This window comes from Cryptomeria japonica, chromosome 10, assembly GCF_030272615.1.
Source record: "Cryptomeria japonica chromosome 10, Sugi_1.0, whole genome shotgun sequence".
Taxonomy (NCBI): domain Eukaryota; kingdom Viridiplantae; phylum Streptophyta; class Pinopsida; order Cupressales; family Cupressaceae; genus Cryptomeria; species Cryptomeria japonica.
In genome coordinates this window covers 132,425,206-132,497,294 of record NC_081414.1, presented here as the reverse complement: position 1 = coordinate 132,497,294, position 72,089 = coordinate 132,425,206, and the positions used below count along the sequence as shown (strand labels likewise).

The window sequence follows — 72,089 nt, the reverse complement described above, 5'->3', positions numbered from 1 at the left end:
TGTCAGGGACCATGGCACCCTGAAGGGACCATGGTGCCCTGAGGGGACCATGGCGCCCCATAGGGACCATGGCGCCCTGTGTGGGACCCACGGTCGGGTTCCAGGGCCCGCAAACGATCACAGAAAGTCAAATGCAGAAAATCAAAATTCAAAGTTCAGTCAACTCACCTCGTCCAGTGGCTCGTCGTCGATCACGACCTGTCGCATGATCTCAATCCTCGTGGGACGCTCCAGTCGTCGTGAAGGCATGATGATGGCTATGTGGGCTCTGCTGCAATAGACAATATTCAGAAATCAACAAAGTGACAAATGCAAATGTCACTTTCAAATGTATATACTTTCATTCTTTTACATTTACTTTCAAAACCCTAATTTTCCTCTATCACTCATTTCATCATAACTTGAGTTTGGGAGATGCGATTTTCGAACCGTTTGTTGCGTAGGAATCGTATTTTTGCTCCCCTACTCTCGGGATGTTCCAAAAAGTGCTCTGATGAAGCCTTTTCAGTGAACATCCCTCATCAATACTCTCTTACACAATTTGTCGTAAGTAAACATGCTACCCTGTTTCACCTCCCTAATAAGCAAGTCGAAACAGGGGGGGCATATAGCTACTCACAAATTTCATCACTTTCCTTAGTAAGCATTAGGTGATTTTGTGATCTAACGTGTGTTTTGTAGGGTGCGGTTCCTAACTGTGTACTGCAGATACCGCTAGGGGCTTCGTCCGACAACTTATGGATATATCCTTTTTCAAATGATGTTTACTTTCTGTACTTTAGCTTGCATATGCACGTAGTACTCATATGACCGCTAAAGTGGGGGCTAAATGTAACGTCATAAATTGTATGCACTTGCTAAAGCAGTACAATTTAACACCTAGTTTAGCACGCGCCTTAGCGCAGTTGCATTTTGCATTACATTTCCCCTTTAGCACTTAATTAATCAAATTAATTAGGTCTAAAGGTTCTATTTCATCATTTTCCACATCATAAAGTCGGGCCCTTTCATTAAAGTGTGCCCCTTTCATTTTATTCCTCCAATACATCACTTAATCAAAAACCCTAATTAGGCCCTATTCTGAGCTTGGGGGCTTGATTTCGGGGGTCAAAACATCTCGAAATCACCTGTAACTTCGAGATTCTCTCTAAAATCATCATATCTGACGGCCCTGAAAATTTGGTGAAAAGTTGTCGGGACCGTGGCGCCCGGAGTGCACACGGTCCCGGACATTTTTCCCAAAATTTTAGGAGCGCGATCCAATCATAAAATAAAGCTTAACCCCAAGAAATTGGCAAGATATTCAATCTCTAGGTCGGCCAAAAATTGGAATTGAGACCTAGGGTTTCATACATAAGAGCTCTCTTTCTTCATTTGAAGGGATCGGAATTTTGTTTTCAGAAACCTCATATGCAGCGAAAGAGCAGATCTTTGAAGACTTCAACAACATTCAACATCCCTCTATCAAGCATTTATCAATTCCATTCATCCATTTAGGGCTTGGAAGACATTGAAGAACAATAAGAGATTACCGACTGAAGATTGGCTTGTACTCCTCCCTTGAGGGTTGGGTATGATTTCATGTTGTTTACATGTCTTTGCATAAGCTTCAATATCTCATTTATTCATGCTTTAGATCACTTTGCATCTTGATTTAGAGCATTTACATTATCATTAAAAAGCAATTAGGGTTTACTTTCTAGGTTGCTCTAGTTTGCTTACTTGCATTTTAGATCTTGCACACACACAAGGTCTGCACACACATTACTTTTACAATACAACTTGGCTATTCATGGAGGTGGAAATCACCGAAGCGGGGGTTTCACTAAGGCAAAACCCTATATAGCCACCCAAACACCTTTTTCAGATATAAGTGTAGGTTTCGAGACTCGGACGACGCCGCAGGTTGCAGATCCGGAAAAAGCAGGTCGAGACAGCACCCCACACCAAATTGCAGAGCAGAATACCAGGACAGGGGCGTGGGGCGCCCTGGTCCTGTCAGGACAGGGGCGCTGGGCGCCCTGGTCCCTGGGACAGAGGCGCTGGGCGCCCTGGTCCCTGGGACAGAGGCACTGGGCGCCCTGGTCCTCCTGACAGACAGCATTTCAGACAGTTTTCCAGAGTGCAAAACAGCGATTTCAGGTGCAGTTTCAGGTGCAGAATCAGGACAGTGGCGCCCGCGCCCCCATCCCGAACATTTCCACTCAGATTTTGACTCCGGGTATGCATTTGCATTCTTGTCTTATCTTTGTATTTACAGCTTTCCAGTGTTTAAGTTCAATTCTGCAATCTTGTTATTAGTTCATACTTGCATTTTAGGGTTAGGAATTGGACTTGCATAATCTTACCTTTCAATTACAACAAAGGAATAGAAACCCTAATAGGTAGCCCGTGGCTCTCTCTTTCACAAAAAGAAGTAGCCAATTGTGTGATACCTCTAGGCTCTTTCGTATTCCGTAATGTGTAACAAGAGGTAGGATTAGGACATGATAACCTAGTCTCGCTTTTTCCCTCACACACTAGTCAATCAAATCCTATCCACCAATCCACCCCATCCTATCCAATTTCTAATCTAATCTTATCTCATCCAATCATATTCTCCATCTCTTCCAATTCAATCATTAATCTCATCCCCAATCCAATCCTACTCAATCATCCATCCCCTTTTTTCATCCTATCTAATCATTTATCCTCCTTCAATCCTATCTGTAGACGTATAAATCTTACCACTTTCCTAAATAAATATTTAATATTTATTTTAACCCTATTCCTCCTATTAATTAAATTCTATTTAATTAATTTCTTCATTTTCATCTATTTTGATTAAATGAATTACTCAATTTATTTAATTAAATTCACCTAAACCATTTCTAGCTTTTAATTAAATAAATCATTTTATTTAATTAATTCCCCTTTCTCCCTTTTTAATTAAATTTACATTTAATTAAATTGATCCTTGCAAATAAATAAATCTAATTTATTTATTAAATCCCCCCACTTGTATTTATGCAAGTTGCATCTATTTTAGTTGAAATAAAGTAATTTTATTTTAATTAAAATCATTTTCCCTCATCCACTTGCATTTTCCTACATCTCCCACTTGCCTCCTAAACCCCTTCTAGATTCTTCTAATCACTTCCAATTTAGCCTAATTCATCTCCTAATTATTGTCACATTCCTAAGCAAAGAGAAGTCACTTCTCAAAGCCTCCAAAGTCTTCAATAACCATTAAAGGGTTTGTGTCTTCAAATGGTTAACCTCTAAAAGTCTTCCAAACCATTAAAGGCTCTTACATAACCATTTATGGTTAACTCATCTTTGACTTTTGGTTAGAAACTTTCCTCTAACTTAACCATCATTTTGACTCAAGGGTCTCATCAAGCATTTATGGCTTTAATCTTGGTTATCCTATTAACCCTTGCACAAGAATTTACCCCTTGGGTAAAAGCTTTATCCATTAGATAACCCTAACTTAACCTTAACCCTTACCTCCTAGGGTAACCTTCATGTCTTCTCAAGCATTTAAGGCTTTTTGCATCTCCTCTCAAGCAACCTCTTGTTGACAATTGTCACCATTTCATTGGTGAAAATTGTAAATATGGATTGATTAACTTTCAATCCTAGCCCTTGTTAAGATTATTCAATCTTAACCATCCATTGCCCTATTTTCCCTATAAATAGAGCTCTCATTCCTTATTTTCATATAATCCAAGTTTCATGCATCTACATTATAGTCTAATTTACTAAGCATTTTAGCCTCTATTTGTTAAAACATCATCATAAAACATTTAAAAGCATTTCATTTTCATATCAATAATATATCCATGCTAGTATATCATGATTAGGATAATTTAGCAATATCTTTATCATATCATTATCTTCATACTAGCTTAATCATCATAGTTTTAACATCATATATATCTTAGAATGAATTCATGCATATAAATCAAATATCACTCGTTCTTGGAGTTGTCATTCCTAAATCATTTGCTCAATGATCTGAGAGAAAAACATTGACTTTAGGGATCCTGTGAGATAGAAAATAATGGGACACCCCTTGGGAAGTTGAACTAATTGAATTAGTTCATATAATGCACCAAGAGTCTCATTGGTGTGTGGGTCTTTTGATCTTGAGTTATTCGTTTTGGTCACCGCATTTTTCTGCATACACTATCCAATCCATCAAACCAATCTTTTCCCATCTACCTTAGCTTACACTGACCTGTGCCTAATCCAAGCACCTATGCTAATCAAATCCAAGTGGCAATCCTCTCATCTGTAGACGTTGCACATCCAAATTATCTTTTGTCAACCATCAATCTATCCACATCCTGCCCATCAGGATGAATCCTTCCCATGTCTGGCAGTTCATCCAAATCCATCACTTACCCATCGAGATGCATCCTTCCCTAGTCTGGCAGTTTATCCAAATCCATGTCCTACTCTTGGCAAGAGATGTCAGTTGGTCATGTGCATGTTGTTTGCATGCTTTAGCTTTTCTCTTTAATTTTTATTTTGTGTCCCAGGATTATACTTGTTCAGGACTGCCTTGATCATCCTCTATCGTGGTATGCCTTGGTTGGTTTATAATGGGGTATAGTTTTCATGGCATGGTGTGTTTGAAGGTTTTCCTTGTACGAACTGGCAATCCTGCATTAGTGTTTATCAACACTTACATGATTGTGTGCAAGGCATTCCTATTTGACTGAGTGTCGGTCCACGCCTCGGATCTTCATATCATCCCGGTTCTTGTAATCAGTGGTGTAGATTATCCATGGCAATATCAAATCTAGGTTTGCTCTCCATATCTGCTCAACAAGAAATCCTATCCACTCATTTCATTTCATTCATCCCTCTCATTACATTCAGAGACTCCAATTTATCCATTCATCTTCATCCTCTTCCTCTCTTAACCTAGTGTTCTAATCCATTTCGAGAGTACACTCGTGTCCTTCGAACTCGCATGTCCTCTCGAGGGGGCATACAACTACCTCCTCGTCATCCTTCCTCCTCATAGTTCTTCCTCATCTCATGACTGGGGTATCATGCTACTAGTCCTTATCCTTTTCATCCACTATGTTTTATTCTTCTTTGATATAACATCACTTCATGACGCTATATCAAAGAGGGGCAAAATGTAGACACCTAATTAATTGATTTAATTGTGTTATCCTTGTTCCTCTCGGTGTTAATTAAATCTAATTTAATTAATCATGTCACTATTGTCCAATAATTAATTTATCAAATAAATTAATTATTCCCCTATTCTTCTAAAGTCCCCTCCAATAATTATTTCCTCTAAACCCACTCAGTTAATTAATTGTAATTAATTAACCTAGTCATGTGATTCCTACAAATCATTTTTTCCTAATCCCACTCAACCTAATTAATCCTTCTAGAATCTCTCATAATCATGCTTATTATTATCCTTCAATTTTATATTCTCACTCATGTCACATCAACATTAAGCCTCTCAAAGAAATTCAAATTTCTTTGAATCCCTCCATGCACCCTTATTTTGGAATTTTTAAATTCCTCATTTTTAAATTCAAATTTCCTTTCCCCCCTCTTCTCAAGGAATTTTATATTCCTTTTTTTTTTCCCAAGGCATCCTTGATCCATGCCCACCATTTCAAATCAATCTCAACCCTCCATAAGCAAATCAATCTTGGCCCTTCATTGGCCTCTTCCAATTTATAAATGGGAGGATCATTTCCTCACAAAAGGATCCACTTCCTCTATAGCATTCTCATGCTGCCCATTTTCCTATCTTCTTCCTATCATACCCTTATCATGACCTCATAATCCTTCAATCTTCCAATCCAAATCCATCCAAAATCCTATCAAATTCAATCCCTCTTGTTGAGCAAAGGAGAGTAATCCACATCCTCATCAAGGACCAATCCAATCAAGTGAGGAAGGGGCACATTCTTCACTTCGTTGAAGGTTTAATCCGAAGGAGAAAGCAAGATAGCAAGGTATAAGTGGTTTATTATATGTTTGAATGTTTTATTTTTTATTTCATTGCATTTGATCATTGTATCTTCCTTCCAATCTTTTTCCCTCTTCAGCAACTACTTTGTCTCTCTGCTTTGTTTTCCTGCTTTGTCATATACCGAAGTACCAAAATCTTCAATCACATTCACCAAACTTCGCACATTCACTCATACAGACTTCTCACACATATGGTATCACCCAAAATGCTCAAATGAATCGGTCATATATCTGCACCGCCAAAATAGATCAATTCCCATGGCGGCTTCCAAAAACTGCATAACACACAACATGAAACGTGTATCACCAATGGCTCAATCCGCGCACAAATCCATATGCAAAACCAAGCAAAATGATAACAAGCTTCACATAAGTTAGCCCAATCTCCTCGAACACGAAACCAATTTCCGATATCTCTGTTTTTCCTGAATTACCGGATATCGGACCTTCAATCTTGCTCATGAATCAACACCGAATATCAGGATTATGGAATAATCTGCCTTGAACTTTGAATCATCTGCCCCTAGTACCACAACCAAAATCAAGATATGTACACTGCACTCATATTCTACCAGTTACTATATTCCACTTTCCAGACTTATGCCTCATGATCAATATGACTTCCGGTAAATCAAATCTATGTACACCAGATATGATTTTTGAACTGAGTTGCCATCAATGACAACTCCTAAGCATTTCTCATGCATCAATCTTCACCGAAACAGTATCGCTTGCCAACATTACCTTGATGCAAAATTCTAGTAGAATAAACATAAACGAGAGCATATCATCAAAAAATCCAATAGCATAGACAAACTCTAACACTATAATGCATATGTAATGTCATCAACATGTCTTAAAATTTATTGACAGACAATACAATTGTTTACAATAAAGCCACCAAAACAATGTTCATAAATGGTGGACTTCAAGCAAAGGTCTTTAAGAAAATATATTATGTGCATAAATTATTCTTAATTTGTATAATAAAATTTCTTCAAATGAGTAAACTAATAATTCTTATTATGAAATCTCCCGCAATCATTAATTACATTTATATATACAGATCTTTTCAATTGCACTTCTCCTACCTTGACTTGACCCCATTTTGGTCTTAATTCAAGTTTATTATGGTGGGTTTGACCTTAGAGTAGTGGAATATATCCTTTCGTACTCAAAATAATATAAGATCCTACACTTATGAGATCAATGTAGTAGTGATATGACAAAGTAATCTTAGTATAGGATAAATGTATAAATGATATAGTAAAGTAAGCACAATATACGATAGAATAAAGATATATTATGTGACAGTATAGATTTCAATAGACAACAAGGGAGCATGATGGCCCCCAACACACACATATACATACATATACATATATACACATACATACATATACCTATACACATACATATACACATATACATAGTAGTATTGATATTTTAAATTTATTGATTTAAAAAGTGTAGTTCATATCTATTCTCCCTTAAAATACTAAAGACTTTATAGAAATAAAAAGTTTATTCTTGATAAACTGATTCACAATCATAAAACATCACTAACAAAATAAAAAAAATTAAATGAATTTTAATATATAATTTTAATTGTTTTAATTAGAATATTTAATTTTTTAATTTAAATATACAATCACAGCTTCAATCTAGAAGAAAATTATCTGTTGCTGAAATCAAAGTTTTCCAACCATTCTACAGTAAGTTCAACACTTTTATTATGTCTTTTAAGACTCTCAGTTTAGCAATGACGAAGTTATTAAAAAAAATTTGATATAATTTTCCTAACAACAAAAAGATTTAGTTAAAAAATGAATAATCTTCTGGTTTAGGTGTTTCATATCCTGTACTCCTATTAAATCGTTTGTAACTTCCATTTTTTTTTAATTCAAATGCATCTTTGCAACTGGTTTCTAATTGGTTTTGTATTTATAATTAAAATGCTTATTGGTGCTGCTCCTATTCATTAGATTATGGAAAACGTGAAGAAATTCGCGTGGACTTTAGTCTCAGATCTGTTTTGGGGGACAATCCATTTTGTTATTTATTTACTGGGTGATTGGAAGCGTCTGCGTAACGGAATAATCAACCAATTTTTCTCGAAGTGTGTTTTTTGGGAGGGGAGAAGAGGAAAATTATGTTTTAAGAAAATTTATTTGCTGCAGACTAAATTTAGGGAACCGAAGAGTAACAGAAATCTCACAACTAGGTTATAGATGGGAGATATTTTTTCCTAAAATGAAATTGCAGAAACATACGAGAAATTTCTCTTATATTCGCTGGATTTAGCTTATTAACTTAGGGCAATTCTTCAGCTAGCGAGGGTATTGGTGAATCCTTGATTTGCACAAAAATCTATGTTGCTATCTTAACAGTTTGCAAGTACCAAGGTGATCCCAAACGATACAGGGGATTGTGGTGGTACTGAAATAGCAGAAGATATTAGTGTATTCTGCTGGCTTCTTTAGGGTAAAAACAGGGCTCCAATAGCTGCACCTCACTTTTGTTCAGTTTGTGGTGTGGCTCTTCCTCCTAGGGAATCAGGAAAGACGGGATGCCTTCATTAAAGGTGGATGTTGCTCATTCTGCTCCTAATTGGGATAGGGATGGCTACCCCATGGAACCGTCTGCTACTCACTTTCCAGCCCGCTTGGCGGGAAATAGGGAAAATGATGCTGGAGAGAATGAGGTATGTATAAAGTGCAGCTATGCAAAGGTCGTGTGGATGTGCAGCATGAACAGAGGACGCGAGTTCCAATCCTGATGTCGTTGATTTTAAGAGGAAGAGGAAATAGCATAGGACTGATGCAAATGGACAGGACCTAGCCCAAATCAAGGAATTCAAGCAAAGGTTTAATTTATTGCCTTCTCATTTTTTATGATTAAACTGGTCTTATTTGATTCCCCCATTTTGATATGCTTACGCATTGTTTTGTTATTGAAATCCATGTGATAAAACTTGGTTTAGCCAGATATTTACAAGCAAGGCTTGTCTTTGTGAATGCATCAAGCATAGAGGTTTTTCTTGTTCAATGCATGTCTGGATTTAAATTTTTTATATCCAATTGCAATAGCAGCAAAATCACTCCTAACAATCCCTAACGTGACCCTCAACAAGGAAAATTGATTATTCTCTTCTTTGTTTTCAGATAGAAACAATTTGATTTGGATAAGCATTGTAATGGCAGATGAAAACAAAGCTATCTTGTGTATCATGAATTTAAACCATTTTAAGTGGCAGTTCTCTTTTCTGCTGGTGTTCCATCATTTGCTTTTTTTTTCTTATGGGTGGGGTGTAGTGATTTGTCATTGTATTGTCTCTTGGTGTTCCTTGCTGTTCTTAATTGTAGTGGTTAGTTTTTCTCTCTTGCCTCTAGTCAAAAGTATTTGCAGTAATAAAAACAATTGCTTAATATGATCATTGGTTAGACTTAATTATTGGGTATTCTGTTGTGCTTGACAATTTAATTACAGTTGTTTTGAATCTTGTTTTGGTAGCTGAACTGCAGTTGTAACATTATTTGTTATGTAAGTTTAATATAGTTTTATCTAATTTATAAGATTTATGGTCACTTCAAAACTAATTTATCTTAATAAAAAACTAATTTGATATCCCCTCACTATAATTGATCTTCATATAAAGCATTACTTTAGATTACTCTACAACTGAATAACTTTAAAAACTGTCAAAGATTACTTTAGATATCCAGACAACAGGCAAAAGGATCCACACAAATTGTGTCGGAAAACGAGGATTCCCAAATACAACTGCCTTAGAACTGTAGAAACCACTACTCACAACTGCATGGCAAATTTTCAACTCAAAAGATTTGTCTACGGATTATAATTTATAACAAGTTCTGGATACCGCTATATCAGAAACATTCAATCCCAAAAAAACATAGAGGATGTCTTTCTTACCACACCAAATGAATATCTTATCAGAGAAGTTCGACCTGGCCTCTATTTGCCATGGTGGTCTCTAGGCAGATCCAACTATGCAAGAACTACCACATTTCATTTTTTAAAAGAATAAAAAACATGTCTGTATCATGTGAAAATGACTTAAAACAGGTGTTTTCTCTTAGAAGACTTTCAGGATTTTGCCACTGGAGCAGCGGTCTGTTTGACATTAATCTTGGAAGTGCAGAAAATTCTACCAGTGGCTGGCATTTATCTCGGAAGTGCTGGGAGATTCTAGCTGTTAAGATCATTGTCATAAAATGTGGTCTTTTCTCGAACAAACCAACCAAAAATTTTAGTATTCTAAAATTATAATTTGGAACCTAGAAGTTTGTGGGAGATGAGTTTTTAAAAGGTGCGTAGTAATTCTTTTATTTTAGAACTATATTTTGTATTTTTTTCATATTTTATCTTGATTATTCATTAAGATCAATTATGAAAGTTACATTGTTTTTAAAAATGTTCTGGCTTTTTTTTTTTTGATCGGTAAAGGCAGAGCCAGATTATATTAAGAATATATAGAATTTATAGAGCAATAGTTTTTAGCAGAGTTCAAAAAGATGCATCCAAATTCCTTCTATTAGAAAAGAAGGAATACAAGCAAGCATTCCATATGAAAGTCTGAGTAAACCCTTTAAAACAAGAATTTAAAGTCTAAATGGCAGAAGCTTACTGCCCTATTAACAGAGATTATAATGAAGTAATCAAAAAACCGCTCGAAAGACAGAACAAAAAACATAAGGTAGCTAGAGGGGTTTGGCTTGCATTTTCCTTTTGAGCTTCAGATGACAGATGCTCCTTCCTCGCGTGTCCACAGCCTCTGCTTTCTTAATGACTTTAATATATCTGTTAATTATATTTTTTAATGTTTTATTTTTCTTACATTATATATATTTGATTTAATTTCAGAGGAGCAAACCTACTTTTGATGTACATAATATTGTGTAGTATTCACTAGTTAATCAATTTTTATTTTATTTTTAAGTGATATAAAGATTTATTCATTTGAAATTTTGTGTAGTGTTTGGTTAATAAAAGTATTAGCATGTGTGTTTTAAATAAAAAAAAATCTCGTAAATTTTAAAGTTTAGCATTTATCTAAGATTAATTTATTATTTAAACTGATATTAAATAAAAATATCTATTTTAAACTGTGTAGTTTTTGAGTCAAACTCATTGATCCATGAATCATGAGTAGTGATTCACAAGTATCCATCTCTCGTGATGGATGAGTGGAACACTTAGCACTCATTGCATCTAGGTGATTCTCACAAGGTGAAGCATTGGACCTTCCTGAGAGGTTCCCAGTACTACTCCAACTCAAGGCCCAATGCTTCATCTCTGTGAGCATCACCTAGATGCAATGAGTGCTAAGTGTTTCATTCATTCTCTCATGGGTTAAGCATGCTTGAGTTGGAGTAGTACCTGATGGGTGACCTCCAAGGAAGGCCCAATGCTTTACCTCTGTGAGCATCACCCAGATGCAATGAGTGCTAAGTGTTCCATTCATTCTCATGAGAGATGGGTTCTTCTGAACCACTACTCATGAATAATGGGTCAATGAGTTAGACTCACAATTTGACTTGTTCTCCTTATCAAATGTTGAATTTATAGAAAAAAAACAGAATTTTTTAAATTTTATATATTCTTGATAGTAAGTTAAAATAGTTAATAATTATATATTTCTGTTTTTTAATTATATATTATTTTTGAAATATTAAAAACATTATTAATTTGAATTATTTATTTATTTATATATCTTTTAATTGAATACAATTAGAAAATAATTGTATTAATCCTAATCAATTTCAATAAATATGAAGAAAGTCAATAACAATCAACATAGATTGAAGATAACACTTTAACTAAAATCTTAGTTGTATATAGAGGGCTTTTATTGAAACATGTGAATATCTTAAATAATTCAAGTATCACTTGTCATTACTGAATATAAAGTACCTTATGATGATAACTTATTGTGATCAATGAACCTAAACTAAGTTATCATGCTCTAGTGACATGTATGCTATATACTAACTTCATTCAAATGTAGCCTATTTAGAATTAAAAAGGTACTCTTTTCAAATTAATAAAGAAGAGAAAATCTGATAAACCACCTTTCTCAAAATGCAATTAACATTCAACAACAAAATAAAAACCTTACCATCTTTCTTAGTATTCTCTTAAGACCAATTCTCTAATATGTGCTTTACAACAAAAAAATTTCAACTTTTTGCAAACAACAACAAATAGAGACCTCAACTCCTTTTCCGTCTGAATATCATCTGTTAAATTGATCAAACACCACCTACAATGGATTTAACATGCATATCCATATGATTAACAGCACTACTCAATTTTGATTTATGTTGTAAGCACATCGTGCATATTACTAGACATTTTACATTTGAACATAATAGGATGATAACCACCCGAGTACACAACATAATGTCTTCACTGTCCTTCAAACAAAAAAGTCCCAAACAACCAATCGTTTCTCTAGCACTCATGGTAATCATTGACAAACATCCCTCAACCTGGCGTCAGAACTTACAAAATGCAAATCATAATGACACAAAGCCACCAGTTATTTGCATGATAAACTGGGGAGCTATATATAGAAATGATATCACCACCATCAAGGGTAATATTCGTTTCAAATTACTCCACATGTAACATAATTTGTTACAAAATATTTCTCATCTTGAATTGAAAAAAATGTCTTCCTCTTCAACAATATCCACCACATTGTTCAACATCTTAACATTTGTAACGTTAAAATCCAACCAAATAATATATTTGGACCCAACAAACTGTTAATTTAAAAAGTATAACATTTTGGAATCTATGGTACTATATGCGTAAGTGTCATTATACAATTATGTTCTATTATTTCCAATATTTGAATGACAAAAGATGGTTAACACGATTCAAATATATAACTCTTTCATTGTGCCATTACTTATATGTATGTCAGCGATTAATTCACATAACGAGATTCGCCTATTTAAGGAAACGAGCTAGAAATAGTCACACAATTATAAACCACCTTCGATCTGCATATTTGAGTGTGACAGAAACATGTCCAGTCTGATTTAGATTTCTCAATTATAATCAGTGTTGATATTTAAATCTGTATCTTCTGTTATACTTTGCAATGTTCCCACAACCAAACATAATCCCATCAAATCTATTTTTGTATCTTACGATCTAATATTTTTTTGCCTTATTATCCTGGATTAATGCGAAATTGATAGTAGAAGACCACAAGTTTGGCCCTGAATAATTCTTACCTACAGTAGACAATGGATAAAACTCAAGATACAGAAATTCTATAGCTAAACTTTAATAATCCCAATAATGTTTATAACAACATGGGCTAAGATGGAAATAAAAAAATATTCTACTGCAATAGAAAATGGAAAACAGACCTTACACATGCAAACTACAAGATTAATGCATTATGTGTAAGGCCTTAAGGTACACATATAATCAACAAGATGAGGCTTGATTGTGTAGCCATATAAATAAGGTCCTTAATCTTTTCAAACTGAGAACGACCAGATACAATACTGAACTTAGCTACATTACTAGGAAGTATAGTATCTCTTAGATACTAATAATTGTTTGGTGCGTAACAAAAAGAATTCCTCTTTAGCCATATTATATATAATACTGAGCTTATCCACATTAATAGAACATATAGTATCGTTTAGATACTATTAGTTGATTGATACATAAAAGAAAGAATTCCACTTTGGCAACATTTAAACTCAGTAGGCATTACTGCAACCAATGCAGAGTCTTGATGGAAACAATAGTTGTGACATTTACACCTTGTTTCAGAACACCTTCATAGGTCACAAGAACCAGTGCAGAGACTTGTAACGACCTTCGTACAAAAAATATTCTTAACCCAGCTAGCAGCAATGTCCAAAACTCTTAACCCAGCTAGCAGTAAAGTACAAAATTCAACTCGGGTGGTCGGTTCCGAGAAACAGCAAAGGATATTATACAGATGATGCAAACTGCGACTTCGGTGTGAGAATGTTGACATTCCCACAAAGGATTCCAACGGTCCAACTTCAAAGAAATAAATACCAGTCAAGGTCAGCAATAAAAAACTGTTATGTACATATCGGCCTACATAAAATAGCTGAGTGACTTTTTCCGCCTTGAGCCTCCTTCACCATATTGCTCATTCCATTGAAGTAGTTCAGTCATATTTGATGACTCTGAAGAAACACTAGCACATACCTGCAAGATGTAGCACACCTTCCAAAATGAGCACACGAATTTACATTTTGAAGAACACTTTCCCCAGCAACAAGTTATTAAAAAATTCATAAAATCACCTGTTCATGAGCACATCGTAAATCATCCATATGTAAAGAACGAACATCTGCACTACCACTTAATGATGGTGGTGACCTGCCCTCTGCTATTGCTAATGCTTTTTCCTGTGAATGATTTCAGTACCCAGTTAAAATTAGCCATGTCAATAAATTGATACATAGTGCACTCCACTGCAAGCAAATGTTAAATGCTATGAAAGCAACTCATCTAACAGCTCAAAAATGCAAATGTCATGTGTCTTGTAAACTAGAAGAATATAGGAGATGCCAGGCCCATCAGAAGTGTTTTGCATAATCAAGTTTAACAAGAAAAAAGATCCTATAAAACAGGGGATTGGCGTGCTTCCCTTTGTGATCACATACATTAATTCCCCTCAAACTCTCTCACCACATCTTCCCTCGGCATGAAATTTTAAACAGTGTAATAACTTCAAGAAAAAATTGCATTCCCCAATATCTAAAACCTTTGGATTTGATTTGTGAAATAAACGTGAAATACATGGAAATACAATCACAAATCTTAAAGGAATGGCAGCAAAACTAGAGAATTTCATACAGCCTAAATGTTAGCAAATAAATCAAGCCAAATGCCATCACACATTATTTATTGATCATGAAAAGCCTCTACAATAATCTGGTGCTTTTTTCTGAAATTCTTGCAATTTGAGAGAAGGTAAGGGCACATACCTTCTTCTCTTTTTCCAAAAGTTCCCGGATAGGATAATGTGCAGCTGTAACACACAAGTTCTGCACCACCAAACATAGATGTTACGAGGCCGACCAAAAATTACCAGGATATGTTTTAAAAGCTCAAATTTAAACATAATTACCTTCAGGTCGCTTCCAGAGTATCCCTCTGTCATATTTGCAATTGCATCCAAATCAACATCTGGTGCCAATTCCTCTTTTGCAAGTATCACCTTCAAGATTTTGACCCTGTTTGGCACATCTGGTAAGTTCACCATTAACCTGCAAAGCCAACAGAGCAAGAAAGTCAGTAGCATTGAGCAAGAAAATTAGCAAAAGGAACGATATTCATCTCAAAATTGGATCTTGTTGCATGACCAAAAGCTCTGTTCAATCACTGTCAATCAGAAGATGTCACGTAACTCTTAGAGCACAAACTGGCTCTTGTGAGTACCTTCCTTTGTTGTTCACCTCTGGAGTTGCAATTTGTTAGAACTGAACTTTCATGGACTTCTACACATGGAGTACGTGTTGAGCTCAGTTGTTCACATGCCACAAGCTCCCAGTGACAATCATCTACTTGTAAAAGACTGAATATAGTGAAAAGAGAAGCAGGAAGCTCAATGTTGTTGGAGTCTTTTCCAGATTAAATCTTGTATTTCAGTCCTCTTCCTTGAATGTTTTCTTTCTGTTTCAGTCATTTCCAGAAATTCATGTGTTTATTGAATGATTTCTAGAAATTAGTTATTCTGAACTCATTTCTAATATCTTTCCTAACATGGAAGATTGATCTTCAAGCCAGGCTAATTGAATACTGTTAAGTGGATTATCTATACCATGAATACTGTTAAGTGGATTATTTATATCAGTTTACAAATCAAATTGGTATCAGATCAAGGTTCAGCTTCCTTGCATACATGTGTGGTTAAAAGTTAGGAAAAAGTTGCTTCCAGCCGACGCACATGGCAAGATCAAGCGGAAGTGGATATTTAGTCTTGTTTGAGCCTCAGATAGGTTAACATATTAACAAGTGCAATGGCAAGTGACATGGATAGACAAATGGATGAAGACGTGAAAAGATTCAATGGGTTGGGAGATGACATGACCTAAATTTCTTTGTCAACGGATAAGTTAGATGGGCCACAACATTTTTCTAGCCCTGAACCAAAAATTAGTAAATGCTCATGAACGTAAAAAGCAAGAGGAGCCCAAAGCCATTGATGGAGAGGTTTGTGCATAGAAAATAGATCAATGGATAGCTCAAATCTAGGTCTATTTCAGCTCGAAAAGATTTAGCGAACACTAACAAATCTCAAATTACTATGCCAAAAACAGGAAAATATGCCCTATTCCACAAGTTTTCCTCGCCCTGTGCATGTTTATTGTCATGACTTGTGCCTTTTAGACCTCTTTCATGTGAACAGAAGAAGTTTGTTGTGCCCTAGGTGCCAACAAGAGAAATTTTGTCATCAACAGACTAATATTATGCTTCGTTGAGGTTGGGGTGTTTACTAATGTAAAAAAGCTATTGAAAGACCCTAAAAGATGCTTTGCAGTAATATTTTTTAATAAAACTGAAGTCGCCTTCTTCCATGCAAATTTTCAGATGAATTTTAATGAATTTCAAACATTTTTTTAAAGTCTGCCGAATTTCGAACTTGAAGGGCAGTTTAGATCCTCCTCTATTTGGTTGGCATACATTGATGCCCCATCTACATTGGAAGGCATTTCAGATCCTCCTCTTGTTGCTACTACAGAGTTCAAAATTGCTTCTTTGAGAAAATCTAGTGATTCTCTTCAGCAAAGTTCTTTCGTGTCTATAGGATCTACTTCATTAGGAGGTCTACTTTCCAGACACTTCACATTTGTTTGTGGACACACATCTTTCAAATCTTGATGATTGAATTGAGGACATTCAACTCCTCCTTGATGATAGCTCGCAACAAGTTGCATCATCTACCATTCAAGATTCTCTTGCTATCTCTTCACCAAATCATGATATTTGCTTGACATATTCTAATTCACATTGGTCTAAAAGTCTCACACTTCAATGATCACTATTCTCAAATCTTGTATGGAAAAGTCACAATTCAACTTCCATGTCCAGACACATGAGAAACTTCTACATCCATACATCCTCATCCATTTCTACATTCCACTTGAGTGAATATTCAGAAATTTAACCGCTCAAAGTTTCTTTCTTCCAACAGGAAAATGCATCATATGCTGCAGATGGACCCATTACGATATTCGCTATGCAACAAACTGCATTGCTCGTCTCTTCTTAGTGGAGTCGCACATGCACCTGTCTTACAGGGATATCATGACTCTCTGTCTCTCTCTCTCTCTCTGGGAGAGGGGTTCCTACGGTTTTTCTCCTTTCCCTCATTTATGAGAGTTTGATTGTACATGGGGTTCCTACAGTTTTTCTCCTTTTCCTCATTTATGAGAGTTTGATTGTACATGGGTACCCATCATGACTTTCTTTTCAGGATCCATTCTTAAAGCTTTTACTTGCTTTAGCATCTCCTCAAATTTCAATTAAGGGTGTGTGTTAGTGTAATATAATATTATAGGATATGTTCTAATCCTAAGCATATTATTGCACATGTTTTTAAGTTCACTTAGGTAATTCTTTTTTTATTACTTCAGGAAGGATAATATTGCACATTCATGGGATTCTGTTTTTTCATTATTTTCATGGATTTGGAAACTTGGATAAGCAATCCCTCGCTTTTTGGATTTTTGCCTTATCCTCGTTAGTTTTGAAAATTATATGGCTATATAATGAAACTCTCCTTCCATCTTTTGAATATAATAAGAATAATGAAGCAAGCATTTGTCAGCAATTTCTTGAAGACTTAGCTAATTTTCATTTACTTTCAATCTATTTCTATGCATTAGAATTTAGTTTTTATTTACTTTAAATCTATTTCTAAGCATTAGATTTTGGTAGAAGAATTCATTTCAAATTATAACAAAATCATCTTAATCTAGTGATGAGTATAGTTGGCGAGAACAATCCAATTTATAATGGGGTACATAGGCCAACAAGGGATGATTCTAGATAACTTTCATGCAAAGCTTGGACAAACCATTATAGTGCTTGATGATGAGTAAATTGGGTTGGTTGTGGAGCGGAAAGATTGTGAATGGGTTGGGTAGAATGGCACCTATTTACTAGGAAAGAGAATTCTCAATAGTGTGGGAAGAGGTTTGTAATCCATATCAATATATGTAGTCTTTTTCAACATTTTGCCAAGATGTCTACACTATGGTTTGTAACTTACTAGTCTCTCATTGCCAGGGTACCGTAGAGATCATATGTAGTTAGTGGAAAATGACTTTGTAATGTTTCATTAATTTGTTTGTCCTATATTTATTTGTCGACTTGTGGGTAGTTGTAGGGAATCAATTGTTCATAGTTTTTGATAGTTATATCCTACATGACAATTTTCAGGAACTTTAAATGGGCTTCTCATAACCAAAGAAAGTAGTCTACTTATATGTAAGAACTCCACATGAACTTATCTGGTATACATTGTTATTTGTATTCATTTATGCATGTATTAGTTTTAGAAAATGAAGTTCTTAACATTGGCATCGTCACCTTAAAGAAGTTGGTAAGACATTGCCCTTAGACCCAAGAAGAGACCACAATGTGGTCATGACCAAGATCTCTAAAGCTGGTGGAGCAAAGCTGAAAAAGCCAACCACAAAGGTAGCCAAAGAGACTTCGTTACAAAATCAAAGTTGAAGCTCAACTTCAAGTAAGAGTTAAAGTTGTAGTTGTACAATCTAAGTTGGCCTAGTGGTGGAGAACTTGTGCTTTTGAAAGAGAAGTCACAAGTTCAACTCCCACAAGGGGGTTTTTGAAAGAGAGGTCACAAGTTCAACTCCCACAAGGGGGTAGGGTATGTACACCTTATCGGCTTTGGCCCATTACCTATCAAAAAAAAAAAGAGTCAAAGTTGGAGTGTAAATTAAAACTGTAGTAGATCGAGAAGACAACATTCAACAGTTATGAACAGCCATACAGAGGAGGAATGAATTGGAGGATGCTAGACATCTTCAATTGCCTAAAGAAGCATGCATCAATCTTATAAACCAAGCTCAATTGGAGGAAATAACTAAATCACCTAAGTGAAACAAATTCTAGCAACTTTTTGGTAGATAATGACCAAGAAGCATATGAGAGCAATTTTCAGGACATTGACGAATTACTCATTAAAGATGAACTCATTAAAGATGAACTTAAGCCTAAGACACTCGACTTGAAGGTTGGAGCATGGAATAGAAAGTTTGAAGGCAGAACTAGTGGTGTTTGAACTACCTAGGTCTCTAGAATGGTTGGGGGTTTGGATGTGTCCAAAAGTGCCCAAGGTGCAAAAGAACATCCTGACTATAACTTCCTAAGGAGAAAGTTTCAAGTACCATACCCACATCAAATGATGGTCACCCCTCCAACAAATCTTAATGTCAAGAGATAAAAATTGCTAATTGGTAGTGTTAAGGGACTCCAACTCTCTTGGAGAGCTCGATTTCAATTTTCTTGGCTTCCAACAATTGTGTGGGTGTTCAGTTGGTATTCTAGTTGGTGGCAACACTCTTTGTAATGTTTTTGGCCTTTTGGGTTTTTCTCTAAGTTCTTGGAGAACAATGCTATGTTTAGTAAGTAATGTGAGCCAGCAAAGTACAAAGGAGCGCACAATTGCAACAATGTCAAGGTTCATTCCTACACCTCTACAACCTCTTTCATGCACAGAGGGGAGGTAAAAGATGTTCAAGAGGTTTAGCTCCCATTGGTTGATGAGGTGAGACATTCTTATGCCATGTTTGACACTTTTCTTGAGGAGATTAAGAACCACTTTATCTCTAAATGATTATTTGAATGAGGGGAAGAGAAGGGGAGTTGGTAGAGTTGAGCAAAGAAGACCAGCAATGCAAAGGGATTTTCAACAGACCTCGGGTAAATACTTTAGCTCACATTGATGCAAGTGACAAATGCACAACTAGAGCTGGGTTCAGAAGGTACATAACTACTTGGCACTTAGGCTTATCCCAGAGGATGAGGCAATTAACTTTGCCTCTTTACACTTGGATGGCATAGCTCATGAGTGGTGGTACCATGGCCTAGTCACCTTGGATCATAATCGAATCGCCACATATGATGAATTCACCAACAAATTCATCAAGAGAATTGAAAAAAAGGATTCTAAATTGCATTTTAGAGAGTTGGCACAACTTAGCAATATGTTTCTCTGAACACATACCAAAATTTCAAAGACTTTCGATGATGGTTCTTGGTATCACAGAGAGGGGATTGGTAGTCCTTTTCAATGAAGGACTCATGGAGCCCATTAGAGGATGGGTTAAGAAATTCGATCCACCATCATTACAAGAAGCATTGAGAAAAGAAAGAAGTATGAAGTCGGCTGCCCCTAGAAGGAAATTCCAGTCAAAAACCTTTCAAAATAAAAAATGATACAAAACATTTTCACAAGGACACAAATCAGACTAAGAAGACATCTACTAGATTAGATGATGAGACCCTAAATGACTTGAGGAGGTAGAAATTGTGCTCTAATTGCAAGGAGCCTTGGGCCCCAAGTCGCAAATGTGCAACTAAAGGAAAGGCACACCAAAAAGAGTACTATTCAGCTGATGAATCAGCAGCAGAAAATTCAGACCAGCAAGCTAATTCAGAGGAGAAAGCGGAAATATCTTCAAAAAAGTTTGAGGGAGTGAGGTCACTCTTGCCCAGCTCTATAGTTTCCAAAAGAATAAGTCATTTACAATTTTACAATACGTAGGGTCCTTGGAGGGCAATGTACGGTGGCTTTGATTGACACAGGTGCTACTCATAACTTCATTGGTGAGGGAGTTGCGGCATGTAAAGAACCAGCTACCATCAACAAAACATGTTGCATAACTCTGAAGGGTGAAATCTTGCAATTGTGTCATGATTTAGGACAACATGATTTTGCATGACCGAAATTTTCTGACAGGAACACATGGCCCCATCATGCAACCAGCATGCAAAGGCATGTTCTAACTAGAACAGTTTGAATAAAACTGTTTTGCCTGAAAACAGTCATGCAAAATCAACTCGTAATAAACTGTGACATTGCTCCATGCTTTCACAATTTTTCCAAGGACACTGTCCTTGGGCAATAGACATGGCAATGCCTTGGCACCAAATTTTTAGTTTTTTTAACATCCTAGGATATTATAACAATATGCCTACAAAATTCATAAAGAATTTTTCGTAAAAAATCAAAAGCACCTTTCGTAGATCTCAAATCACATTCTAAAATATACTTTTTATATATTTTAACTAAGTTGTCGGGTTCCTTGCCTGGACCCCCCGAGTCCCGGGCCGGTTCCCCCCAAGTCTTGGTCCTAGGCCAGTTCTTCCTGGGTCCAGCCAGGGTCCTGCATATGCCTTGTGGGTTCTTCCTTGCTGAACCCAAAAGAACCCAGGCAGAATTTTGGCCACTTTCACAAGAGCCGGGAAGAATTTGACACAGAAGTAAAAAAAATTGACTTTTAAAAATCGTTTTTTAATGCCAAAAAGGCGTATTCGACCCCCCAACCCTAATTTGATGACGAAAAACATTTAAAAGGTAAAAGCAACTTCATTTTTGCACAATAAAATGAAAACATAACTTCTTTACTCCATTGCTAAACTTCGTTTTTTGCTTGCCATTTCTCAAGGAGAGTTGAAGATTGATTGTTGCTTGTTCCTAGCTGGTTCTTGTGCTACTCCTACGCAGTTGCAAGCGTAGATTTGTTCTCAAAGAGATTGAAGAGGAAGATTTCAACAAAAGAGGTAGGGTTTTTGTTGTTTTTTCTTTTTTTTAATTTTTTCTTGCATTTTTTAACAAATTGAAATAACTATCTAGTTTTGTTTTATTTTATATTTTTTCATTTGGTTTGTAGAATGGCAAGTGCTTCTAGTGCTGGGAATAAACCCTGTTTTAAAACGGACCTAAACTCTCCCCTTCGAAAATATGTGGAAATGGTAGAACAACTTCTAGGTGGAAGAGGTTTTCTTTGGATTTGTTCTCATTGCAAAGAACCATACAAGAGCTCATACAATCAAGTGAAAGCACATTTGGGCTTTATCCCTCAAAAAGGCATCAAATTTTGTCTAGGACAGCCAAAAGATAAAGGGCTTCTTGCAGAGTCACAAGTATTGGCATATATAGAAGAGCAAAGAAAAGCAAACAAAGCAATTGGGAAAGAATCTTCTCATCCTTTGGTAAACAAAAAGAGGAAGAGTAAGAAAGGATCCATGGCCTCTCCATCACATCTCAATCTTGAGCATATAGAGGGCCATTCATTCTTGTTTATATCTCAACAACAACCTATTCTGCCACATAAGAGAGCAAAGGGTCCATAGGAAACATCATTTCACAATTAGAGTAGACAGATTGCCGAGCAAGACATAGCTAGGAGCATCTATGCTAATGGATTGGCATTTAATGTTGTTCACTCACCTTATTGGCAAAAAATGGTGAGATCAATAAGTGAGGCTCCAAAGGGGTTGGATGGAAAGATGCAAGAAATCACCCATTCAACGTTGTTGCAATAGCCCCTAAAGGGACAATGTTTTTGAGAGCAGTGGATTGTGAAGGGCAGGTGATGGACAGTCCATTCATTGCTAATATTCTTTTCCAATTCATTGAGGAAGTTGGCCCTCGAAATGTTGTTCAAGTGGTAACAGACAATGCCAAAAATTGTAGGGCAGCTGGGTTATTGGTTGAGGAAAGGTATCAACACATTTTTTGGACACCTTGTTTGGTCCACTCACTCAACCCAATGCTGCAAAAAATTGACAAAAATGTTAATTGGATCAAAGAGATGCATGCCGAGGCCGAGGACATCCAAATGTTTATCACTAACCACCATTTGTCACAAGGCATATTTAGGCAATTCTCGAGATTGGAGCTGTTGAAGGTAAGTTAATTTTAAATTTAGCTAAATAATAAAAAATGTTTAGTAAACCTTCCAATTTTATTTTTATTTTATTTTTTTCTTATTTTGATTGTGAAATGGGTTGCTGAGACCCATTTTGCTTCCAACACACTTGGGATGAGACGACTTGTGAAGGTTCGTGAGGCACTAACTAGCATGGTAATCAGCCCTAATTGGAGCATATGGAAGCAATCTAGCACTACAAGAGCAGCAAACATTAAGAGAATGATACTAGATGACTCTTGGTGGGGTAGTGTTGAGTACCTTCTGAAGTTCACTGAGCCTATATTGAGCATGATCCATTACACTGACATGGATATGCCTTGTTTGAATGAGGCATACGATGGCATCGACAAAATGATTGAGAGGAATAAAGTTGTCATAAATGCAAAAGAGAGATCCAAAAGAAAAAAAAATTCAAACAAATACAAGAAATCATTGTAGAGAGATGGAACAAAATGACCACTCCATTGCATCTCCTTGCCTTTGCATTGAGCCCGAAGTATTATAGTCAGCAAATCCTTCAAGAGAGTAACACAAGAGTTACCCCTTATAGAGATCCTGAAGTTGGTCAAGGGTACAAGGCAGCCATTTGCAGACTCTTTCCCCAAGACCTATGGCCCAAGGTGAGGACCGAATTCATGAGTTTTTCAATTACAACTGATTGTGGTCTTGAAGCTCTTTGGGACAAGAATCAGGTTCCTGCTCATAGTTGGTGGTACTTCCATGGAGAAGTATACCAGAACCTACAACATCTTGCCATCAAAGTTTTATCGCAAGTAATTTCTTAGACTCTTGGTTATTAAAAAAACTCTTCTATCTTGCTTATATTTTAAATTTTAATTTATCTCTCAACTCTCTAATTTCAAAATCTTGATAGGTCGCTAGTTCATCTTCATCGGAGAGGAATTGGAGCACATACTCCTCCATCCACTCAATAAAGCGCAATAGACTACACTCCAAAAAGGCAGAGAACTTGGTCTTTGTACATTCAAACTTGCGGCTCATCACACACAAAGAAAATGCCTACAAAGAAGGGGAGACAAAGTAGTGGGTCAATTGGATGAGTCAATTGCCCGCCTTGATGCACTTGGAGTTGATGACATTGATGACCATGAGCTACCTACTGATCATGAGATTGGCTATGCTAGTACCGCTGCCAATGCCAGTGCTAGTGCCACTCCCAGTGTCACTGTTTGTGGTTCTTCTAATCTACCACAGCATATGGAAGATGATGATGATACTTTTGATGACCCATATGATATTTTATCAATGATGGCTGATTGTTGTAGCTTGACATTATTATTTTTGAACTAGAACATTAATATGGTAATGTATTTACTGTTTTGCTATGTTATTTGAACTAAAACTTTAATATATGTTGGTTTATTTTGCTATGTTATTTGACTATTAGCATAGTGGTGTATTTTGAATTTAACTATTGCTGCACATATGTATATATTTTTAATTTTTATATGTTTTTGTACTAAGAAACCCAAAACCCCAAAAAAAAATTAGCCTAACCCACGAACCTGAATCTTGAACCCAAACCGGAACTGGCAACTTATTATTTTATTCATTATTACTGTTTTTTTACTTTATCTTTCCTACAAGCAGATCATTGCAAAACAAACATAAGGTTCGCTGATATCTAAAATAAAATAATAAAATGTATTCAAAGAATTCAGAAAAAATATGGTATACTAGAGTCAATGCTTGATGAAATAACGATTTTTTTTTCTGATAAATACTTCTGAAGAAATGCGATGCATATCACAAAGTACACATCTGACTTCAAATATTTATTACAAAAAAACTATTGATTTTTGTCTATATGAGTTTAATAGAATTGCAAGTTAGCAATATGTGTACAAAAAAATCAAAGAGAAATGAAATTTGATTTATACAATCACTTGCATGCGTGACACTGTTTTTTTTCAAAAATCAAATAAAGATGTCAGTATAAAATAAAAAATCTATGTTCCCCAGTTTTCTCAAGATGGGGACAGCAGGGGATGCATTTTGATTGCAGGCTATAAATAAAATCCAAGGGGGCAGCTCCTATAATATAAAATCCTAAAATTAAAAAATGCAGGCCCTCGCCAACAGGGGTGCAACACAAAAGCAGCACAAAGTTGTGCTGTCCAATCTACTCACCTAACATGAAAATACAACATTGCCTTGCAATAGAACCAACTGCAGCCCAAAATTGGGTGCATCAAATCACATAATTCCTGAATTACTTCCTGCACTTTGCTGATCTCAATATCATTGGGTGTTTGAGTCTAGAAGGGGATTTATTCCTCTTTACCTTCATCCATTCTTGTTCGATCTTGTGAGAAACATTATTTTCATAGCTATCCTCCTTCACAATGCAAATTCCATTGGTACCTCCAGTTGGAATTGCCGACGACCTTGGTGACTGTAAATCTGAATTCTTTGAATGTAGAGGCAGAGATCTCAACTGGTGAAAGAGAAGCACCCACAGTAACTGAAGGGTCTGAACTCCCCAAAGAAAGTGGAGAAGCATCCATTGAAGCAATCGTTTGGCATCCTATTTGTCACAATCTTAGGAGAATGCAATTGCTCAGCTATAGGAAGGGGGGAGCTTGAAGTAGTTTTCTTTCCGTAGGGTGAAGAAGAGACAGCAGAAGCCTCCTCAATTGGAGAGATAACGAAATGACAGGATTCCACCCCATCCCACCACATGGGGCGGCTTTAAGTGGCAGTGTTAGCCCTCACAGCATCAAGTCTCCTACCACAATATGAGGTTGCATGGTCAGTAGCAAAAGCATTTTCTGCATCTGAATATCTTTCGTAATCTATAGACTGGTGCCAACTCCTATTTCCAACCCTAAATAGCATCTCTGCTGGGAGACCATTTAATATATCCATTTCTACGCAAATGCAAGCATTAGGTTGAATTCTCATAATTAGTAGTTTCCTTAGATATGTTGTAACACTTTCCCAGGCCATTGCCTATGCCATTCAGGCAGTCAATTTCCCAAAATTGCAAAGGGAGGTAAGGAAGCTGTACACAGAAATATGCAAAGGAAAAGGTCTTGGTTCGCAAGTCAAAAGAAGGAAACCAAGGTTTCATGCATAAGAAATCCCCACGAAAGAACCAAGGACCAGCGTTGAGCATTAGTTCCTTGTCCTCCAGGGATTTGAATTCTAGTATGAAGAACCGTTTGGCACAAGGGTAGATATCAATTTCATCCTAAATATACTCTTTCTAGTTTGTACTAATTCGCATAACTTTAGCTAGATCTTCATGAATCTGCAGATGAGGGCATGCTCCTGCAGGCAGACATCTCTATCGCAGTCAAATTTATCCAGACTTACCTCAGAAATGAAAATCGAATGTTACACTGAGAAAAGGGGGCTAAGAGGAACCCCACTATGAGATGGAAGGAAGTCTAAAGGTGCATTCTCAGACGAGAAAGGGCCAACAACTTTGTGACCCCCCTTCAAACCTAGGGCATTTCGTCTCAGAGTTGCCCAAAAATCTAATGGTTAATTTCGGTCAGAACCAGGTATATTGCCAGTATGGACGCCCATATCTAAAACCCTATCTGCACCGTATCCGCTCAGCAAAGTCGTATAAAACAACACCAATTTGGACCATGGCCAATGCACCTTTAATCTCGTATGTAACTGAATGATAATTGACTCTAAAACCATATCCGCAATTTTCATATTTAAGACTTCTTTGAACAATGAAATCAGAAATCCAAATTATTGCCGTTAGACTATTATATAGCTATAATAACTTCTATCATTAGCTATGAACATGAAGCATGCATACGGTAGGAGATACACGTGGCAGTGCGTACGACTGTGGAATTCAAGGAATGGCAAGGGGAGACGTGGACAGAGGAAGAAAGGAGGCAGGTGGAGTGGTAGGGGTAGGCAGATGTAGGAAGGAAGAGGCAGATGGAGCAGAAGGGGAGAAGGCTGACAGAGGAAGGAGGCAGGTGGAGTGGTAGGGGAATGCTGACGGAGGAAGGAGGTGGTTGACGGTTCAGAGGACGGATGGAATGAGGAGATGGGGTGAACGAAAGAGGAGTCATGAAAAGGGTGGAGATAAGGGGGCGGAGATAGGAAACAGAGCGGGTGTGAAGAGACAAGGAGGCAGAAAGAGATGGAGGAGGTGGGAATGGTAAAATTAGGGGGGTTGAGTGATAACAGCAGTAGACAAATCAGGGAGGTGTTAATACCTCAGGAAAAATTGTAACCACAAGGACGGGGTCCCCCAATGTGACCCCCACTGGTTCATAGCTCCAGTCAAAAGCGATTGCCAATATATATATATATTGCTGCTGTTATAATGTTGTCACGTTATACTGATGTTTTAATGCTGTCATGATATATTTAACAGTCTTTTTTTAATGTTATGAACGACTCTCTTTTTAAAACATTATAAAAAGTTGCCTAGCCATTGGGTATGTCCAAACATCCCCGCAGTGTTTCCTATTTCTGCAACACATTTCAGAAATGTTTCAAGGATTTAAAGATATTCCCTTGCCATCCCCACGGTGTTTCCTATTTCTGCAACACATTTTGGAAATGTTTCAAGGATTTTAAGATTTTCCACTGTCATGATATATTTAACAGTCTTTTTTCAATGTTATGAACGACTCTCTTTTTGAAATATTATAAAATGTTGCCTTGCCATTGGAGATGGCCAAAAATCCCTGCAGTGTTTCCAATTTCTGCTACAAATTTCAGAAATGTTTCAAGGATTTAAAGATTTTCCCTTGCCATCCCCACAGTGTTTCCTATTTGAGAGTTTGAGGGCTGGGGACACATCCCCATGCAACACAGTTAAATACACTATCAAGAAATTCTTTAATTTTTTAACAAAAATACACTCATATACTACACTGAACATGCAATATTTCACTAGTTTACATCATGTAAATTTTAGGCACTTCAAGTAGAAGAGATGGATCAATGTCATCCATTTCTGTTATACTATAACACATTACTGAACGAACTTCCTAAAACCTCCAAAAAGAGTGAGGAAAATGATGATTTTGTAACTGGACTTCCTCAATGAGGCAGATTCCCTTGGGTTAAAAAGCTTCTCGGGGAACTCAAAGATTGCAAGCAATGTAGATGAAATAGAGTATTTTTGTGTTGCAGAAGAAAATGACAATTTGTGTAAACAGTGGTCAATTTTTTACCACCAACAATCTTATTTTTGTAGTGGCAGTTACGTTTCCATCCTGGTGGAGTCAAAACCACCGACTTGCATGAAGTGGCAGTTTTGCCTATTTTGTCTGTACAGGCAGAGTAACAGTCATGAACGTGTACTTTTCAAGTTTGAATGCTAAGGGGAAAAGAATAAAAATGAATGTAATTCATTGTATAAGGACTGGCTCTTGTATGTACCTTTTATTATTGTTTATGGAGTTGCAGGTAGGGTTTAGCTTTTGAGATTGGTTAATCAAATGCCTGCCATGAGTTCATTGTAATCCCAGTGGCATTCATCTACATGTAAAAGACTGGATATTTAAAAATGACCTGGAAGCTCACTAGTGCTGGAGATTATTCCCAATAAAATTTTCTCATGGTAAATCTTGTGAATAAGTGCTTTTCCTTCTGTTTCACTCATCTCCAGAAGTACAAATATATTGAATGATTTCTGCGAATAACTTGTTCTACACCCATTTCTAGACTTCTACTGCTTTTCTAACATGGGTGATTAATTTTAGAGCTAGTATGATTGTACCTGTTGTTGAAGAACTATTAGTGGACTTTTCATATTACAGATTGCATCACGGTTGATCAAGAGTACTTAAAAACATGCTATAAGTGTAATGTCTACCTCCGAGGCAGTCTTCGAATGACAGCTTCATCAAGATCAAATGGTCTATTAGTGGCAGCAAGAACTAAGACTCTCTCTTTATCTTTAGTGCGCAATCCATCCCAGTTTACCATAAACTCATTCTTCATCTTGCGCATAGCCTCATGTTCTCCAGGATTCTCCCTTCGGCCTAGCATGCTATCAACCTGGAAAAGGGTGACCAATAATGAGCAGTCTTCCTACACGGTAAACAATGTGAACAAATAGCAGAAATATAACTAGCATGCATATTCAGAGCTTACCTCATCAACAAATATGACACTGGGAGAAATTTTACTTGCTAGTGAAAATACAGCTTTGACATACTTTTCACCTTCACCAAACCACTGCAACCACAGAACAAAAGATATGCACATGAGTAATAATTCAAAATAACTAAAGCTAACCATTAATCACAATACTAAGACTATACCTTTGATGTAATGCTTGACATTGAAATGTTTATGAAATTTGCACCAGCTTCAGTTGCAACAGCTTTAGCAAGCATTGTTTTCCCAGTTCCTGGAGGGCCAAAGAGAAGAATACCTTTGCAGGGCTGCATTGAACAATTCGTTATATGCATTAAAACTAAAATAGACAGCATTAGTTGAGCAAACTCTTCAATAAAAAGTCCCGGATGAATTTGGCTAATGTGTTTCACTAGGTTCTAAAGACAAAAGCCAAGATTCAATTAAATATACAAGATCACTTCTATGTCACACTTTCATTCTCAAAATCATAAAAATTTGGCAACTTTCTAAAACCTTTGATCATTTTATTGGCAAAGTTAAAGAAACAAATCTCAAAAGTTGTACACGTGGTGATGGCTACCACTTGTTCATATTTTTAACATAACACAATGAGAATTGAAGCTGACCTTTGTCAGCTGTCCTTTACAAAACAGCTCAGGTCTTTGTAAAGGCAGCATCACCAGCTCTTTAAGTGTATCTTTCACATTTTCTAAAGCTCCAATGTCCTCAAAGGTAACTCCAATATCACTAGGTGGAATCACATCTCCCAGGAGCCTCTTTTCAAACTCGTTCTCGGTAACAACATCCTGCCAAGATAGATGTATTCAACACAAATATATCACAGATTTACTAAAGCACAAGAAGTTTGTGAAATTCCAGATTTTACCTTCAGAGACTTCTTAGAACTCCGTGACTCATTTTGGATTCCTTGTAAAATGCTAAGCCCATAATGGATACTGGCATAAGAAATCTCATGTCAGAATCCTTTTTCACAAAGAGTTCTTAAAGCAATGTTAAGATCAACAAATAAATATCTTCCTGCAGCTTAATCTCCTTTTAATAAAAGTACTCAGAAAGACACTATAATTTACCTTTCATTAGAGATAACAAGTTTTCCATCTCTAGAACACGGTTCTAAATTATTCATGAGATGATGGCTCAAAGCCCATCCAACAATTTTCTCCGCACCTGAAACACAGGCAACATAAATCTTAACGAACACACCAACCATGATTCAAAACACATTCATTTCAGAATCAAGCACCCATACTTAAATAGAATTATAGAAATTAAAAATAAATGCAATGAAAAATATGACTGTCATTCAAACAAAACAATCACATTCATATCTCATTAGGGTAAGAACCTGCGACAAAATTTCAACCATGTAAAATCATAGATACCATACTATCAAACATATAATTAGCTATTAAAGTAAGAAAAAAAAAATCCAATAAAAAAAATCTCAAATGAAAAGTTCTCATTTCCTAAAAAATGCAAAGGAATTTTATAAACAAAATAAATAATATTGAACTCACTTTCATTTGAAAGAGCTAGATCTTTAATACAAATAGTGTCAATCCCTTCACACTCCAGATTGTTCCGAGAAAGAACCTACAGATGTAAATGAGAATGTTGAATGTAATTATACACATGCGTCCAGAATGCAACAGGTATTAACAACATATTGAAATAAAGAGCAATCTAAATCTTATAATGCATGGAGAACTCATTGAAACACTCTTGTCATCTCATAAACAACACTTAATCTTGTAAATCTTTAAAACTTGCAAAGAAAACAAGTAAGGACATATGGAGTATATACATATAATAGAGTGATTTAAATTTTCCATAGCCAACAATTATGTCAAGCATGTAAAATGAGATTTCCAAAACATTAATGACAAAAAAATGGAGAAACCAGTGTCCAAAACAGAAACTCACAGTTCGAATGTATAGCAGATTTGCCTTTGCTTTAAGTGTTTCAACATCCCTCTCTAACTGCTGCTTCCAGTCAACAAGAAGGGCTTCATCCTGAATTTATTTGTGAATGTTAATAGTGAAATTATAAGAAACAGACAGCAATATGTGAGATACCTTCAAATGCCTCGTTAAGTACCTGAGGCATCTGCACAGTCACTTTATTTGGAAGGAGCCTGGAAAGTAATTTCATTGCTTTTGGGGCCTCTTTGTTTCGCTCATGCAGTCTCAAGTTATCCTGGAACATTATGTAAAAACTGGCATCAATTTAACAAAAGACTTGCACTTAATCAAAGTCAGACACTGAAGAAACATGGGTCACATAAATCTCTGTAGCTATGTCTGCAAAGTTAAACAATCTTAGCCACATAGGTGGTGATCACTGGAAGCAAAACAATATTAAAGGATGAAGGATGTCCTCTACTCCCAGCTGAACGAACTAAAAAACCAAATGTTATACAGCTGGTTTCTGTTCACCTCTGGAAAGCCATATCAAGGGGATATTGTGAAAAAAAGCCAGTTTCATACTGCAGATTTCTTTCTTCACCTCTAAACTCAAAAGACATTTCAAAAGAAAAAAATATTAAGCCCTTAATTGTACTAGATATTAAAAGAAATGTTTGAAGGAGTGTATTATTCTTGTGTTGTTAGCACAATGCATGTAAGAACTCATAAAATGATGAGACCTAAACGGTCAAAACAACCCTAAAATAATAGCATAGAGTAGATTTAGATATAGGTGAGTTATGGCCAGATATTGGTGATGCAGGAAGATGTTACAATGGTACCAACTTAACCCTTTGGGGTAGACTGGACAGTCAAGCCATTGGAAAACACGAATGATGGTCACTGGTTTGATTCCCCTGGATTTACCTCCACATGGGAGGAGGACAGCTCATGCGGACAGAGGTTATACTGGTGCATGTTAGGACATCACTCCGTGGGTACAACAGTGGTACCAACTTATAGGGCAAGTGCAAACATTTTAATTTTAAAACTAAGATACAGAATCTGCCGAAAAAACCTGCATTTCCAGGTATGATTCATCCTGGAATCAATTTCAGATTCAAGTGTACAATCGACCAGGATTCATTTTTTAAGGTCAGAATCATGTGGATTGTGTAGTCATCAATGCATGTACCTAACGATTATAGGATAGACATTACAATTCCAAAACATTCTTACAACAATTCCAGTGGTAGGCAAAATTTTAGACACATTTCATTTAATTCTTTATTACCATCTGAAACCCTAAATGACCATTCAGAAATGCATTCCCTATGTTGGACAAGTCACAACTCACAAGCATCAGCAAAGGAGACACAAAGGAGTTACTGTTCCTGCTCTCTTCTTTGTGTTGTGGACAGCTCATGCAGACAGAGATTACAATGGTGTGTGTTAAGACATCACTTCGTGGATCCAACCAGGTATTCATCTCTCCCTTAATTTTTTTTTATAAACAATGGTACCAACTTATAGGGCAAGTGCAAACAATTGTTATTTTAAAGCTAAGTTACAGAATCAGCAGAAAAACCCTGCGTTTCCAGGTATGATTCATCCTTTGAATCACATTCAGATTCAAGTAGACTCTGGAATTGACCAGGATTCAATTTTTTGAGGCCAGAATAATGTGGACTGTGTAGTCATCAATGCATGTACCCAACGATATAGGATGGACATTAAATTTCCAAAACATTCTTCCAACAATTTCAGTGGCAGGCAAAATTTTAGACAGTTCATTTAATTATTTTTACCATCTGAAACCCTAAATGACCATCCGGAAATGCATTCCCTATGTTGCACAAGTCACAAGCATCAGCAAAGGAGAGACAAAGGAGCTCTTGTGTCAATCATATCTAGCCCTCACTCCTATTGGTTGAGCACAAATGACTTAGAATATAATATACTCTGCTTTCTTATTTGGGAAATATTTAATTTATTTCTCATCATCTCTGTAGTCCTCTTGTAATTCATGTCCAAAAACTTCCTTGGTGTGCAATGGCTTTGCCAAAGAGGTGTGGTAGGTTAAAGAGGAAAAAGTTTAATCTTATTTTTTTGCATGCATTTGAGCAATAAATGAGGTCAATCTGTAAGTTATTTAGAGATAGAGAGAGATGAAAGAAGAAATATGGAGAGATTGAGATAGAGAGGCATATAGATATAAATTGAGAGGTCTAGGAAGAGAGAGAGAGAGAGAAAGAGACGGATGGATAGAGAGGAGAATGAAGATAGGAGAGAAATAGCTAGAGATAGAGGTAGAGGGGGAGAGAGAGAGGAGAATGAAGATAGGAGAGAAATAGAAAGAGATAGAGGTAGAGGGGGAGAGAGAGAGAGAGATGGTGAGATGAAGTGATAGAAAGAGAAATAAGGAGATAGAGAGACAGATAAAAAGACAAACAAACATATAGATAAGTAGAGATAGAAACATAGACATGGAGAAAGAAATGGCTGAGATAGAGGGAGAGAGAGAGATATGGGAAGAGAAAGGAAGAGAGAGGAATAGATAGGGGTATAGGGAGGGAGTGAGGAGGGAGAGATAGAGAGAGATAGAGAGAGGGAGAGATAGAGAATGGGGATATAGAGAGGAGGGAGGGAGGTAGAGGGAGAGAGAAAGAGGGAGGAGAGAGGAGCGAAGGAAAGAGGGGAAGGGGGGGATAAGAGGGAGAGAGGGAGACAGAGATAGTTAAAGAGAGAAAGAAGAAGAGGGAGAGAGGGAGAGATAGCTCAATATATAGAAGGGGAAAGGGAGAGATATATAAAGAGATATATATATATATATATATATAGAGAGAGAGAGAGAGAGAGAGAGAGAGGTAAGGTAGAGAAAGATATGGATAGAGAGAAATATATATATAGATAGATATATATATATATATATATATATACATATATATATATATATATACATATATATATATATATATAGAGAGAGAGAGAGAGAGAGAGAGAGATGAAATATAGATGGAGGGGGAGGGGGATACAGGGAGCCAAAGCTAGAGATAGAGGGTGCAAGAGTGAAAAAAACATTTCACAAATTCATTAATTTAAATAATATAATGTAAAACTATATACATGTTATATATTATATTATATGTATATTTAATTCAAATAATATTATTTATAAAAGTATATATTAAATATAATGTTTATATTTATAATGTGTAATAGAAAAACATATAATTTAAATATATTTTTCTAATAACATTAATACATAATTAAAAATAAATATAAAGAGACCAAATATATAATATATTGAATATTTTAATTAGTATTATATTTTAAAAATATATTGTATATATTAATTATATATTATAATAATTTTTGTATATTATATATACATATAAAAAATACAAATAAATATTAAACATATAATATATAGTATAAAAATATAATATTTAATAAAAAAATAAAATAATTGACATTATACAAAATATAAATTGTAATAAAAAATTGAATTCACTAATTCTACATAATATTCAAGCATTAAAAATACAAACTCCATGTTTACATATACTTGGAATGCCAAACGACTTACTTTGACAATGATTTCTTACTACGAACATATTAATTTTAGGGCTTTGGAGTACATAACACACCTTCTCGTGAGGCATTTCCTTCTATGTTACCCCGAGTTTCCGGGACAGGGGGACGGGGAAACGGGTTTCCGGGACTTTTATTTTTTTGCCCGGAACAGGGGACAGCAGGGGACGGCTAGCTATATATATATATGTGAATAATGAAATTTAATAATAGCAAGTAGCAAAATAATAACATTTATAAATTAGAGTCTTGATTCTAATTCTAATTATTTGCAGATGATGTTTGATTTCAATGTTCTCAAAAGAATTTTCATTCATCAGCAAAATAAGTTAACTGTTCTCACTCAGATTGAATGATTAAGACTAAGCTATGAACATTCAGATATAAGAACAGAGTGCACATGTTACAAATGAAACGCGGACTTTAATAATGGTAGTTGTTCATTGATTGATAACAATAATTCATGGCATCCATATATGATAGTTACAGTATTAAAATCTCTTCCAGCATACATGGAAATAATTGCAGAAAAAACTGACCTTAATTTTGAGCAGATAACAACATACCCAGTGCAGCAAATGGATGAAGAAATACTCAGATTTATGCATAGGTACTCAGAATGTGAACGACAACAACAAGAATCTTATATCTGCTCAAATTTTTATTTTTTTTTAAATTTTATTGCTGGATGAGCCGGAAACGGCTAGCCGTCTAGGCGACGGCTTGGGCATCCCCTGCCGTCCCGGGGACGGTCAACAGTCCCCGGGGAAAATGTTGACCGTCCCCGAGTTTCCGGGACGGTTTCCGGAAATTTTCAGGGATCGGGGACAGCTGGGAAACGTTTCTGGTCGTCCCCAAGTCACTAAAACCAGGACGGTTTCCGAAACAGGTGCCTTGAAGCCGGAAGCTGGTAACATAGATTTCCTTAAAGCATTTATTTTTAAAAAGCGCTCCCAAATACACAGATGACCACACCATATTAAACCATAACATATGAAAAGCATAGTGCACTAAATGAGGAGAAAATAAGTGGTTTAACTCTACACATACTTCGAAAAAGAAAAAGCCACAACCAAGTGAGGGACTTGTACAAAATTATGTCTTACTAAAATTAACATGACAGTTTGTCGCCTTCATTGTGTTGAACACGACAATTCGTCACTGGACTCCAAGCCCATGTTTTGATCCTGCCCATGCATATGGGAATTGGCCAAACTTGGACGATGACAAACAGCACAGATGACTTCAATTGTCTTGCACTGTTTTGAGATTATATCAACCATAGATTGTGACAATAAGCTCGGCCATTTGAGACGCCTTCCGCGTGATTAAAGAAACAAAGTAATGGACATGATCTTGGGTGAGGTAAGAAAGGACTGCCCTTTATGTCAATGATATTGCACTATTGTAAGCATGTAATATTCATAAAGAGCATCATGAATAATATTGTCACTATTGTAAATGGCAATAAAATTGGAAGTCGTATTTATAAAGAGCATTGTGATAATATTTATAACAATTTTAAGTTATTACTAATATTTTGATTTCAGCTTTACGTTCTTTACTTTGAAATATTTCTGATAGTTTATGCTTAGCATATGTATGTTATATGATTTTCTGAAATTAATTTCTATTTCATGTGTGTGCGCATGTGTGTGCGTGCGTGTCCACGCGTGTGTGTGTCATTTTATATGTTATTTTCATTTTTGTATGAACATGCCCAATCCTTCCAAAAAAATATTGTAATCATGTACCCATACACTAATTTTTGAAAAAAACTTATAAAACTAATATTTTGATTTCAGCTTTATGTTTTTAAATTTGTAATATTTCTGATAGTTTTGCTTAGCATGTTATAATTTTCTGAATTTAATTTCTATTGTGTGTGTGCGTGTGTGTGTCTATTCTAATCTAGGCTTGTGCTTTCTTGTGCAGATTGAAATTGGATCATGTAGTTGCAAAGCTAGGTCTCTGTGCTTGGACATTTTTCCTTTTGTACGTTAAGTAATACTCTTTACACTAGTAGTTTTGCTGAACTAGGCAATTTTCAACAGAACTACAGTTTCAAAAAATGCATCAAACTTATCACACAAGGAAGTTTTTATCAGTAGCACTCTATTGTGTTGATGTTAAAACAAGTTGATCCATTGTAACCATCCAATACCCAACCATAGGTTTGGAAGCAAGCATACCTTACTTTGAAGAAGATATACTACACTGTAGCTGTGATCAGAATAAATTTGTAACAGAGGTACAGTTCCATCTATCATTTCCTTGGGATGCAATGCAATATAATGTAAGGGCTTTACCACTGATTCCAGATGTTGTCCACTAACATAAATGCTTGCTTTAAAACTAAGTCACCTAATTGGAATCGGGTATGGGTACAGGATACGATGGGGTAGAGAAAAGTAACCTTGGATCAGAGAAAAGAGGGATTGTGAAAAGGGATTCATGAAGGGATCTGATGTATGGAGGTCCTTTCTTCTTTGGTGTTCAAACAAATAATAAAGCTGAATGGGAAGCTTCGGTAGCTAGCTTAGAAGCTGCTTGTACTCTGAAAATTTCTAAGTTCATAGTGGAAGATGATTCTTTACTAGTGACAAACATAATAATTAAGAGTAAAAGCCCATGTTGGCAAACGGACAGATATGTAGATGAGGCTATCATGATAAGCCATAGTTTTGAAGTGATCAAATATGAACTCTGCAAGAGGCACCTTAGTGTGGTAGTGAATTGTCTAGCCAATGATGGGGTTAATCATGCCCCAATCACAAAAATAACATAGCCACACATTCAATGCTTGCAATGATCTACAAGAGATTCTAACTTGTAAACATCACTAAATTTGATATGTCATAAATAGAAATAGTGGAGGTAACTCTTGAAAAATAAATTGAATGAATGATTCAATAATTGGATAATTACATTAAACGATATACACACGTATATATAGAGGTTACAAGACAATGTTCTATAATTAGAACATTACATTAAAGTAAAAGACTAAAGAGCTAAACGCTAAATTAAGTGTGAACGCTAAATTAAGCTTAAAAGCTAATTAACTAAAAAGGTAAATGAGTCCACAACTAAAAATAGAAGATGACCACTAAAAATAGAAGATGACCATTATAGGAGATATTAATATTATTTTAACACCCTCTCTAATGGTCATCGTACTCAATACCCTACAGAAAACACTACAGGTGTTATCACACATGCAAAGAACACTCTGCTGCTACAGAGACCCTCCCTAGATCTGAAAAGTGTTAATGACCAAGAATACCAAAAGTCATCCAAGCGAATGTAGCCTTCACATGCGAATTAGAAATCTGGCACACACGAATTACTGAAGCTTGAAACAATGATTTTGAGGAAAAAATCAGCAAACCCTTTTGCAGAAGAGTACCAACTCCAAAACTAACTACAAGATACCACGGTTGCAGATGTTAGCCCTGGTAGGTGCGACCCAAACTGACTACAACAAAGCTCAATTTTTTAGGAGAAAAATCAATCAAAACCAGAGAACTTCCGGAATCACAAATCCCACGCGAACTTCGCGTATTATAGATGATTTTAGAGGAAAAAATCATAAAAACCAGCAAACAATTTTTGAAGAAAAAATTGTGAAAACCTAGAAATCCCACGCAAGCTTTGCGGATGACATAATAATTTTTAAGGAAAAAATTCTAAACCCTGAAATAGGAACCCTCAAAAAGAGAATTTATGATTTTGAGGAGAAAATCGAAAAACCAAGAAATTTGAGGTTACAAATCTGCGTTTTTGTGAAAAAAACAATAAAACCCAGATAACTAAAATCTTACATGAATCATGGATTATAGATGAGATAATTTTTAAGGGAAAATTATAAACCTTGCGAACAATTTTTGAGGAAAAAAACGTGAAAACCCTCCCATGATTTTTTGTGGAAAAAATCAGTAAACCGACAGACAATTTTTCAAGAAAATTGTGAAAACCCTGGGACTTGTAAGCCGAGGTCTGGCCTAAATCAATCTGATCAAGGCAAAGATATTCAGATATCGTGAACATGCACTGTTTACAGATGTTGTGGCAGCTGTTGAACTTTTGACTGTGTTCCAACATGATGTTGGCCAAAGATGCCATCACGAAAATGGAGGTTGAACGAGGTCAACCTAGTGAAAGCATAAGACAAAAGAATCTGATTCAAAAATCAGAATAGAAGCAGCTGCTAAAAAAACTGAAACCCTATAGGAGAATTCTGGCACGAATTTTGAGGTTTGGAAGAAACCCAGAAATTAAAAAAAATTCTGCAAACTTAAAACAGCATAAACGGTGCCCAAAAAACACCAAAATTCCCGACGTCCACAGAATTAGCAGAAATTGTTGTTTCTAAATTCCAAGGCAAATTCGCTAGCACAAAGTTCGAGGCAAAGAAAACCAAGTACCCTAAAAAATATGAGACCAACCCAATTAAGCTCTCGAAAAACCCACCAAGAATCTGAAATCAGAATGCAAATCCGACGGCTCAAAAATTGAGGCATGAAAAACGATACACCTTGAAAAATTTTACGACGACCCAGTTGAGGTCTCGAAAAACCCACCAAGAACTTGCAATCAGAATAAAATTTCGACTTGAACTGAAGGGTCAAAACCCTAATCGAAAATTGCAAAAACCCTAGGAAAATTTTCAATCTTCAAAAAAAAACCTCCATTTTGCAAGCCCGAAAAATCTCCAGAACCCTAAAAAAACATGAATTGCTGCCCAGTACAAAGAAATTCGACCACGAACCAAAAACTCTCGAAACCCTCAAAAAGCCTTCAAAAAAGCAAATATCTGGAAAACATTCCAAAAAGAAGGCCATGAATTTTTATTAAAAAATTCGCCAAACTTTAAAGAATCCCATCGACCCGCTCTGATACCATGAAAAATAAATTGAATGAATGATTCAATAATCGGATAATTACATTAAACGATATACACATGTATATATAGAGGTTACAAGACAATGTTCTATAATTAGAATATAACGCTAAAGTAAAAGACTAAAGAGTTAAACGCTAAATTAACTAAAAAGGTAAATGAGTCCACAACTAAAAATAGAAGATGACCACTAAAAATTGAAGATGACTATTATAGAAGATATTAATATTATTTTAACAACTCTTCTACACAATGTAAACATCATTAATTTGAAGGAGGTTAGACACAGTGCATGCACGGCCATGAGAGCATACCATGGCAGTGTACAGCTCATTTGAGGATTTGATTGGACTTAGCACAATGCCAAAAAAAAATTGCGTATGGCACCAGTGAAGTTGTATGGTGCTTTAAAGGTCAGAGACGGTAATTCTTTTATTGCATTGCAAGGGCGGTGGTTCCAGTGCACTATAGTAGAAAATCTTGTTTATGGTCTTGATGTTGGTTTCTTGGGTTGATATGGAGACCCGACAGCTGGTGCCTTGTGATGAGGTACAATTGTCTCAAGACAGCATTATGGTTCACCAATTACTGTATATTTTTTGCTTATCATGACCTGGCCTCCCTATGGTTTGTGAAAACTGTCTTGAGTGGGCAATTGTTGGTGATTTAAAGATGACAATTCACGAAGCTTTTGTCTTCAATTTCGCTCACAATCTTCTGAATGCAAAAGAGTGCTTATGGCTTCTTCTAATGTCACTTCCAAACCAATTATTTGGGATGTCGATGCAAAATCTTAACATGGAAGTGGGAGGAGAGGTGCAAGCTATGGTGGTTGAGGGTGTTAGCACTGTGTCTTCCCCTTCTCAAAGATCCAACTCTGCCAATATTATAGATGAACTGCAATTTGAGTTAAGGGTCATGCATGCATATTGTGGTGATGATGGTTGTCTTTTATCTTGTTTGCATGTTCACCATTGTCAGGGATGTATGTAAATAGGCTGTGACAATATTATTAGATATGAAATCTGATTTCTTTCTTTGATTGGCCACCTCAAAGGGCCACCTAAGAATGTCAATATGCCCTAGGTTGAAGAGGTGGTTGACATGAGGAATCTCTCACCTGGTAGCATAGAGTGATAGAATGAGTGATGTAGATTGTTAGTCTCTTCTTGTTGTAGTTTGTTTGGGTAGATTTTGTGTATCTGCAGGCTTAGATGGGATATCTAGAGCTTCTGGTAATCTATGGAAAATATTTTTGATCCTATAGGTATTGTTCTGCTGCTCTCAGGGTTTTTATTGTTTTAAAGCAGCCTCAATGTAATCCAATACGTTCCATATTTATCTTTATTTCATGGGTGGGGGCCCTTCACCCTTAAATCTAATATATATCTGATTAATGCATATCTATCATGACATTCATGTTTGACAAATTGATATTGAATTAGTATATTGTGTTTCAAATTTGTAATATTTATGGTAGTTTTCTTTAGCATATGCATGATATCTAGTTATTTTGAATTTAATTCATTTTTTTAGGCTGCCTGTATTATATATATATTTATGAAAACAAAATATGGACATAATCAAAACATACCAACCCCCAAACAAAAATTGTTGTACCAGCATACTATACCCACAAACCTGTACCCGTACCCTATTCTGGTTTGGTAACTTTGCTATAAATTTAAAAAGAGATGCATTTACTAATAATGTTTAAAACTCTTTAAGCATCATCTTTATCAACATCCTACAATGATTGTAAATTTTAAATAATCAAAAAAACTTACTGGAAATGCAAAATCGAGAAGGGCAGTTTGATTCCCTCCAAACTTAGTGAATAGAAGACCCCCAGGATGTGACTGTCAAACAAAAAACATAACAAAGATCAAAAAATTGCAGTAAATGCCAGTAAATAATAAAATACAGGTTTACATCATAATGCACAAAATTGAAAACTTGGTACCAGCTCACACTTGTAGTACCAGAAGTAAATCGCATAGCATATGACAGCTGTATTACCTTTTCCTTCCGACTGTCAGCTTGTGTGTGAGAGCCAACAACAACAACACTATCAGACAGTGTCTCAAGCTTGCTCTTGAATGCAGCATGATATTCTAAATTTCCTATTATTGACTTTTCAACATCCTTAATAAAAAGTATCAAAGGACCCATTTTACTTTCACTTGTCACAACCTGGAAAAAGCAGATACATCACATTTTAAAACATACTTGATAACTAGTATCACATAAGACCATTTTCATTTTCACTTGTTACAATATGGAAAACAGATACAACATATTAAAAGATATAAAAACAAGCATCATGGAATTGAGTTCTACTGAAAAATTAGAAAACATGTGACTACCTCGAAAAGAGCATTGATAACTAGCTTGTCCATGTCCTCCCCAGCAGAACTTTCCAACCGAAGGTCACTTGCTGTCATGCACACACTACACTTTAGACACATTGCTCATAAATAGTGCTATACATCATCTCTTACAGAATAAATTTTGATGCCAGAGAGTTACCATTGCAGAAAAACCCATGATCATCTTCACATAGCCCTCCAAGGTCAATACCCTCTGGAATTGGCTTATCAAATCGAACACCAAGTTTAGATGATCCATTATCCTCAAAAGCTAACAGTACTTTCCCTCGGTTACCAAAACTAGGACCCCTGCAAAACATTAAAATAAACAAATAAGATAAACTGAGGACAGACATTGGACATTGGTACCAACAGTGCTGCACATATAACAATGAGAACCGTTTGTGCATGTATGTGAATGAATGTAATGAGCTTACAAAGTAAATAGCCAGTCACACAAGTATAGGGCAAATCTACATCAAAAATTACCAATCAGCAACATCTTTCACCTGGTTCATAGTAATCGCATTCACTAAAACCCAATAATAACAGGTTTTACTTACTTGGGGAAGCAATATGGCATTAAATTGCCAAGACCTAAAACTCAAATATGTATGACTATTCTATATAGTTTTCCACATCGATAAAAAATAGTCTTCATAGTCAGACTCAGAAATAATCAATAATGTGCTTGAAAAAACAAAGAATGGCTAATAAGATGATACAACATTGACCTAAATGGCCTTTTGAAGCAAAAAAAGCATATGGCTTAGCAAGCTCATCTTTATTCTATATAAGCCCCAGTATACCAACCAGTCAGTACCATAACGACCCAAGAACATCCAGGATACTAGCATACCCACAAGGTACCCAAGGCAACAGGGCTGCACCCTATGCCATACCAAACATTCCCACAGGAAACAGACTATCAGCTAAAAAACCCTAAAACATGCCCATACCACGAGTTGTATGACAAAAACAAACCTAGAGTTTGATTCGAAAAGTTGATAGAGAAAACATACACAGTCAAATCCAGAAGCTCTCAAATTCAATCAACATGGACTGTGTAAACCTAATGTCTTTAATTAAAAAAAAAACCTATTTCACAAAAACTCTTTGAGTGTGCTGACCTAGATGTTATTGTTGCAGAACTTGACTAAAATCTCTTTAGATGAGGGGGTGAAAAGGATTTGAGATCTAATATTCATTGTGTATTGACATTTGAGAAGTCACTGAATTATGAATTTGAAGCTTTTCTTTTTTGCAGAGTATGAGGCATTTAAATATTCTGTCTATTGTCAATTATGAGTGTCACTTTTTTTATATTTTATTAATTTAAAATATATATGATGCAGCCATACCCCGTCGTACCATACCCAAGGAAAAAAAAACTGCTGTACCAGCATACCCAAATCCTGTATCCGTACCCCTACCCAACCCCATATCAGATGAGGCAATATAAATCAATGGTCCTTCTAGAACTACAAAATTCAGACATCATATAAAATAAAATTGAAAGAAATTCTCTTGTAAGCATGCACATGGGAGTTATTATATGACAAATAGACGTCTGGCTTCGCAGTGATTTAAAAATTCACCTTTACATATACACTATTTCTGCATGCATAGAGCATCAATGTCTACATACACAAGAAAAATTGATAACACTAGGTCTTATTCCTTTTTTTAATTATCAGTGCCATTCTTATGTGACATAAATAATTATTTACAACTTTACATAATTTAAAGATTCTATACACCATGATATCAACCACGATCATATACTTCCCATTTCATCCACGATCGGCATGGGGGCATCCCAAGAACATCAAAGGGGTAAAACTGTAAACATATACAGTGAGATGATTCTGCACCAATAATATAATCTAAAATATTTAGGTTGCAAATGGCAGCTGAATTTGAGGGCACTGTCTGAATAAAATTTCCCTTCACAAACTGAACAAATTGTAGAGCAGTTTTGGTATTTTGGGCATTTATCTTAAAAGGCTGATTACAAGAAGCACTTTACCAGAAAAGCATAACATGCAACAACATGGAACAACCGCTATATTTTGTTTCGCAATAAGAATCCTATTACATGTTACCTCTTCTCCTTATTATAAGGCAATCAAGAATTGTAATTGTGGTACCTTTTGCATATCATCCCTGTAGGCTGTAGACATATAAAAATGACCACTTTCCTAAGTGAATATTTAATGTTCATTTTATTCTCATTCCTCTATTTAATTAAATCTAATTTAATTAAATCATTCACATTCATCTATTTGATTAAATAAATTCACCTAGGTCTTTCATATCCATTTGATTAAATAAATCACTTTATTTAATTACATCCCCTTTCTACTCTTTTTAATTAAATTTACATTTAATTAAATTGTTCACTACAAATAAATAAATCTAATTTATTTATTTAAATCCCCCACTTGCATTTATGCAAATTGCATCTATTTTTGTTGAAATTACCCTCCCATCCACTTGCATTCTCCTACATCTCCCACTTGCCTCTTTAACCCCCCTTCTAGATTCTTCTAATCACTTCTAAATTAGCCTAACCCATCCCCTAAACATTGTCACCTCCCTAAGCAAAAGGAAGTCACTTCTCAAACCCTTAAAGTTTTTAGTAACCATTAAAGGCTTTATGTCTTCAACAAGTTAACCTTGAAAGTCTTCCAAACCATTAATGGTTAACTCAAAACTCTTGCATGATTAGAGACTTTCTCTCTAACTCAACCCACATCTAACCCAGGGGTCTCATCAAGCACTCATTGCTTTGACCATGGTTTTTCTTTTAACCCTTGCACAAGAGTTTACCCCTTGGGTAAAAGCTTTATCCAATGGATGACCCTAGCCTAACCTTAACCCTTACCTCCTAAGGTAACCTTCATGTCCTCTAAAGCATTTAATGCTTCTTACATCTCCTCTCAAGCAGTCTCTTGTTGACAATTGTCACCATTTCATTGGTCAGAATTGTAAACATGGATTGATTAACTTTCAATCCTGGCCCTTGATAAGATTATCCAATCTTGACCATTCATTGCCCTGTTTTTCCTATAAATAGAGCCCTCATTTCTCCATTTTGAGGATCCAAGTTTTATGCATCTAATCTATACTCATTTTTATCAAGCATTTTAGTCTATCTTTGAATAGAAATAATCTAATAAGCATTTTAGAAGTATTTCTCTTTATCATAATAATCATATTAAGCGAGTGTATCATGTTAGGATAGTTCTTTTACTAATCCTTTCATCTTATCATCATATACATGTTAGTAATTCATATCTGTTAGTATCATGCACATTTAGGATTGCATTCATGTTAGATTGATCAAACATCCCTCATTCTCATGATTGTCATCCCTAAGTCACTTTGCTCAATGATCTGAGAGCAAAGACATTGGCTTGAGGGGTCTTGTGAGATAGAGAACAATGGAACATCCCTTGGGAAGTTGAGTTATTCCATATAGCTCCATAACTTGCACCAAGAGTCCCATTGGTGTGTGGACAAGTCCCGAATACGCATTTTCCATTTCATCGCACCACTTTTCCCACACACAATCCCAAGTACACAGACAAACATACAATAAAGAAAATGAAACAGGTAGAGAGGGTAGGGTGCTCTGATGCTAGTTGCCACTCAAGATAATTTGGTCCAAGTACGGAGACAAACATACAATAAAGAAAATGAAACGGGTAGAGAGGGTAGGGTACTCTGATGCTAGTTGCCACTCAAGATAATTTGGTCCTTTCTTCATAAAAGACTAAAGAAGTCAATCGTTGTGAATAAACATAAAAGTGGTACTTTCCACAATGAGCTTCTTTGCAATGGTCTATATAGGAGGCCGGACCTCTGATGTACGCATAAGTGACAGATTGTGCACAAGTTTGCAAATAAGAAGGGTGAGTGGCTCAGGACAGATAAAACCAAATATATTTGAATTCATTGCTGTATATATGAGCTAATCATGCATTAGAGAGTATCTGGAAGATTTGTCAATCTCTAATCAACATTTCTTGGCTATTTAAAATTCATTTACAAGGACTGATATCCTCAAGGCCATAGAAACAAGACATTCCAACAACTATCTTTTATTAGAGAGGATGCTTGGAGTGCAGAAGACATTGCATCCTGTGATCATGTGTAATGAGTGGTCAAGGTGGTGAGAATAAAAACAAGTGAATCTTTGAAAGTTCAATTGGAAGGCAGATTGCACTTACTTTAGTTTTTATGTTTTTTATACATCTTTGGATGCTAACTGGTCATGAAACTTTTTAGTGTCAATTATGGGTCATAAAATAGAGTAAATCAAGTACATAAAAACAATCTCCTCTCTTGGAGATATTTATGAGAACAATGCCAGCAAATTGGACCACAACAGCTACGGGTTGTGAGAGAGAGCTCGTATTAGAGACTCTAAACCCAAAAGATTTTTTGTATCATTTAATTCAGATGGAACTCTACAATTCAACATTGTGCATAGCTACTTTTGTAGTTGATCAGTTACTCATTTGGATGCCCAGCAAGCAAAGGAGAGGTTTAAACCAGCATGTTCTTTATGGACAATTTTTATCAACTTGCAATTTTTTCAAAAAACTTTCAATTAAGTATTTATCAATGAGCAAACTTTTGTGAGAATGATTAGGGGAAAGGACCCAGTAGTCGTGCACCCTAACTTCGCGCTTCTCAAAATCCTACTTGGAAATTTCAAATCACTCCAATTTTTTTACAGCAGCTTACTTGGCAAGTCCCCTGCTAATAACTAAGGTTTCAGGGCCACGTCATCAAATATGATGCCACATCAGCATGCTTTTTGCCAAGGTGTCCAAAACAGCCCCAAAAAAAAGTGAGACCAATAGGCGTGCAAAAGAGACCCCAATAGTTGTGCAGCTGACATGGCATCACCTGATTGGTTACTTTTTACAATATTAGTACATTTCTTAACAACTATTGGTACATTTCCTAACAACTGTTGGTACATTTCCTAACAAAAATTGATATTTTTTGTTTCAAACAATAGGTTTTATTTGTTCAATTTTTGGAACAAAAGGTATCAACAACCCTCACAACAATTGGTACATGCTCAACTACTGGGTCCTTTCCCCTACTATGTTTTGATATTAAATTGACATAGATTTATTAGATTTTGAATTTTTGAGGAAATTTAAATTATTATCTTTATTTGGCCAAAACTTTCATTATCTTTAGTATCTTAGATTTTCATTTTTCTTCTAAATATTCTTCTTATTCTCAGAGTGCATATGGTGTGATTAATTAAAAGCAATCCAATTTACACAACTTAGCAGCCCCTTCAAGACAGTGTAAGCCAAAGTGGGGCATACTAAGGCCAGAAGAACCTAATCGGATGGAGGATGCATAGGTATAAGGCCTTGTTGATCTGCCAATTGGACTATTCCACCTGCTATGCCAAAACCATATATACATGAAGACTTAATAGTTAGATCACAGCTAAGTTGCTAACCTATCATTCTCTGAGTGATATCGTGAGGATGATGGGATAGAATGGTGAAAAAAATCCCATATTTTGTGGATGGCATGTATATACAGTATACACACACAGATATGTGTGTGTGTGTGTGTGAAAAAGTCTAAAAGATGATATTGTGGAATTGCAATTAATGATGACAATCAATAACAATTTACTGAGGCATGAGAAATAGAGTCCAAGTCTGCTGAAAATTTGTACAATTACTACAGTTGATAAGCTTGGCTGCTAAGATTTATTCAATTTGTTTCAAGATTGGGTATTCTTGCTTGTTAATGTTTTAGCAGTAGGAGATTTCATTATGCCTGCGATGGTTTCTTCCTACACTTCAAAGAGAAGCTGATGTGTAACGGCTTCCTTGATAACTGTCCCCGACCTGCATCCTTGCTGGCAGCGTTTTCTTTCTATTCCATCTGATGAAAGGGTCAGTTGAATCATCACCTTCGTGGTTCTTTTGGTTACCGTTTATGTAGCGGCATGTATAGTAAATGCCGACAAGAATATTTCGTGCGAGAACTATGGACGTTTCGTATTCCTTCGCACTGGCCATTTTCGAGCATTGCCTTGTCTCCTTAAGTGTGTTGCGAATTGTTTTCGGGCGGTTGGTGAAGTTCAGATGTGAGAGACTATTTTATATATGCATCAGTGATCTTTCAGAGGATGAGTTTTTCAACAGTATTTTCTGTACCATCTCTGTATCTTCTTCAGCGTTTATTTCTTCTCTGTCTTCAGCATATGATTATAACATGTTACAGAAAGCTTATGTGCTGGTCGTATTGTAGAAGCCTTCAGTTTCAGATGGTATCAGGTTCATCTTCTGATTGTTAAAAGTTAACCATTGTGTTTAGATCATTCAGTTTGAGAGCATTGTACTCAAGTTTGTACCTTCAATAAAGTTTGATTTTTGGTGTGGCTGGGTTTTTCACCCTCAGGTGGAGGGTTTTCCCAGGATAATATTCTGTGTATCTTGTTCTTGTAAGATTTTCTAAGTTTCAGATTGCTGTGTCTTACCTTTCTTATTCTAACATTAACATTGCTAACATAAATCTTAGCATCCAAGATTGCCAACCATAGTACTAGTCCAAATCAACAGCAAACATGGACTCCATTTCTCATGTCTTTTGTTTTTTTATTTATATTTATATAGTTATATATGTTTGAGGCAATCTCTTCTGATTAAATCGTAGAAAGAATAGCTAATTATGGAACAAACTGAAAAAATCTTAGCATCCAAGATTGTCAACCATAGTACTAGAACTAGTACAAATCATCAGCAGATTTGGACTGTATTTCTCATGCCTTTGTTTGATATGGATTGTCATCATCAATTTTGATCCCACAGTATCATTTTTTCCCATTTGCCATTGACAACTCATATATTTATGTATATTACACAAGAATGCAACATTACAGGCATAATACGAGATGCAAATGCTGAAGGAGCTCCAATCATGCTGCATACATAGATGATAGCATGACTTCCTTATCTATATAGTCCATTTACCAAAGCGACCAGGCAAAGCATCACTGTTCCAGAATTGATAAAATATACAGCCATGGTGTGGGAATCACTAACTAGAGGAACACTATATCCAGAGTAACCAGCTAAAGATTTTTATTCCTTCTCTTTCCACATATCAGCATTATTCTTGTCACTCATGATCAAATTTAATCTCTGCAATCATTTTATTCCTCTCAACTTACATAAATGATTTTTGATGTTCATATCCAGCTGGAGTCAAGATTTGGTGGCTAATCACTCATGGTAGCAATACTAATGACTGATTATTCATGGAATTGGTGCCACCTTATTTGTCAATCCCCAGCTAAAGTTGATCAAGGAACATGATTAGTATGAACACCCTCAAGTTTCTTGATCTTCAAGATTTGACCAGATATTGACTGAGATAGGATAGAGATAGCATAAATTGGGAGAACAAATACTGAGTTCAGACAAAATATCAATATACTCCATAAATATCTACGACTCCTATCAGATTACATTCCTTACTCCATGAAATACCTTTGTTTTAGATTCATCTCAAAAGCTTGCTATGGAAATAAGCTATATAACTGCCATGGGTTCAAAATACTATGGAATGAGTTCAGTGGCTAGCTATGGAATGATACTTTTGTGTAGGAACAAAAAGAAGACTTCTTTTAAGTTGGGGTGCTTCTTCAACATAACAATGCACTTGTATACATCACAGGGGAGCACAATGGGTGAATCCCCTACCCTATAGTTGGAAGGAGTATATAAGTTGAATGTATGGATGAGCTTTAGGCATAGCTCAGGTGTAACTTGTCACCCTATTCAATTAGTAAACAGATTAGGCCAATTATGCTTCTTGATTGTTGAGATAATTATGTCAATCAAACACAAAGTATTAGTCCATCAGGCAATCTCATCAATTCAGGTATCAGAAAAATCCCACTGTCATCCCCCATCAATTCACATATCATTGAACAATCTAAAGAGATAAAATTCATGTAACATCCATGACATTAAGCAGCGGACAATGAGAATTGGTCACAAAAATCAAAAACTTAATTTGTAAAAATAACAACATCAAATTGCAAATGTGAATATTTGATTGTTATACTGCCAATGGTGATGAAAATAATATATGTCTGGACTCTATTAAAAGTAACACTGTGATCTATAAGAGTCTGTCTCTCAAATGACGGTCAAAATCAGAAAATCAAAATACAAAACTATCTATTTCACTTGTTCAACCATGACAAATCACAAATCACAAAACACTTAGCTGCAAGCATGGAGTAGCACACTAAATAATCAAAGTCGTCATCAAAAATGTACCATTAAACTTGAAAGCTCTTCTTTACTGCTAGACATTGAATCAGATTACTCCTCCATGGGGCACCCCAATCTTAGTTGCATGCACTCATCCTTATCAAACTCCACTAAAACCTCAAGTGCCACTTCCCATCACATTGTCAGACTCTCCTCAACTGTTTTGTGATCCATTAGACACAAGGCATTATGTAACACATCTAGCTTCTCCTAAAGGTAAGCCTGTTCCTTTTGACAGAATGGATAAGTCAACAAGTAGATCGCTTCCCCTATTAGCAATGGAACTACAAACGTAACCATAGTCACTAGCTCTAATGACTCCTGCAAATCAAGCATCCTTTACAATAAGCTAAAATAAGAAACAAATCAGGTGACAATGGATTGATAATGATGATGTACAATGTATGCATATAAACATCTGCATTCTCCAACACTTGTCAGTTGTCACCACTCATTTGACAAATCATTTTTTTAATATCCTTAATCTTTATTTTATTTCATGAATAGAACAAAGGATCCAATACATGTGTTTATATAAATCTCAATCAACTATCCTACCACCCCACACACTAGTTGTATTTACATAATGGTATTTCCCAGGTTTGACCATCATAGAGAACTGTAACTCTTGAAACAACACAATCCAATGGCAAATACAACCATGAAGCACAGATTTACTAGCTAAATATAAATACTTTAAAGCCTTACGGTCAGTGCAAAAAACAAAGAGTGAGCTAACAGAGAGTATCAAAAAAATTGTACAGCATACACCACAGCGACATGTTTTTCCTGTATTGGTGTAATTTCGTTCACCGGTTAATAAATTCCTACTTGCAAAGTACACCAAGTGGTCAATTGTGCCTTAAGGCATTGACAGGCACACGAAATGGTTTACTCCAATCTGGGAATTGGGGGATACCTTTGCTTGCTAGCTTTTCCTTTGAGAGGGCAAATACTTCTTCTTCTTGTGCTGTCCACAAAAATGATCCATCTTTGTGCAAAGAGTTCCTCCAAGGGTCTTTCTATATGCGATAGTTCTTACTAAATTTTCTAGATGACCAGTACAACCTTAAAATACACATCCCTCTCATTGGGTGGAACTGGAAGAACACAACAACCTTTATAGGGTCTACCAATATGCCTTCTTTACAGATCACAATACCCAGAAGTGTTCCCAATGGTTGTGTAGTAAACAAACACTTCTTTATATTATATAAGTAACTTTCAACATCTCTTGAATATTAAGTGCAAACTAGTATGATGGCCCTTTAGTAACAACCCATTCACACTCCTTATCGGAAAATCATTCTTGGAGTCAACGTTTACGATTTTATCTTTTTCAGCTTGGACCTTCAATCCTAGGTTTAGACTCATTTTGTCCAGGTTTTTCTTAATGAGTTTTGCATGTTCACAGATTTTGATCCTCATTTTTCCTGATGAGAGAAGTTAACCAATTTCATGATACCTCTTAGGGAACAGGTCAAAAATTCTTTTAACAATTCCACAGTGCATGCTAATTCCGCATCCATCTAATAATCACCAATAATCAGAATTTGAGGCTCCTCCTGTGTCGATGTTTACCATTTGCTTTGTGTAAGTGTTTAAACCAATCTACACAGTAGTACATACTACATACTACAAATAAGAACTATAACCAGTCATTTGAACATTTTGTAGTCACTAATTTTTATCTATAAAAGCATAAGGATAACCTCCTCTTTGTTCCAAAGAGGAAACATTCATATATCAGCCTAACTCATTATCCTATAGCAGCATACCATAGTCATTTAGCATACACCTAATCTACAAAATAAATTTCATGGACAAGTTTTTGTAAATATTTACTAACAAACCATACCTTGAAGGACCCTGGGTAGGAGATAGATAGCCTGAACTCTGAGAATAGCTAACAAATTTTACACGATCACCTAACAAAATAAAAATGAACCCAATAAGCACCAAAAATGAACATCTCTTTGAAGTGTAAGTTAAATTGAAAAATGACTGATATTACTATCAAAATTCTTCAAAATCCCACCAAGTCTCATAACTACCTGTCTTAAAGGTATGTGGTTTTGCAGCAGCAGAGAAGGAAGGTATAGCTGATGTCTCCTGTTTTGACTGAGAACTTGATGCAGAAGCAGGGTTACAAGTACATATTTCTGCCTCTGTGGTCGATGGCATACTACTTTTTGATGGCCAGTTATCCCCATGTCCTATTCTTTGTTTGAACGAAAGGAATTTACATTCGTGTTTCGGGGCCTCCTTCAAAATTTCTGCATCTTTTACTGATGAGCCCTAAAATATTTGTTCAAAACAGCAAGATTAAAAATATAGTTTAGAGAATGTAACAAAATAAACACTAATTTCAAGCATCCAATTGAAATTTAAAAAAAAGGTTTACACTAGCAATTATAGCATTCCTTTGCACTTAAAAATTCGCACTGATATGTCCAGTTGAATCCTGTTACACTTTGAAAAGGGAATTGCAATAAAACTAGGGGAATAATTTATGCACCATAGATGGAAGATAGCATTTCCAGATTACTTATGTCCCACTCCACAAATTAATTGGTCAAACCCCTCTAACTTCCAACCTAGAATAAATTTACAGAGGCTGAAATGACAATGCTTACTAAGGCCATTGCACTGCTATCAAATATAAGCAATTTTGCATCAAAATGATTGGCCAACGCCTTCACCAACATTTCTTGGTAAATCTCAGAACCTACAAAAAGGAAATATATATCATATGAAGTTGAAATCACTTTGATGCTGATTACATGGATTTCTATAAAATAAGAGAGAACAAACCTGCAGGACCAGACAATAATATTCTGGGGCTTATAGTAGGAAGATCAATAGTAAATTTTGTAAAATCTTTCCTTTTCAAATGTATGAATGTCGATGCAATCAGCACACTCTTTGTGTTCTCACTGCAAACACATGATAAATTTATTATCAGCTTGCTGATGGAACACAACTGAACCCTGACTGAAAGATCAACAAAAACTAGGTAAAATAAAAAAGATAGAAATTATGCAATGATATCAAACAAAAAATATTGATGGTTATAAAAGAACATTGCTTTACATAAAGAATAGTAGAATACATTCTAGAAAACTTATAACTGAATCCAACCTTAATCAACAGATGATGTGCTTTTAACTCGTTAAAAAATAAAATCAACGTACCATCAAAGGTCCACTACCAAAATGCTTTTGAAGGTAAGTAATCCCATATATGTACATACATAAATATTATATTATTACATGTATAGCCACTAGACCATCACATGGCAAATAAAAGAGAGAAAATAAAAAATAAAAAATTGAACTATTTTCTTATCTGTGCAGACACCTGTGAAAATAAACTCAATTAGAAAGTTCTCAGACCAGTTACTTCCAACAAAGTTTAGCAATCAATCCCAATATCTTGTGACAAAGTAAATTCCTATTCCAACCATGTACCACACAAGTACCACTTGGTCTCATGCAAAAAAAGAGTTGCAGCACCAACATCAGCCCCAAACGCCTATGATTTTTATTTTTTTTCACATGATATATATTCACAACAAAGAAACTAGCACCAAGTATAATCCCAACATTAGGCTAGGAGCAACATTAACACACCAACAAATATATCAAAACAATTCTTCAAAAAGTCTGGATATATTGTAACCAAATCAGATCTTTCAGTTTGGCACCAAAGCAATAAGCAAGATGGGACATGAGAATAAGCTGTTCCAGTATGTTGATGATCAGCATTAACCACTCTACCACAGAACTAACATTCAAGAAAATGAAAATTTCAATCTGCATTAGTGACTATTAATATATCCCTGTATAAATTTGTTACTTCACCCCCACATAAAACATAACAACGAGCAGCAACTTCACTACCATATGGAAGTAAAAGTGCAACTTGGCACCAGTGGTCAACACATACGTGCTTCCACCACATTACACAGGGAAGCCACCATTGCTGTGGAGGAACATCCTGAGAAACAAATGGCTGTTGAGTTCAAATCTGAGTTCCATGGTTATACTTCAAAAACATCCAAACAAGGATAATGACATTGAAGATGCAAATTTTATTATAGCGACCATTCCCTCTTTGGAAAATGTTTTTGTGTTCATTTTGATATCTGCTAAATAAATGTGTTATGGTCAAAACACAAATGGTGAATCGTCAAAGCTTTCAAGTGGAGAGGTGTGTTCAAACCCCCAGGAGGCATGCACAATGGAGAACACCAGGTCCAAGTCCTAGACGAATTTGATAAAAGAGGTAACCCCTTAGCCAAAGGACACCCTCCAAGGCGAATTTACCAATCAAAAAAAATGAATGTATCACAGAATATATCTTTCTTTATTAATTTTTTTTTTTGGCAAGTTTATTCTGAATTTGTATGACTGATAACAGGGCACAAGTTGTATGAGTCATGTAACTTCAGGTGATATTTCTAATTCTTGTCCACAATAAATATTTTTTGAAAATTTTAACTAGACCATGTTCCATTATATAAAATTGCATGTTCACATATATTCAATCGTCTAAGGTACAAAGAGGTTGCCATTCATTAACAAAATCACATGGAAGAATTCTTGTTGCTTCTGAGCAAAATTGTCCATCCACAGATAGGAATGGAAGAATTCTTGTTGCTTCTGAGCAAAATTGTTCATCCACAGATAGGAATGGAAGAATTCTTGTTGCTTCAGAGCAAAATTGTCCACCCACACGTAGGAATGTTCCAGTACAGCTGATCATAATGACAGTTAAGAGTATCAGAGAAAAGTGCAAGCTCTGAACACTGCATTATTTTTTGAAATCAAATGAAGAGAAGATGGGTAGTCATAATGCCCCATAACAATATACTACACAGCAGAATCTAATCTTTTGCATCAATATCCAATGCCAATAGACAACACATTCCTCCCTTCTCACTTCATACCAGTACACATCAATTTCCCACCATAAAACAATTTGAATTTGAGTTCTGCATGTCTACCATTTTTTAGATGTTAACCTCTGGCATTAATATATGAATACTCTTTAACAAACACTCAAGACTCTGGGAAGTGCAGATAGAAGCACCCCTATAAAGGCGGTTATAATTTATTATGAATGGTCCTTTTATCATTTGCTTTTTTGTGGTGACTAACATGAAGAACCTGGTAAAAATTTAATATAGAGCAATGGGACAATTGCTTTTTGAGGAATGTGCATATAGCCCATGCATTCTCTATGATAAAAAGCCGTGTCATATAAGATTTAGTATGCCACAATCCACCAGATATGTTTAGCAACAGCTGTAATGTCTGACAACAACAATATAATGATGCTCATGTCAATTCCACCTGGCCAAAACAATCTTGAAAAGCAGCATCAACCCTAATTCAAAATGTATCCATGTCAGGTGCTTTCACAGCAACAAAATCAACAAGCATTTGGACATTAACCTGACAGAAACGTTTACGTGTGAACTATTAGTTCCCATATAATTGTAACAATCAAACTCTGTAAGTTTTACACTTGCCTTGTAAATTTTAGAGAAAACCAGAGAATATTTAATGTTCAAAGCCTTCATAGAATTTGTTTTTGTAGTGTCTTACTTCTAAAATCATCCTGAGAGAACTTTAGTCTCAATCATATACCATTTTGATGAATAGAAACAATGAACATGTAAGACTCAAGCTTTCTTGCATGCTCACCATGTCTATGTTCGTACCCATTTCCCCTATAGAGAAATAACACCACCCTGGAGCACATGAATCCTTTACCACCATTGGAAAATTAACTTAATATATATTCAATCTTCAACAATCTGCCTCCTCCTTACAACACATCTCAATCTTCTACAATCTGCTGGGGTAATCTCACACTAAAGTGCATGAACCTTTTACCTCTGCTTAAGGATACTCCCAAGGCCCAACCATAGCAGTGAAAATCATTTTCAGGAATGAATAAGCAAACCAAAAAAATAGATTACTTCAAAAATCAGGATTTAATTAAAAAAAATCAGATTTTGAATTAAACACAAACATTGAAAAAAGAGAGAAAAAACAGTAGTTTTTTGAATTTAAAGGCATTTTACTCCATAGAGACTATGTACAGGGTTCACCGAATTTCAGCCATGAAGTTCAAAATTCAGTTAACTCCAAAACATTAAAGAAAACTCATTGAAATTAGCCTCATTTTCATATAAATAAAAGGACAGTTTTTTAAAAATATATATATTTCAAGGCTTTTTCTGCTTTTTTTAGGGCTTCAAGACCGAGATGACATGTTTAAATTGCTGTTGATTCGTTTTGGACAAACCCAAATATACACACAAAGAACCCAAAAAATTCATGAGCCCTTCCCGAACACTCTGCAAATTGAATGTAAAAAAAATTAAAAACCGCATGCCCTAAGTAATCACAAGGCATCTAAATGGATTGTTTTAGAAAGTGGCTATCACCGCAATCCAGGCGTAGCTTCCTCTCATCATCTAGAGCCAACTGGAAACATTTGCCTTCCCTTCTTTCCCACTCAGTGATTCTCAAGAATTCATTAGCTTGAGAATGTTGAACTTGAGTGCAAATAGAGTAACTATTGGTTAAATGGTCTCATACATGTATTGTGCCTCCCCTTCTCTCTGCTCGATCAAAACAAGCCGAGCACAGCTCAAACTGTTCCCCTAATCTTTGGTCCATCATGCGCTCACATATGAAATGTTTTATGCCCCCATATTGAATGGAAGAATACTTTAATATTCAATACAATTTGATATTTTTAATTTGTTAATATAATATCATATATGTTTAAAATTTAATATTATTTCCCCCTTCATGGTGCAAGGTGTTTAATTCGTTTCCTGATCCCAGAGCTAATGTGAGTTGGAGCCTGCTGGAGGAGGGATGGGTAAAGGTGAATTTTGACAGGGCAGCCTGAGGAAACTCAGGGCCATCGAGCACGAGTATGTCATGTGTGACCAAAATGGGACTATTCTAGCTTTGGAGGCACAACGATTGCGACATGGTATAAACAATGAGGCCAAATTCCAAGCAGCATGGATGGCCTTAAGGATGTGAAAGAGATTGAAATTTTGGAAAATTCATCTACAGAGACTCGCAGATTATACTAAATCCCATCCAATGCTGGAGCACACTGAATTGGAAACTCAATAAACTTCTAAGGCTATTCTAGAGACCATGGATAACATTTGAATTTCACATACATATTGAGAGGGCAATTCAATTGCAGACTACATCTCGAATTGGGCAATTAACGTGATGGGTGATCATGAAAAATTGGAGTTAGGGGATTTGGACCACGAGCTAGAAGGGTGAATAGAGGGTTTTGACAGCTGCATTGATGAGATGGTTAAATCTGCACATGGTTGGCATTAATGGCAAGGACATTTTAGTCGTAATTGGGCACAAACTTGGTAGAGAGGGAGGCAGAATGCCTTATAGAGCGAAGGCGAGTGCATTTGATGGCAGAGGTAAGAATGGAGACAATAATTTGCCTACGCTATCCAAGAAGATGGTATTCTAGGGCAGAATTTCGAATGGGCGATTGAAACAGGTGTTTTGGTGCAGGTCCAATATGGTCTTACAAGATATAAAATGATTCTTGGAGACGAATTCCTAGAGCTGGAGTATAAATATATGATGAATTCTGAAGTGGCCTCCATCTTGGCAGTGCTTTTGGCTAGGAGGTATGAGCCAATGGTTGGAGCAAGCGATGACAAGGGCAAGTTTAGGGCCAAAAAGAAGACGATGGCTGCAAGTGTACTATCATTTTGACAGCCCATATATCTCATTTCTGGTCCCACCAAGGGTTGGGGGAGAAAAGGTGGAGCAAGATCTGCCAAGGGAGTCAAGGGCAACAGCTAGCAATGGTGGTGGAGTGCACAAGTGAAGTCATCAGAACAATTGCTGCAACCAAGGTTGGATAGTAGTTGTGCAATCCATGGTTTGTATTTTGGGATTTTGTGAGGGTGATAGACCAGAGGATAATCCTCAAACTGATGGTGGTTAAACTTGTAAATTCTTTGCATTAAGGCAATCTCCTTTGTAATCGGGTGAGGCCTTGTTTTGCCACTTTATATATCAAAAAATATATATATTATTTATTTATAAAATATGAATTAAATTTTTATTGCGATTTGTATTATTATATATATAATACATGTATGTGATATGGCAAATTAATTTCTAATTTTAAACTATAAATATGTATGAACAAACACAAATTTATAAATCCATGTTAAACTGTTTTGATCATCTTGTGAATTTATTATTTATATTTTAAAAATAATCAAATTTTATATAAGGCAAATTTAATCACAATTTTTCTTCTAAATTTGTTCTCCTTCCCGATCTTCATCTGATTTTATTGTTGTCAAACACAAACTCAAACTCAAACCTAGTGGCATAGCATAAAGATATAAGAGCAAATAAAAACGAGTTTATCCCATGAATTTTGGAATATAGTTCTTTTTCATTTATGTGGCAAGGTGCATAATGAGAACTAGATGCTAAAATTTCAAATTTTAAATTACAATCTACTATGTTCAGAGTCAAGTTACCAACTAAGTATGAAGTTCTTCAAAAAAATGAAAGTAGCCAATGACCCTTGGTGCTACAAAGAGAGCTACATTAAAGGGCTGCAGGTTCTAATGATGAAGCTCTAATGTCAAAGCCTATCCTGATTCATTCAACCACATCACTATCAATATTCGCCACCCTAATAATATCAAAATACTCAGGATCAAAATGAGAGTCTGCCTCATCATTTACAAGTCTTACCTCTCAGTTAAAATAAAAAACATAACCATGACTGAAAATGCTGAGAATTGGCATTTAGGATTGGGAATTAGAGCATTTTTTCGTGGCATAAGAGCATTTTTATAATTTATTTTTTATAAAGAACAAGGAAAGGGTATAATCATTCATATGGATACTGTCTACATGTCCCCCACCATCCATTTTCATACAGAGGGACTTTTGTAAAAGAAAAAAAATTAATCTTATAGAATTTGGGCAAAATGTTGAATGTGAAGTGAAGTTTCAAGATTAAAATCACAAATTAGACCCTGCAAGGCAGACCAAAAAATCTTCAAATCATCCTTGAAAAAGCCCTTGTTCCACAAAAAAATCCTATGAAAATGGAATAAAAACAACTAGAATGCGTTTCAATGGTAAAAAAAATTGCCTGAAATTGGCAAAAGCAATCAAATGTGGCAAGCATTTGGTCAAACCCGCAATTAATCATGATTTCCATAAATTTATGATAATTTTTTCACAATTTTCAGGTTTAAATCTTCAAAAAATTGTACCACAAGATTTGGATAAAAGTTGCAAGGTTCACATGCAACAAAATGGCAACACACAATTACTCACAATTTTTTCATGGTTTTTGCTTCTATGCTCGAAACTGCTTTGAACTAGAATATTTCACTCATTTCTAATTAACACACACTGTCTCTACGTGGGGCCTCATGGCTCACAAATAGACTGCACATTTACAGGACAGTTGCCCTCGTATACCTTTCAGGTACTGGTCAGAATCAATCAAGTAGAAATAAACTTCAAAACCAATTCAGAAGTTCAAATATTACAGCCTCATTTTAGAATCACTATAAAATTAAAATGCTTTCTTAAAAATTATCATTACACAGAATCATATTAACAATACCATCAACAGCGTATAGAAAAAAATCTACATTACAAACTGGCATGTTTCACAAAACAGTTTGAGAATGATATTCTAAAGCAAAAGCAACAAACAAACTAAAATTTCAATTTGTCATAAATCTAGCTATATTAATTCAGATCATAGAAAACCATGATAAATATAAATTACAATCACAAACCTAGTTGTAAAATAGGAAAGCAAATAACTGGAATCTCTTTAATCTTATGGTTTATTAATTTAACACTCAGACCAGTTATATTGGAACCATTTATCCTGTGAGAGCTCAAGCATTGATGGCATCACCACTCTCATTCTATGACAACAGTTGTAAAGGCAAGTGGTTACTTAATTGAATTAATCTAAAACAGCTGTGGAAAATTCTTTCCATATCATATATTACCAGAAGATAATTCATCAAGTAAACAGTAATTAATAATCTATGAGCTGTACTCTAACATCATTTAAAAATGAGCGGTTGCATGATTCAGTTTCCACTTATGATGAATTGGGTGATGATCTAAGATTCTATAATTTAAAGAGAAAATTAGCATGATAATATGCTTTCTATAATATAGCCCAGATGAGTTTTCCTTGTTCATGGCTTGCACTTTGTTCTGTATGTTTGCACACTCAAGATCCCTAAACATGGGCATCTTTAGCAGAAAAAAGAAAATAGGAAACCAAAACAGATAATATAGAGAAAAAATTGTGATACATACCTTAGGTAATAAGGAAAGTCCTCAAACGATACATTAGTCTCTCTGCCCAACATAATTCCTTTTCTTAAGTCTTCCTTCAAAACTTGGCATTTATCAGACACTGTGGACATATCAACATCTCTTCCAAAACCCCTCTTCTCTTCACATAATTGTTTAAAAAGATTCCCATTTAGATCCATGTCACATGTACCTGGCGTTGAAAGCAATTTCAAAAGAGGTCTTAACGATTCATCAAAACCAGGATATTTCCCAATATCTGTATCTATCCCTGCATCTGAGTTATCAAGATTTAAATGATCATTGGTTGCTGTGATATCTGCAGACAAAATAACAGATGCTTTCTCACTCATGGGTATATCTGTTGCACCTGCAGTGTCAGAGGTCCCCTTTCCTGCTTGGCCGGCCACTTCAATATCAGAGATAGATCCATCTGACAAATCACATGGAGCAGGGATTTGAGGCCTATCAATTCCTTGCCCAATCTCTTCGCCGTTAACTGCAGGCGGAGGCAACATGGATAAGTCTTGCCGCAAACTTGACAAAGATGCTAAAATTGATGCTCCAGCTACAGCTGAAGGATCTCCTGCCCTTGCTTCAAATGGTGGTGCCTTCCCTGTAACCGTTTGATTTTCTGTCATGCTAACTGAAGTAGGTAAAGGTGTAGTTGTGATATTTTCATTTATTAGCAGTTCAAAAATCTATAATTCAAAGTTAAGGAGAATTCCAACAATGGACAAAATTAAAACTTGACAATGAATTTGAGAAGATTCTACAGTCTTTGACACAGCTGTTAGTAAGGAGAATAGAAAGGATACATAAGCATGATTTCCAGATGAGCTAAAAATAAGTTCATCTCCTCCTTTAATGGGTACACTTGTCTTCTTAAGATTCTTTCCATTGAGCTGAACCCACCCATTGTTCCCTGAAATTTCGAGTTGAATTACTACAGCACCGTCCTGCTGCTTTTTGATTTCATCAGAAGATGCAACTCAATTTAGAACAGATTAAATGTACTGCAACGGTGAAAAAGAAGAATTGTACTCTCATTTACCATAAAAAAATAAAACTGGATATATAACAAAATTACCATTGTATACTTCAACTTGCATAATATTGAACTTATAGAAGGATCCTTAATACAGATATTGCAGTGTCTGCCTCGCCCAATGCTAAAACTTGCACCACGTAATTCTACACTTGGATTCTGCTAATATGAATTCACCAATACTTATCAATTATTAAAAATAAGCAAACAAAGAAACTACAGAAAGCTAATGATAGGAAAAAATAGACCATGTTAGAGATAAACTCCATGCAAAGATGACTTTATATTGCCTGCTCAAATATTTCCCCATAAAAAAGTTGGAAAAGACCACGAAAAAACAAGAAAATGGCACACAAATACATGATTGGAAAGTTGATAAATAGCATCTGGTACAGAACAAATCTAAAAGTAAAGAGGATTATTCCAAAACAATTAAACATGGAAGTTCAAAAATTAAGCAAGAATTTTGCCCAACAATCACCAATCAAGTGAAAATGTCACTCCAAAACAGTAAGGCATTCCTCCATAATCAGAAAGACATGCTACTCTTTGTATTTGGAATGTCAGGATAGGTTTCCAGCAAAATAGATTTTGACAAATTGGAAGGATTCAGTTTGACTATAATATCTCTGACTATCAGTTGACAAAATGAATAGCTAGAGCTTGTTTTCCATTGATTGTGAGTAACACGTAACGTGCTAAAATGTCTGAATCAAAATCTTCCTCATACTTGAGAACCAATTATGTCAGTTAATTAATGCACCTGTTTGTAATATTAAAACTTAAAAGTCAAATTTTATAAATAAGTTTTAGAATAAGATGAGAACCAAGACAACAATTCTCTCGACTATGGTAACTCACATTTCACATCATATTATCATTTCAAGAGAGAATCTTCTATTTCACCATCTTTCCAGTTAGACTTCTAATTCACTTTTGTATAAAACGGCATTACAAAATTATAGCCAATAAATGAGAGAGACAGACAGTTAATGTTGTAAACTTCTTCCGAAATTTTCAATTAGTTTATTGGTACAATTTGATACCAAACCCCTGTCGAGTGTGAGATAATTTTGAAATATTTGAATCATGTGTATTTGGCAACTGTATGTGTTCCATATTGTTGAAAATCTTCACAAAATCAAATAGAGTACAGGTTTAAACTTTTCCCAAACAAGAATTTTGTCAAGTAACCACCACTGAATAACAAATGGGACTGAAAACAGGTTAGACTTACACCAACAAGAAGAAAAGCATGTGTGCAAACATACGTAGCTGTTTGATGAAAAAGATTTTTTAAAATAGGACTCAATTTAGGCCCAATATCTTTGACAGTCGGATGCCAAAATGGATAGCCACCATGTTTTATTTCCCATTAATTATGAGTTTTGAAACATTTCTAATAGGTCAATTTAGATAACTGACATGAAGCAATGGTACAGGTTACAACATTTCCCCAAAAAAAATTCATTTCATGGTCTTCAAGACTCTTTACCCTGCTTCTCACACTCGAAAGAGGTATTGTTAAAATGGGATTTGCTTCAAAGCTTCCTCATTGATTGATTCCTTATGATAGGAAACTCCTCAAAGCACACATATCAAGTCCAAGGAGTAATAATTCTACAAACATCAAGTAGGGTGTGCACGCAACCTCATCACTTCTATTCACTTGTGATTCAGGTGTGGCAGATTGCAGTCATAGTGGAACCCTGTAAGGATATCTCCATAAACCCCTTTCCTTTATTCACTTGTCATTCAAGTGCAGCAGTATGCAGCCAGAGTTGAATCCTGTAAGGGTATCTCCAGAACCCTGAATACATTTTAAGTGTTTTGGACCATTTCCTCAACTGCGACTTGCTCTAGGTTTTGATGGAAAAGCAAATCCTGATTTTAAAAATGTAATAGTTTTACTCCTATTCTTTCGAAATTCATATAAGGTCTAAGTTTACCTGTTGATACTGCGAAATGAGCTTGCCCCAAGTACGGCTCATGTCATGCTTCTGGAACCTGCTACCTGCAGGGGAAGCCTTAGGCTTCTCCACCTCTAAAGACATTTAAAAACAAAATTTAGTTTGACAAGAATAATGAAAACTGTGACATATCTTCATTAGTACAGATCTATAAAGCGCATTTTTATAGCCAGCTCAATGAAATTTAGATGACCTGAAGATGGAGGCACTTCAGCAACTTTTTCGGCACCTTCTGCCTCTGCAGAAAAGCCTTCATTGGCCTTGTTAGCATTCTCAGGCAAATCAGTCATCACAGCATCCCTGCTCGAATCATTTTGCAGATCGGCTTGCAGATGCTCAGTGGGGTTGGATGAAGAAGCCAGTTCCTTTGAATTCACGCTATCATCAGGACGAACACACTCTTCCTCTGGTTGCACCTCGGTCTATGGAACAAAAAAAACGTAAGTCTTAATAAAAATGCCTCTAACCGTGGAACCTCCTTTTATGTTCTTTTGAACAAGGAATTGACTCAAACGATGATGAATGCCATATCAATTCTGCAACTGCCAAAAAATCAGAAACCACACACAAATTCTAAAGTTCGCATATACCAACATACGAAATCCCCAATTGCAACATCTAAGAAGGATAAAAGGTTGAACCAAATGATGATATGTGCCACATCAATTCCTTAATGGAATCTACATGCCAAATCTAAAGATTAAGCCAAAACAACATACTTAATCCTAGTATGCAAGCACCTTAAAGGCTATGGATGGATGCAAAGAAGACGTGAACTGTGGCAATTTCATTACTAACAGCCAAAAAGGAGAAAACCCACAGGCCAAATCTAAAGCCACGGAAAAGCAAATACGATAAAAACAAAATTGCAACCCTTAAGGTATTAGAAGAAAATTAATCGAATCAAGAAACAATGTGTGCAGAAAAAAGCCATTCCTCAACTACTAACATTGCAACCGCTAAGATTGAAAAAGGAGGGGAAATAGCTCAAAGGATAATGTGTGCCATAGTAATTTCACAACTACTAGCCAACAAGGAAAGCACCCACACGCCAAATTCCAAAACTCCAGACAACCCAGCAAGCTCGATCCCAAATTGTAACTGCAAACAAGGCTTGAATTCATTCAACAGATGATGAATGTCATGGTTAATAATCCATCACAACCATCTTAAAAAACGGAACCCACCTCCAAAATCTAAAGCTCCAAACAACCCACTAAGCTCAACACTAAATTACAACTGCTAGACAATATCTCACCATGAATCGACAACCGAACAAAACACTGGGCGTCTAAAACTTTCCCTAAACAAAAAAAAAATCTAAAAAACTTAAATCAATGACCTGCCCACAAGCTGAAATGCAAAAATCTTCAAAACATGTAGAGAAAATCACAGAACCAAGATGCCCAAAATCAAGCCTGGAAAAATAATGGGCAGAAAAGTTTGACCTTGGAACGCTTAGACCCGGGCAGATCTGGGGATGAAGAGGCCCGCTTTGAGCCAGCTGAACCACGCCTTGTAGACACCATGATTTCGGCTCCCCTTCTCCAAAGCCGGCCTAACAAAAAGGAAAACAAGGCAATCCGGTCTCAAATCTGAAATTTCCTCCACATAATCCCTCAAATCTCCTCGATGAAATCACAAGGCCGATTGAGTTTTACCTCAATTTTCCCAGCTCAAAAAAATGGCGTGCAGATATGGCTAAACTCCTTTCCACCCACCTCAAAGTCCCTGTACCTGTTTTTTTTTTTTTTTTTCGTTTGGCCTCTTTTCACGAAAAGAAAGACCCAAATCTGAATTTTTCTGTATTTTATGTTTTCGGAGTTAATCAATGCATCTGCAGTATCATTATTATTGTTGTCGCCGACTCTGATCAGGCTAGTCTCTGCGTCATCTTCTGTATAACAAACCACTGTGTCTAAAAAAGACTAGTCCTAGTAGTACTCCCAGCTTGACATCACAAAGGGACGCCTGCCTTTCTTGTATGTGGATGTTGTTAAAGAGAATAGAGGTGGTTAAAGAGAGGAGGAGAAGAAGATGGATGGGTTAAATTGGATGGCATTGCAATGTGGTTTTTTTTTGAGGAGGCATCGGAGGAGATTGAAAAAAGTCCACCGAGTAGAATTACTATTTTGTATTTATGAAGGGATTTTTACATTTTCATTCTCATTTGCATAATTCTTCTGAATTTAGAGGCGTAGCTAATGTGGCCTGATTTGGTGGTGCCATTAGTTGGCCTCTACCCGCCTTGGCATGTGCGAGTTGTTCCAAAACAATAGAGGATGAGGAGGATAGGAGGTTTTTTTTTTAGGTTTTCTAAAAAGTATGAAATTAATTTTTAGGTGTGGAGAGAGGATTGATTTTTTGGTGTTTAAAGAAGTATGAAGTAAATTTTTAAGCGTCTTGTATGTAAAAAATATTTAGGATGAAGTATATAGAGAGCATAGTGAAGAGAATAGTCAATTGTTTAGGTGTCTTGAATTTAAATAAATTTGATTAATATTTGGATCAAATTGGGTTAGTTATGTGTAAATTATCAGCATTGATCAACCCTGACTAAAAAAATTGGGTTAGTTATGTGTAAATTATATGAAGACTGACTATGTGTAAATAAAAATTCATCAACATTTACGATGAGATGTATAGAGAGCATAGTGAAGAAAATAGTCAATTTTTTAGGTGTAAATTATCAACGTTGATCAAACTGGACTAACTCTGTGTGTAAAAAAAATTCATGTATAGAGAGCATAGTGAAGAAAATAGTCAAATTTTTAGGTGTAAATTATCAAAAAATTTCATCTGGACTAACTGTGTGTAAAAAAATTTCATCAACATTTACGATGAAGATGAAGCCAAAGCATATTAAAGAGGGAGACTAAATAGATGGAGGGAGAGGATATAAGATCTAAAGAGGAATTTTATTTTTTATTTTTTTCTAATATTTGGAGGTGTTGTTTTCAAAGTTTGTGGGAATGGATTGTTTGTTTGTTTTTGTTTTTGTTTTTGTTTTTTTAGGTGTATAGTTTTTAATTGGTGAGTTTGATGTTTCGAGAGGATAAAAATTATGTCACTTAAGTACTAGACTATTGTATTGGAGATAAAAAGGTCAAAATTAATTCAAAATGAGTTGCAAAAAGTGATAGCTATGTAGTTTGCATCTCTATAATGTTTAGTGTGTAGTTATTTATGTGAGCAATAATTTAGAATTTAAAATAGGAAACAAATGCAAGATAAATGTTTTCTAGTGTAAACTATCACAAATCTAGGATGGAGCACAAAATGAAGTTTAATCGAAATGATAAAAAAGAAAGTTACCATGTGACTCCATTGAGTTTCTTGAATGATTTAAAAGGTAGTTGCTATTGGCTCAAAAGTTATCTAATTTGACAATATATAATTAGCATAATAAGTTAGGATTCTCAAAATGAGATTTTGTTGCTCTTATTTATAGATTTTTACAAGAGAAGATAAATAGTGGAGATGAGATTAGAAGATCAATGGTGGAGAATGAATGAATAAGGTTTTTTCTAGAATTGGGAAGAGAATGAAGGGTCATGATTAAATTTGTTTGAAATAAAAAGCTAAAAGTGTATATACTAAAAATTGTTAGAAAAATAGCATTATTAAATTATAAATTTAATTTTAATTATTTTAGTCATGTGAGGTGGAAAATGAAATAAATAATAATTATGTGCCAAAAGAAAATGATTAATTAAATACTAATAAAATTATTTAATTAGATGTAGGATATATTAGGTTGGTTAAAGTAACTAGATAATGAAATTATTTTACTGTTTAGTATGAGAATTGCACATTGAAACCAAGTATTTCTAGTGTGGAGAAAAAAAATTGATCAATTTCTATTTTTATCTTTTAGCATAAATATTTCATTTTTTTTATTTTTTTAAAGCTTGCAACATTCCATTTATGGTTTAAATGATTTTATATAAGCATTCAATTTGAAAGCAAAAAAAAGAACTTAATAATAATTAAATATTCCCAAAAACAAAAATAAACATTTCATTTTTAGTCTATTTGAAACCTTCCAAAAATAACTGACATTTTATTTACATTGATTTTATTTTTTCTTTAAAGCTATCACATTTGAAAAATCTAAGGAGATGTATTAATACTAGAAGACTCATATTTTAAAAACTCTATGTACTAGCATATCTATATTTTAAAAAATCTATGTAAAAGACACTAAGAAATATCAAATTTGAAAGAGAAATATATGTAAAGTATGTGGAAAGATATCTTTGATTGAAGCTTAAATTTTAAATGAATGTACACAATCCTAATTGAATGATGACTCTTTTTAAATAGTAAGCTTAAGTGAAAAAATTTAGAGAGTTTATTTATTAATTAAAGTATATTTGATGTGAGTACTATGTAAATGAAAAGATTGGTAGTGTTTCTAGAAATGGTAATTGTATTGAATTCATAACTATGTTTTTTAGGTTACTAATTTTCTAAGGCTTTGAGCCTTTTTACTTCTTTTTTTCTTCTTGCAATTTATTTTTCATTCTTCATTGTTAGGTTTAGATTTAGGGTTAGGGTTTAATTGAGTTTCATTTTCAATATACATCAAGATAGATCGTAATAATGGTGAATCTAAAAATTAATAAGGGTTAGGGTTGAATTAGGTTCAGTTTTAGGGTTAGAGTTCACTTTGGTTTATTGTTAGGGTTAGGGTTCAATTTGATTTAGTGTTTGGGTTAGATTTAGGGTTCAATATAGGGTTAGGATTAGGGTTCAATTAGGTTCATGTTTATGGTTAGGGTTCAATTTGGTTTAGTGTTAGGACTAGGATTAGGATTAGGATTAAAGGGTTTAATTTAGTTTTATTTTTAATACACAACAATATAATAATAATAATCTATTTGATTTAGGGTTAGGGTTTGATTTGCTTTAGCGTTAGGATTAGGATTCAATTTGTTGTAGGTTTAAGATTAGATTTGGTTTAAGGTAAGGGTTTATTTTGGTTTAATATAAGGGTAAGAGTTCAAATTAGTTTAATGTTCAATTAGGTTTTTGGTTTAGGTTTAATTTGATTTAAAATTAGGACTATAGTTCAATTTGGCTTAGTTTTTGGTTTAGGGTAGAATTTGACTGAGGGGTTAGGGTTAGGGTACCATATAGTTTAATATTCAATTAGGATTAAGTTTAGGGTTCAATTTGGTATAGCATTAGGATTGAATTTGGTATAGTGTTGGAGTTCAATTTAGTTTAGGGTTCAATTAGGCTTATTTGATTTCAGGTTAGGGTTTATTTTATTTTAGCATTAGGGGTAGAGTTAAATTTGGTTTATGTTTGAATTATCTTTAGGGTTAGGGTTCAAATTTTTTTAGAGTTAGGGTTATGGTTAATTTGGTTTGGGGTTCAACTAGTTTTTTACTATTTGGTCAATTTGGCTTAGGGTTTGGAGTTATGCTTTAATTTGATTTGTTTTTATTTAGTGTTAGGGTTAGAGTTCAATTTGGTTTAATGTTACGATTTAATTTGGTTTAAAGTTTGAATTGTGGTTCAAGATTTAGTTTAGGGTTAGGGTTCCATTTGTTTTAGTGTTAGGTTTTTAATAGAATTTTGGTCTAGGATTAGGGTTAGAGTTACAATTCAATTTGGTTTAGTGTTCAGGTTCAATTTGGTTTAGTGTTATAGTTAGGTTTCAACATGGTTTAGGAATTTTAATTCAATTTCATGTATTATTAAGATTTTATTTGGTTTAATGTTATGCTTAGGGTTCAAGTTGGTTTAGGTTGAAGGTTTAATTTGGTTTAAGGGTTCATTTTGGTTTAATATTCAATTAGATTAAATTTAGATTTGGTTAGATTTAGAATTAAGGTTAGATAGATTCAAATTAGTTTAATGTTCAATTAGATTTAGTGTTTAGGTTTAATTTGATTTAGAATTATGGTAAGTGTTAGGGTTTAAGATAATATTTTACATGTAATATTTATTTTTAATTAATTTTTACATTTAATTACAAAAACTATTTGTGTTGTACAATCATGCAAATATTTATAATTAATAACTTTTGATTTTTAACATATTAAGTTGAAGTTATAACATAATTTTAAAAAAAGCAAACCAAAAATTTAAAAATAGTAAAATCTAAATCTATTTAGACTTTTAAATTCAATTTAAATCAATTCCATTTTAATTGTTTTCAAAGCAAGCATATTAAAGATTAAAAAATAGTAAAAGCAAGAAATATTTAGATTTCGAGATGGAATGGAGATGGCTCTACGTGTGCGTGGATGTCCTACTAGGGCTGAAGTGCCCTAGCCTGTGATTTGCACTCTGCTTGCTTCATTCTAGGGGGGTGGGGGAGTTCTTGCTTGCTGGGGGTCGACTTTTGCTTACCCGTGGTCAGGTTTTTGGGGCTACCGTAGGGTTTTTTTGCAACCCTCTTATGTTTCTTCTGCTCTGGGTTGTCGTTGGGGTTTGTGGGGTTTTGGGGTTGGGTTTTCCGCCCCTTTTATTTTTCTTCTTTTGGTATTTTCTCTGGATCCATGGAGAATAGAGGAGTATCCTCTTCTCAGATGGTCTCTGGAGATCTGGATATGGCAGATCCGTCTCATTTGATGCATGCATGTGGAAAGGAACACATTGGTCATTCCCAATCAGGGGCAGGCGCTTCTTCTTCGAAAGAGCCTTTTCGCATGAAAAAGGTGAATGGTTGTTTGGAGAGATCCCAAGATCGTCCAGTTTTGGTTATTCAACCTGAGCAAATTTCAGAGGATGTTGAATATTGGTGCAACCGTGCTCTCATATGCAAATTCATCGGTCTTCGCCTCTCTATACCTATTTTAGAGTCTTGGGCACATCGTGTCTGGAATTTTGAAGGAGACATGGAGCTACTTATGGCAGCCAATAACTATTTTCTAGTTATTTTTTCCAACCTGGCAGACAGGAACAAGGCTTTTGAAGGTGGCCCTTATTTTTTCAACCAGGTGGGACTCTTTATCAAACCTTGGCATATTGGCTTTAATTCTATTAAGGAGCTTCCCTCTCGTGTGCCCGTGTGGATTCGATTGTCAAGGCTTCCGCTGGAGTTCTGGAGAGAAGATATTCTTCACTCAATCTCACTGCTTATTGGTAAACCTGTGGGTTCGGCTTCACAAACTCAAGATCGAAAGGTAATCTCCTATGCTCGCATATGTGTAGAATTTGATTTAAATAATCCTTTGCCAAACTCAATGGAAATCTGTTTGAGGACATCTTCTTGGATCCAACAGTTAGACTATGAAACCCTACCATTTAGATGCAGAATTTGTCATGAATATGGTCATTTACAGCGGAGATGCCCCAGAAATAAATCTTCTAAACCAACTGTTTCTGATCCTCCTCACTCTGTTTTGGGGGAAGATAAGGGGAAAGCCCATATGCCTAATGGTTCTGCTGATAAAGATGGCTTCATTCCTATGAAACCTCGAAATAAAGACAAGGGAAAGAAGAGAACTTGGTTGGATAGGCAAAATGATGTCACCCTAAATAGGTTTGAGGTTCTAGAGGATTTGGTCCAAGAGGAAGGAGTTCCACTTGAAATATCCTTGGGTGCCCAGTTTTAGCATGAGGTGTTGGATGGGGATTCCAAGAAAGAGGGTCAGGCCCTATCTTTGGAGATCAACAGGATGTTCAAATGGTTACGGATTTGCCTTCCCATGTTCAAGACAACAGAGATCTTAGGGAGTCACAGGTCCTTGAAGATGCAATGGTCATGGCGTCTACTCCTCCTTCCACTATTGTGGCCTCAAGTTCAGTGAAGAGTAACAAAGCCCCACCTGTTTTAGGCTTGCAGCAGAAGATCCTCAAAAAGGGTTCTTTAGACAAACCTTTAAGGAGTGGACGAAAGACGGATCAGGAAAAGGTTAAGCTTATTGGTGATACTTTGGTTGAGTCGGGGTTTGTAAAGCCCATTGATTCTCACTTCTCTCAACCACATAAATGATTGTGCTCTCATGGAATGTAAGGGGGTTGAACAGCATCCCTAGACAAAAGGTTGTTCGTAGATTAATTGACTCTGAGTCTCCTGATGTTGTTTTTATTCAGGAAACCAAGCTTTCAGTGGATGGTTTGGCCAGTTGTGCTTTTCGTGTCTAGCCGCAGGGCCTTTGGCAGGGAGTGAGCTCTCATGGTAGTTCAGGGGGGATTGCTTGCTTCTGGAACCCGAGGAAAGTTTCCCCTTTGTGGTGGTTTTCTAGCAAGTCTTCCATTTCTATGGTCACTTCTAGCTTTGAGACAGGAGAAAGATGCTTCTTCTCTAATATTTATGCTCCTACGGATCTTGTAGGTAAGTCTAATCTTTGGGCTCACATCAATTTTGTTCGGGCTCAGGATCCTTTTCTACCCTAGATTTTGGCTGGAGATTTTAATGCCATTACTAGTTTGGAGGAAAAGCGAGGTGGGTTATTCAGGCTTGATCCTTCCTCAAATTTACTTAG

General features: G+C 35.5%; 1 protein-coding gene across 2 annotated transcripts; it reads right to left on the bottom strand.

The window, feature by feature from the left end:
* Positions 1-13,294: 13,294 nt before the first annotated feature.
* On the bottom strand, positions 13,295-65,746 carry LOC131030867 (uncharacterized). 2 transcript variants are annotated; one of them, XM_057961811.2, is made up of 28 exons: positions 65,304-65,746; positions 65,091-65,200; positions 63,836-64,064; positions 63,622-63,716; positions 61,715-61,831; positions 61,443-61,586; positions 60,628-61,325; positions 53,039-53,160; positions 52,861-52,952; positions 52,279-52,522; positions 52,083-52,152; positions 42,049-42,197; positions 41,886-41,956; positions 41,539-41,712; positions 41,307-41,378; positions 31,216-31,314; positions 31,041-31,130; positions 30,635-30,710; positions 30,188-30,284; positions 29,983-30,052; positions 29,723-29,902; positions 29,279-29,401; positions 29,109-29,192; positions 28,828-29,012; positions 15,158-15,296; positions 15,015-15,074; positions 14,328-14,432; positions 13,295-14,229 (listed from the first exon to the last, which is right to left on the bottom strand). In XM_057961811.2, the coding sequence occupies exons 2-28, from the start codon at positions 65,169-65,171 to the stop codon at positions 14,116-14,118; spliced, it is 3,780 nt and encodes a 1,259-aa protein (XP_057817794.1). In that variant the 5' UTR covers positions 65,172-65,200; positions 65,304-65,746; the 3' UTR covers positions 13,295-14,115. The 2 variants fall into 2 exon arrangements, with proteins under 2 accessions (XP_057817794.1, XP_059069533.1); XM_059213550.1 differs by having other exon boundaries at positions 65,091-65,746.
* Between the last annotated feature and the right edge of the window lie 6,343 nt (positions 65,747-72,089).

Excerpts from the sequence above, each read along its gene's own strand:
- LOC131030867 (XM_059213550.1), bottom strand. The coding sequence starts at position 65,171 with ATGGTGTCTACAAGGCGTGGTTCAGCTGGCTCAAAGCGGGCCTCTTCA. Across the intron at positions 52,953-53,038 it reads ATTATTGTCTGGTCCTGCAG|GTTCTGAGATTTACCAAGAA; the intron begins GTTTGTTCTCTC and ends TCCTTTTTGTAG. Across the intron at positions 29,402-29,722 it reads GTAAAGGACAGCTGACAAAG|CCCTGCAAAGGTATTCTTCT; the intron begins GTCAGCTTCAAT and ends TGTTCAATGCAG.